Source organism: Ciconia boyciana, chromosome 28, assembly GCF_034638445.1.
Source record: "Ciconia boyciana chromosome 28, ASM3463844v1, whole genome shotgun sequence".
In the NCBI taxonomy this organism is placed as follows: Eukaryota; Metazoa; Chordata; class Aves; order Ciconiiformes; family Ciconiidae; genus Ciconia; species Ciconia boyciana.
The window spans coordinates 329,954-400,129 of NC_132961.1; the positions used below are offsets into that span (position 1 = coordinate 329,954).

At 53.1% G+C, this 70,176-nt stretch overlaps 1 protein-coding gene and 1 pseudogene across 1 annotated transcript; both read right to left on the reverse strand.

Annotated features, from left to right (window-relative positions):
- Window positions 1-6,836: 6,836 nt before the first annotated feature.
- Window positions 6,837-27,893, reverse strand: LOC140644622 (maestro heat-like repeat-containing protein family member 2B). Its single transcript, XM_072847641.1, has 35 exons — window positions 27,869-27,893; window positions 27,202-27,341; window positions 25,717-25,839; window positions 25,018-25,183; window positions 24,526-24,624; window positions 23,479-23,630; window positions 22,946-23,089; window positions 22,292-22,384; window positions 21,721-21,790; window positions 21,496-21,609; window positions 20,963-21,036; window positions 20,509-20,628; window positions 19,330-19,437; window positions 18,975-19,134; window positions 18,539-18,579; window positions 18,100-18,241; window positions 17,324-17,376; window positions 16,770-16,877; window positions 16,395-16,514; window positions 16,113-16,229; window positions 15,119-15,280; window positions 14,769-14,891; window positions 14,379-14,446; window positions 13,881-14,016; window positions 13,683-13,775; window positions 13,115-13,219; window positions 12,766-12,889; window positions 11,713-11,822; window positions 11,105-11,257; window positions 9,452-9,597; window positions 9,041-9,203; window positions 8,558-8,751; window positions 7,803-7,940; window positions 7,493-7,604; window positions 6,837-7,157 (listed from the first exon to the last, which is right to left on the reverse strand). Exons 1-35 carry the CDS (start codon window positions 27,891-27,893, stop codon window positions 6,837-6,839), a joined length of 4,317 nt encoding a protein of 1,438 aa, XP_072703742.1.
- Window positions 27,894-47,207: 19,314 nt separating this feature from the next.
- On the reverse strand, window positions 47,208-59,007 carry LOC140644623 (uncharacterized; annotated as a pseudogene).
- Window positions 59,008-70,176: the final 11,169 nt, after the last annotated feature.

Consider the following 70,176-nt stretch of genomic DNA (forward strand, 5'->3'; position numbering starts at 1 on the left):
AGGACATTTCCTGGGAGATGTTTCAAGGGGAAGGTCAAGGTGCAGGTTACCTGAAGCAAAGGCACTTTCTGGAGTCTGTGGTTTCAGTTTCCTGCTGTGATGGGAGGCAGAGAGATGATAATGGAGTTGTCAGGTTTGTACAACAGACTGAGACTCCTAGAGCATTGCTCTGAGTTCAGGCCGTCACCCCCTTCAGCCTGTAGATAGCACCGACGTCATCCTTGGGGTTTATCTGAGATGTTCTTTAGGACCTCCAAACACCAAGCCATCCTTAGACAATGCCGTGCTGCCAGGAGGTGTCTGCAGGGCAGAGCTGAGCACACAGCGCGTGGGATGGGGTCTGTAAGTGATGACAGGGCACGGATGTGGGGACAGAGAAACAGCTCCTGGCAGGGACATCTCCAGGCAGCAGAGACATGGGCAGGGAGTGAGAGGGAGCTGCTACCAGAAACGTTGTGGGACGGTGGATTCAGGCATCTCCTTGCCATCCCCTGCAGTGCAGACACCTTCCCTGGAGCACCCCCCTGGTCTCCTCTCCCACCCAGCAGAGCCTCTGCCCCAAGGCCGTGGGTTCTCAGGCTCTGTCACCCCCTCGGCATCCTGCCCCTTGATGAGTTTAACACCACCCCCCCCACCCCCCCCACCACCCCCCAGTATCCATCTCTCTCCCCCTCTTCTGCTTCCCTCAGCAGGAGCATCGGGGCATTTCTCCGTGTTTCCCCTCCTGTCTGTGCTGCCCTTGTTCTGGCCCTCAAACCTTCTGGTGAAGAGGGTTTCAGCTGCAGCTCGCATACCGAAAGGTTGGGTCCTGCCCTGTAGATGTGTCCATGGGAGCAAAGTGCCCCAGCCCATCCTAACCAGTCGGGCTCTGGGCAATACACTGCTTGGGGCTGGGGAATGAGCTGGCTCTGTCTGCTCACTACAGTTTTAGGACATCCGACAGTCTCTCTGGGGTTATCCTGCTGGAAGACGCTGAACAGCCCTTCTGCGTTGCAAGTCCATTGTATCTGATGTCAGTTCTTGATTTCACACCCTTTCCGTCGTACCCTCTGCTGCAGAGAAGGGCTGACTCCTCTGGAGCCGATGGGCAGAGACCACCGGTCCTAGAAACACACTCAGCCTGCACAACCCGGAGCTGAACCAGAGAGACGAGCAAGGAAGGAGGTAATATGTGTTTGGGTGGGAACAAGGGACAGAGCAGGGGGGTGTTGACTAATACTTGGAGATTTGCTCAAAGAAGTCTGCCCTAACTTCTCAGTGTGCTTTCTTCCTTGGACAGGTCCCCATGCCCAGAAGGACCAAATGTCCAACAGCAGCTCCATCACCGAGTTCCTCCTCCTCCTGGCGTTCACAGACACACGGGAGCTGCAGCTCTTGCACTTCTGGCTCTTCCTGGGCATCTACATGGCTGCCCTTCTGGGCAACATCCTCATCATCACCATCGTAGCCTGCAACCACCACCTCTACGCCCCCATGTACTTCTTCCTCCATCTCCACTACTGTCCCCAAATCCATGGCCAATTCCCTCTGGAACTGGAATTGGAATTCCAACACTTGGGCAGGGCCATTTCCTATGCAGGATGCACTGCCCAAGTGTTTCTGTTTGCCTTGATCACAGCAGAGTTTTCTCTTCTCCCCATCATGGCCTATGACCACTACATTGCCATCTGCACACCCCTGCACTATGGCACACCTTCCTGGGCAGCCGAGCTTGTGCTAAAATGGCAGCAGCTGCCTGGGGCAGTGGGTTTCTCAGTGCCATGCTGCACACTGCGAATACATTTTCACTACCACTCTGCCAAGGCAATGCCATGGACCAGTTCTTCTGTGAACTTCCCCAGATCCTCAAGCTCTGCTGCTCCAACTCCTACCTCAGGGAAGTTGAGGTTGGTTTGGTTGGTGTCTCTTTAGCATCTGGCTGTTTTATTTTCATTGTTCTATCCTGTGTGCAGATCTTCAGGGCCATGCTGAGGATCCCCTCTGAGCAGGGACGGCACAAAGCCTTTTCTATGTGCTTCCCTCACCTGGCTGTGGTCTCCCTGTTTGTCAGCACTGCCATGTTTGCCTACCCGAAGCCCCCCTCCATCTCCTTCCCATCCCTGGATCTGGTGATGGCTGTTCTGTACTCAGAGGTGTCTCCAGCAGTGAACCCCCTCATCTACAGCATGAAGAACCAGGAGCTCAAGGATGCCAGTAGGAAAGTGATTTCATGGATGTTTCTCAATAGTGATAAACTTCCCTTCTCTCTGCACAAATGACTCCCAGGCTCTCTCATTCCAGGCCTGTACTTTTGTCTTTTTTATTAGCATCATTATCATTGTTATCATTATCATTATCATTATCATTATCACTATCATATTGTTATCATTACCATTTTCTGGCAATCTGTGGTTATTTTGTTCCTACACAAATGTTTAGATTCAACTCACTTCTCCTGAGAAATGAATCTGCTCTGCATCCTGGAGCCTGTATAAAGGTACGTGCTTGCCTGCTCCTTGAACCCTTTCCCTAAGCACAGAGTCCTGGACACCTTTTCAGTAAAGACTGAGGCAAAGAAGGCATTGAGTCCTTCAGTGCCATCTGTGTCTGCTGTTATTAAATCACCCTCCCCATGCAGCAACAGCCCTGCATTTTCCTTGTTGAGCCTTGGTCTCTGTTGAGCGACGGCTCAATCTCACCAGGGTAAGCATGGAAATGGGGTGGTGACAAGTGCCCTGGGCCCCCTTCCTGGTCTGGCCATGCCACCGAGGGCACAGATCAGTCTCCTTTCCCCTGGACCCGCATGTCTTCAACCCCCTCCATGGGACCGGGGTTTGCAGCACAAACCTACTGGTGTGTGCCCTCACCCTCCATGGTCATGAGCTATACCCTATTTCTCTCCTGGGCACATTCCAACTAAGCCCAGCTGCGTCCAAACTCTCCCACCTCCCCTGCCCTCTCTCCACCTCCCCTGCCCAGCCCAGCCCAGTCTCAGCTGGGCCCACGGCAATGCCCGTTGCAAGGTGCTGCAGACCTCTGGGCACTCACACCACAGCCCCAGCCCCTCTGAGGGGCACAGCGGCTGCTGGGGGTCAGTCCCAGAGATGGGGGACATCCATAGCACAGGGAATCAGAGGTCAGTGGCACCCTCTGTCCCCTACTCTTCTCTCCAGGAGATCCCAAGAGGGCTGCAGCCTCTCCGTGCCATCCTCTCTCCCCAGGCCAGCACAACAGCCCTGCCTCTGGGGGTCCTCAGGCTGCTCCTGCTGCCCCAGCGACAGAGCAGCCTGCCCCAAGCTGGTGCAGCTGGAAAGGGGTTTTAATTTCCCATTCAGTCCTGCTCCGCTGAGGATGGATCTTGGACAAAGATGTCGCTGCAGGTTCATTTGTTTTGCTAAAATACATAGAGACCCTGGCTCCTCACTTACACAAAGTCTCTGGATCACACAAGGCAGCTGGATACATTGGTAGGAGGGGAAGAATAATGACATTTCCTTGTAGACAACATCATCACAAGAGGAAAAAAGATTAAAAAAAAAACCACCAAAAACCCAACAAAACAAAGGAAAGACAGGCTTGGCCTGTCACGACACACAATGGGAGCCACTTGCAGAGGAAGGTTGGCAGTCTATGGTTGCTGAAATAAATCCAACCAGTTTCCTCAGGGCATCCTTGAGCTCCTTGTTCCTCATGCCGTAGAAGAGGGGGTTCACTGTCCGGAGCACCCCTGCACACAAAAGTGCCACGACCAGATTCAAGATGGTGAAGAGATTGAGAGGGGCTTCAGGTTGCAAAACATGGCAGTGCTGGCAAATAGAGACACCACGGTGAGGTGAGTCGAGGGAGGCACGTGGAAAAGGCTTTGTGCCATCCCTGCTCAGAGGGGATCCTCAGCACAGCCCTGAAGATCTGCACATAGGACAGCCCCTAATGAAAATAAAAGAGCCCCCAAATAGAAAAGCACTAAACACAAGAAGCCCAGCTTCCCTGAGATAAGAGTTGGAGCAGGAGAGCTTGAGGATCTGGGCAAGTTCACAGAAGAACTGGTCCACAGCGTTGCCTTGGCAGAGTGGAAGCGAAAACGTATTGGCAGTGTGCAGCATGGCATTGAGAAACCCACTGCCCCAGGCAGCTGCTGCCATTTTGACACAAGCTCTGTCCTCTCATTCCCTGCCCATGTCTCTGCTGCCTGGAGCTTCCCTGCCTGAGTTGTTTTGATATCCCTGGGTCTCCTCCCTGTCATCGCTCACAGACCCCATCCCACCCGCTGTGTGCTCAGCTCTGACCTGCAGACACCTCCTGGCAGCAGGGCACTGCCCAGGGGCATCTCCGTGCGTGCAGGGGTGAAGGAGCAGCTCAGGCAAGCCCTAACGAGAGCTGGGGTCTCAGTGCCTTCTCCAGAAGAGAGAAAAAAATTCCCATCGCCAACTGCCCACGCAGACAAGCAAGAGCAGAAAACTCTAAGCACAGAAACCTCCTCTTTCAGGTAACCCCCACCTTGACCTTCCTCTTAAAACTCCCCTCCAAAATGTCCTGGGGGTGACGCGGAGCTGTGAGCGGCCCTGAGCCACACAGCACCCTCTCGGCAGCAGAAGGACCCTGCCCTGCTGGGGGTGGCTCCTTCCACCCACAGCTTCTCCCCACAGCACTGTGAGGAGCTCCCCGGGCAGGCTGAGTGCTGACCCTGGCAGGCGGCAGAGTCCCTGCCCCAGCACACAGCCCCCTGGGGTGCAGGGACCCTGCTCTGAAGGACAGCCCCGGGCACGCCTGGCTGCACGCGTGGCTTCACAGCCCCGCAGCCATCCCTGGACGAAGGATGGCTGTGATGCCCTGTCCCTCTGAGGGTGCAGCAGGGAATCACTGCTCACAAGTACATTCTCCTTGGAACTGGAGAAACTGTGAGGGTTGTTCTGACAGATGCTTTGGATGTGCCATCTTTTGGAGACCCCTCCAGGATTACTCACATGCACTGCCCTGCAGCCAGAGACCTACCGTATAAAGACTTGTGAAGATTGCTCCCACACTGAGAGCTCAGCCGTTGTCTACTTACTTCTCTCTGCCTTGCTCGTCTCCCCTCAGTGCCTGCAGGCAGTGCCCTCAGCCCTGCTGCACTTTGCAGGCGAGCTGCTCCTGGGCAGAGCTGTCTCTCTGCAGCGCTGCCCGCTTCCCACGAGCTCCCTCCATCCCAGGAGCCCAGCCCAGCTCAGCGGCAGAGGACCAGCCCAAGACATCACTTTCCCTGCCCCTTCTGGGCTCCCTGGAGATTTCCCAGGGGCTCCAGGGCTGACAGATCAGGGTCAGATCAGGCAGCACGGCCACCTCTGGGGAACGTACTTTTTAGCACCCATTATTCCTCTGTAAAGAGTGGAGAGAGACTGATTTTAGAAGCATGGTTTGTCCTATCAGTGCATGGACGTCTACAAGAGGTGTAAATGTTCCCCCCTGGAAAGCACTATAGCTGTCCCAGAACAAAAAGGACACGCAGGCAGTGACAGGGAGGTGTTGGTTGACCCTGTGCCAGGCAGGGATTCAGCTGAAGCAATGCAGGCATCTCATACCCAGCTGGAAGCCCTCGGGATGAAGCGGGATTCAGCTCCCGCCATGTACCCCAGGGACCCACAGTGCTAAGGGATGCCAAGACTGGCCACCACTTCTAGTTGTTCCAGCCGAGGACCACTCCTGCTGTGCTGCTGGAGCCCAGCACAGACCAGTAACACCCAGTACAGTCCTGCCTGGCTGCTGGAGCCCAGCCTGGTGCCTGGGGATCTGGAGTCTTTGCCCAGGCTGAGGGATCCAGCTGCCACTTTCCCGCTTGCAGGTGTAACTTGTAGTGAAGCTGAGCACGCATCCCAGGGATGCGCACACACGGACACAGACACACACGTGGAGGACCCTGATGCAGCCAGTCACACAGACTGCCACAGACGAGGTGCTGCCGTCAACAGCACCCACATGAAGGACTCACATAAAACACAGAGACAGTCACGTCCCCTCCTTCTCTTCAGCTGGCAGAGACAGGAGGTCGCTAGTGCAGGTGAACACACAACACTCTCTATGTTCACAAGCACACGCATGGTCGTGGAACCTGAGTACTGGCACAGCTTCTCTGTCCCCCTGGTACCCCTGCCTGGATCCCGGCCCTCTGACCCACCCTACAGGTCCCCTACTCACCGACTGCTCCATCTTGGTGTTCCCTGCAAATGCTTGTCCCGCAGGCACCCCACACTCGCCCGTCTCCCCAGGTGCCAGCATGGACCCTCTGCCCGGCTGATAGCCCAGCCCAGACCCGAGGCCCCCCCTAGTCACCAGCTGGTCCAGCTTGAAGTTTGCTGGTGAACACACATGCACACCCCATGCACACCAGGTTTGGGGAAGATACAGACGCTCACAGAGCCTCTCACTTGCCTCACTCATGCCCGTCCCCCCCAGCAGGTGGTCCTCAGGACACACACCCTTCCCGCCCCAGTGCCTGGTGGCCGAGACCCCACTCGCTCCAGCAGCTGCACTGAGACCCCCCACTCACTCCACCAGCTGCACTGGGACCCACGACAGTACCTGGCACCACAAGCCAGGGCTGCCTACACCCCTCGGTTGACTCCAGCAGCTGGCACCCAGTCCACCCACATAGGCACATAGGCCTTTCAGTTCCCATACACACAGGACAGAGAGTGAGATCACGCAGAGAGATCGTTAAGAAAAGGTTTAATAAGAAGATATAAGAAGACAGGACAGACATCATGCGTCTGCTTCTACCAATCACTTGTCTCTGGAGAGACTCTGGTGTCATCAGGTCGTCTGTTGGCTGAAAATTCTTCAGCAAGATTAGAGGGGATGAATCCTCTCGTGCTATCAGTCAGCTACCCCACATACCAACCCTCTTCATCCACATCTCCAAAGATGTAAACATATTGTCCAGCAACTAGAGGAAGCTCTACTTCAGGCCACTCATTGGGTCCATGGAAAGGATCATAGCTGTATCGAGCTATGAATGTTCGAAGCTCTGCTGGTTCTTTTCTCATGGCCTCCAGGAGGATGGACTCCTTGCCTGCTCCCAGGTTAGCCTGATGCGGCCTGGAAATGATACACTTGGGACTTTCTCTTTCCAGCCGTTCAAGTTCCCAAAATAGTTGCTGGCCTTGTTCCTTTAGCTTCTGATACCGATCATCCAGTTCAATCACCTGGGCTTGAAACAGTCGCAGGGCTTCTTTGTGTTCCCTGTGTACTTCTGTCTGAGCCCCCTGCAAACACTCGCCTTCCTCTTCTCTCCTCTGGAGCGCTAACTTTGTCCCCTCATCTTCCTTCTCCAGCTGTTGACTTCATTCCGCCATTTCTCTCACGGCTTTCAGTTCGCCCTCTGCCTCTTCCAGCTGGGTTTGCAGACAGACATTTGTTTGGATGGCAGAATCTCGCTCCTCTGCCACTCGTGCTAGTGAGTCTAGTGAGCTAGACATCCCAAGCAGCAGTATCTCAGTAAACCCCCTCTGAACCCTTCCTTCCCCACCCCCTGCCTCACCTCAGCAAAGAAAGCTGTAGCTCTCACCCGCAGCTTAACTGACCAGGAATCCAGCCATGGCAAGAGGTTCTTCACCAGACAGGGGGAGAGGAGCCCAGCGTGGCGCAGGATGCTGCGCAGGCGACACAAGGGAGGGACACACAGTTACCCAGGAAGGCCACAGGCCGGGTCTCCAAAATTCACTTGCTCCGATGCAGACACTATTCTGTAGCTCAGGACGGCTTCCCAGGCATGCTGGAAGGGGCCCAGCAGCCATTTCCCTGGGCACAGCTCCGCAGGAGGTGGCCAGATGCATCCCTGGGGCTCTTACCTGCTCAGGAGATACACCCCCTCAAGGTGAGCCAGGGGGTCTTCCAGGTGAGCCCACACTGCCCGATTCACGAGCAGCCGCATCCATTTCTGCGCCATGCATTTGCCTAGCACCAACTCTATAGCGGAAAGGAAAATCCTGGCAGAAGAAACAAAACACGGAATAAACAAACACAAATGAAACAAAACAAATCAAAATAAACACAACACAACACAAACCCAAAGAAATCTCAAATCACAGCAGGTTAGGGGAAGACTTATCTTTAGCAGAGCTAAATACCCCTGAAATGATGCTTCATAGCCTTCAAGACTGCAGCTAGTGACACTGGCATTTTCGTCATGCTCCAAAGCCACTGAAGCAGAAGAAAAACCACGCCCCTAGACTGACTCCGTGCCAGATACTTACCAAGGCAACACCTAATACCTCTTCCCACCAGCATTTTGCAAAGAATGACACCCGTGCCCGCGAGAGTCACTGCTCCCAGCAGGGGGTCCGTTGAGGGAGTGCAATGCTATTGGGCATGCAAGTGTATGCAGGAGGCAGATGACAGCCATCCGCAGTACGAGCTGCGTAAGACCTTCCTGCCTGGGAGCTGGAGTCTCTCCTTGAAGGAACAGAAGTAAAACCAACCACAATGTCGGGTTTCCACATCTAGAAAGCGGGGCAGGCAAAGCACTCCCTCAGCCCTGCGAAGGCACATGCCTTGGCGAGGGGAACTGAAACCAGCCTCTCCATCTGCCCCCCTGGCTCCTTACCTGCATGGCTTCTCCTCGAGCACCTGGCCCTCGAGGAAGAGTTGTCTCCAGCTGCTCATGGGAGAAAGCAGCCTCTCCTTGCCCAGCGTTTCACTGGCCCACCTCAGGAGGCTGGGAAGGAGGTGGGGAAGCAGTTGCCTGAGCTCCTCTGTGCTCCTTAGGGCAAGCACCACCTCGGAGATGGCACAGGTGATCTGCAGAGAAACATGACCAAGAACCGCCTGTTCAGGCAAGGCCTTTTCCCACCAGCCTGGTTCCCCCGCCTGCCTGGGGCGGGGGGGGTTACTGTCCACAATTGTCACTTCTGCAACAGCCTCGGGAGCACAAAACTGTCCCGGCTCCCCACACTCCCTGAGGCCGGATCAGCACAGCGTCCTGGGAGTCTCCACGGGCATCCGCAAAGGGCACCTGACTCCCTCGCGCCAAAGTATGAGTTAGAGAGCAGATGCAAAGCTGCAGAAACGTGTCTGCTGTTGAACGTACCGTCAGAGTCTCCAGAGCAGTCTGGCGGCTGTGCTGCTCACAAGCAGAGGAGTCAGTCCCCAGGCAGTTGTTTCCTGCTCTGTTTAGTTTCTCTACTAAGCACCTCAGGATCTGAGTCCCAAAGATGCTTCTCCCCAGGCTCCTCCATAGCTCCACCGTATCACTGCAAGGGAAGAGACGTTCACCCCTAAGTCTGTACCCTTGCAGTCCTGCAGTGCCCTCAAACCTCCTCACCTACAATGGGGCTTACAACGCCCCACTGATGGCAGAGACACAAGCACACAGTCTTGCAACACTCAAGACTGTTCAGGCAGAAAAAAAAGACCTGCCTCTCAACTGGACCGCCCCAGTACAAGCGAGCTGCAGGGTCACTGTTTGACTACGGTGGGGGAAAGTGGGTAGTGCCTGTACCTGTCCATGGGCAGACCTTTCCGGAGGAGACTGCTGATCGTGGGCTCCTGGTGAAAGTGGGCGAGAAGAAGCACCGCATGGAGCAGGAAGGGCCTGTGGGTGCTCTGCTGCATGTAGGTGTAAAGGGTGTTCAGGATTTTTGGCACCTGAATGGAAGAAGAGGAGAAAGAAGGGCTCAGTGCAACCTTTACCCCCTCCTGCAGGGCCCAGACACAGTCATTCAGCACCTGCTCCCTTGACACAGAGTCCAGATCTAGCTCGAAACCTCACCCCTTCCACCCTGCCTGACCCTGGCTCACGTCTGGAGCCGAGTCTGCTCTTGGCAACTGTGCGCTCGCACACACGCATGCACAATGCACGCATGCACGCATTCGCACGCACAGCCTCAGTCACTGCATGTGCCTGGGCACAGCCGTAGGAGCAGCTGTGTGCCCTGTGTGCACGCAGACGACCCGGACACTTTTCACACCCAACACTTGAATAACTCTCCCCATGTGTCTGTAGCGAAGGAAGAGCAAGACCACACACGCTCTTCGAGACCCTCAAGATGCCTTGCAGGGCCTGTGCGCGTGACTCCTTCCAGAGGAATGCAGTTCTCCAGGGACACTTTTCCTTGCCTCTGCCCTCCTCTCCCAAAGCGCCAAACCCTTCCCCACACAGAGGGCCCTCCCCTGAAGGAAGGGGTGTTTCTTTGAGCCTTTCACAGCTAGAAGCCGTGGCCATGATAAGGACGAAGAGGCAGCCAGGTCCCTCATCCCATGGAAGATCCCAGCTTCTCCCACGGCTGCCCACCTCTGGCCCGTCGTACAGACACAACCTGCCCTGCGTTTGGGGAAGCAGCAAGGGGTGACCCCGCGGCCCACAGATGTGGCGCTCCCGCTGCCCAAAGCGGCCACGGGCTCTGCAGGGACGGCACAGGGACGCCCTGCCCTGGCTGTAACAGCAGCCGCCTAACAGCTGGGTGAGCTTTAGCTCAGCTGGGCACGATCCTGTGGGCTGCCACCCGTGGTTGCTTGTCACTGTGACCGACCTTTGTCGGTGGCAGACTGAGCGAGCTGCTGGTGGCCCTAGAGCCCAAGTGGAGTGCAGCAGAGCGTGAGCGAAGGAGGAAAACAGAAGCCCTGCAAGGGCAGGCACAGCATGAAGCCAGAGGCTCCCAGGCTACAGACGGGCAGCAAATGGTGGCTAAAGGGAGGGCACCTCGCAGGCTGGGTAACACCACAGTCAGGGAAAGCAGTGTGAGCAATGAACAAGTATCCAACCTGTGGAAAACCTAGCGTGCCCAGCAAAGCTCAGAGGAGAGGCAATTGGGGACCAGTGAAGAAAGAGCAGGGTGAAGTGGGTCCCAGGGCAGGGAGGACTGACTGTGACCCCAGAGGAGGGGGAGGAACGGCAAGGTTGGTGCCTCCCAGTGCCTCACTCACGGAAAGGACCTGGACCAACGGGAGCCTTTGGACAAGAAGTGCCCATATCCTTGTCACCAGCTGGAGCAGATGCCAGCAGCAGGTGCTAATGCACGACTCGGACCATCAGTAGCCCCTCGGCTCGGCACACAGGTGGCGTTTCTTGGGCCCATGCCAACTGCACAGGGTGTAGTGCAACAGCCAACAGGACAAAAGACAAGGTCAAATGGAGAAAAAAGGTCTCCTTTACCTCCTGGACTATTTCCTTTCTGCATTCCACCAGGAAGATGAACACCCACTTCCGCACTGCTCTTGCACGTGTGGGTGTGACGTGCAGCAAGCTGTGCAGGACGGCTGTCAGAAAGTCCGTAGCCTGTGCTGGAGGGATGCATTTGCAAACAGCCTAGAGAGAAGTCAGGAACAGGAGACACCGCATCACAGCTCTGCTCCAGCAATTTGGAAAGGAAAGGAAACTTGACGGGACTGTTAGTTTGACAGCCACGGAGGGGGCAATCACTTGACCCTCCTGCTGTGCATACAGTGCTGTTTACATCTGATGCAGCTAACCGATTTGGAAGTGTCTCCCCCCATACCGTTTGCTCATATACCAAATTTTATTCTGACAAGAGCACTCACACACACACACACACGCACGCACACACACACACACACGCACATCATGGTATCTGCTCCAGCATGCCTAAAGGACAGTCTTGTCTCAAAGCCTCCTGCTACTGGCTAATAGCAGCCGTCCTGGACAGCTTATTCGGGAGACAGTGAGAGATTCTGGAGGGGAGCAGGGAGATGCGCAGGAGCCCAGGAGCTGGGCCCCCACCCCGCTGTTTTGGGGCCAGTTACCTTTGCTGTTTTGGTACAGGCCTCCACCAAAGTCTTGCTGTTTGGGCTGGTCAGCTCCTCACAAAGGCGCCTGATCTCATCTGTCTGAGGCACCACCTTCACGCTCTTGACTGGAACGAACACCAGGAGAAAAGAGGAGTCACGTCTACAGAAACCCAACCTCTGGCCCCGGATACCGATAAAGGAGAACCCAACTGGTGGCAGTGAAGGCCACAGGGAAACCCAGGGCCCTCCTGAACACGGTGCAGCAGGACTTCCTGAGCCCAATAAATGGCTGACAAATTACGGGCTGGAAAGAGCCCTCTTCCTCCTTGAACCGTTTGCTGGAGCTTCAGGGTTTCAGCAGCCTCTGCTCCCAGCAGCTGCATCCCCTATTCCCACATAGGCCACCACCGTCTCTGGGAGGCAGGAAACCTCCCCGTGACTTCCTCAGCACAGGCAGACCCTGCTGCCTGAAGAGGAAAGGGTTCGAACATAACCCTTTGCAGCACGCCTCGAGCCTGCAGCTCAGATGCCTCCTCCCCGCCCAGTTTGCTCTGGGCAGCAAATGGGTTTCCTCTCTTGTGCTCGGCAGGAGATTTCTTCCCTGGCAGGGATGAGTTTGGAGATTGCCTGGGTAGCTGTCTGTCTCTCCAGGCTCAAGGCAGGGAGTGAGGGGGAAGGCACCCTCTGAAGTGTCAGGGACCTCATCCGAGCAAGTTGTCTGACCACCACCCTCTGTCTCTCCTTGAACGTAGAGGGGCATAGACATGGAGGGGGACAGTCCCCAGCATTGGCGACAACACCCTGCTCTCAGACAGCAGTGGGGGATGGCCTTGACCACCCAACCTCACACATGCCCTTGGGAGGTGGGACTCAGCGACCCTCTCCCAGGGATCCTTCCTGAGATGGCCAGGGAGGCAGAGGGTTAACACGGTGGGGCAAAAAGAAGCTGAGCACGTTGCCTCTCACTCCCAGGGACGAGGCCTGGCCCCACGGGACCCCAGTGGCACCAGACCAGGAAGGGAGGGAGGGTCAGGCTGAGCAAGGCTGGGAAGTGCCCGCTCTCCTCACCCTGCATTTGGAGAAGGTAGCCAAGGCAGATCCATGCCCTCTGGCGAGACGTGGCCAAGCAGTCACTCGTCAGAGTCCCCAGCAGTCCCACCAGGGAGCCAAACTGCTTGCAAGGACGTCCTCTCTGCAGGGGAGAGCAGCAGGAAAAGGGTCGCAGGCAGCCCCAGCACCCGCTTGCCTCTACAGCCCATCCTGCTCCCTGAGCAGCGACAGGGCAGAGGGGCAGGCAGAAGGGCTGCCCCATAATCCCAGGAGCCCCAAAACCCAGCACCCAGTTGGGCAGGGTTCCTTTCTGGGGTCATGAATGGTGGGAAGGGGGCACCAGGGCACGAGGGGGGTCCCCACTCACCATGAGCTCAAATCGCTCCTTGCAAGCTCCCAGCACGTGGGCGCAAACCCACAGGGCTCTCTCCCGCTCCCATTCTTTGTCTGAGGTGAGCCAACCCTTCAGGACCTGAGGCAGGGTGCATCTCTCTCGCAACAGGCATCTTTCTCTCCCTGAGATCCCCCTCCCTCTCCCTCCTTCTCTGGCCCCTTCCCAGCATGGCCCCCACCCCCACCGAGCACTGTCACTGCAGCCTCCACCACCTTGCTCTCTCCAGCCGCCTCTGCCCTGAGCCAGGTGTTGCTTCCCTGCCTGCATCTCCCCTCTCCGGCCTTCCCCCAGGCTGCTCTCGCTCAGCTCAGGGCTGCCCCTTGGCTTTGCCTCCGGTGCTTCTCTGCCTGTCCTGAGGCTGCAGTGGCTGGGCGCTCCCATCCCCCAGCTCAGCCCCTGGCCCCGGCCAGACGCACAGCCTCAGAGCGGAGGGAGCCAAAGCCCCACTTTCCCACAGGAAAGGTGTCCACCTCCTGTCACCCTCTAAGGCCTCGATTCTCTGCCCCCATGACGCTGTCCCTGTTGCCCCATGGCTACTCACATGGACCACGTCGTCAAAGCAGGCAGAGGTCTCCTCTGCCTCCAGAAGGGTTTCTATGAGATGGCCCAGATCTTCCATGCTTCTGTGCAGAAGCTGAAAGCAGGAAAGGAGAGCTGAGGTTCTGCATCACGGGGGCTGCCAGGGTGCACTGAAGTGGGATCCTGACCCAGAGGTGGGCAGGCACTGGCTGGTGGGTACCTGCATGTTCACAGCTGCCCTCACTCTCTTCCTTCCCTTCTTCATCTGCTCCTTGGAAGGATAGCGCAGGGCACTCCGGCAGCACACTGCCAGCAGGCTGCGATTTTCCTCCCTGCTCAGAGGTGGCCTCAGCTTGCTGGCCAGAGGAAAAAGGAAGAGAAAACAGAAAGGGGATTTACTAGCCCTCTCCAGGGCGGCTTAAACCACAACTGGGTTCCTCCTAATCGACGGCCCCAAATCCAACACCCCCAACCCATGCCAGCGAGCACCGCCTTCAGCTCCAGCAATTCCTGCCTCCTCCCAGGCAGCAGGCAAACCCCCCCCCCAGGTTAAGGAACCCCTGGGGCTCCCTTCCTTTGAGACACACAAAGTGGGGAACGCCCTCCCACTCCACAGCCCCAGCAGCTCCCGGCCCCATGCTCAAGGCCACTGGGGCTGCCCCAGCCAGCTGGGATGGGGCACACCGGGAGTCCCCAGAGCCTGGGGAACAGACCTCACCTCAACTCCTCCAGGGCCTGAAACACTCCATACACCAGGGAGTCCCAGGGCTCCCCCTTTATCCAGTCCTGCAAGTCCCAGAGAGAGAAGCACAGAGTTGGCAGTGGGCAGGGACACGGGACAGCCCTCCCGCCTCTCCCGGGGACAGGCTCTGCTGACAGCCTGGGCAGACACTGCCCCGTCACCCCCACGGATCCCCAAAGGCACCACAGCAGGGACCCTGCTCCTCAGCCACAGCCACCCAGCACCAGCACCCAAGGGCCCCACCAGCTCGGGACGCAGCTCCAGGAGCTCACATGAAGCCCAGAGACCATCGTGCCTCTGGGAAAACCAGTCTGATGGCACAGCCCAAAACTCCCCCGCGCGACTGCCCCAGCTACGGGCACTCACCAGCAGGGTCCGCGTCACCTCCTGCTTTAAGGAGAGCTCAAAGCTGCCACAGTCACCCACAGCCTGGATGGCACAGCTGACCTCGGTGATGCTCTGCACCAGGGCGAGCTTGAGCTGCAAGTCCTGAGGCCAAAGAGAGCAAAACACCCCTTCAACTCTTGGAAGGGCTGAGAGGTGGCAGAGGAGCATGGGCAGGGGGAACCCACAGGGGGTTTGGATCTGCATCTCGAGGACAAACCCTTCCTTGGGGGATCTTTAGAAAGAAACCAACCATATCCATACGCCCCAGCCCCGAGGGGCTGGAGCTGGGGCAGCCAGGCATCCCTGCCCTGCGCGCCCTGTGCTCCTACCCTCTCTTTGGCTCTGGAGAGCCGCAGGATGTTGCCCATGATTTCACCATCCACACGGGTGAGCAGCTGCTCCTTGGGGGCACGCAGCGCAATGCCGCTGTAGGTGCGCATGAGAGCAGCGCGAATGACCTGGGCTCTCTCCATCTTCTGCTGCCGCTGTACCTGTGTCGACAGACACCCTGAGACGTCAGCCCTGGGACTCCCGTGGGCTCCTGCAGCAGGCCCTGCCCTGCACCCTCACCGGTTCCTTGTTTCCCCGCGTACCTCCCAGCAGCTCCCCAAGCCACTCCTCAAGCTGCGAGCTCCAGGGCCAGGAGCTGTTCCCATCCCACAGCTTGGGTTCTCGCATGGGGATGGGGCGGAGGGTGCAGCCAGCATTGCACATGCTGCTGGCTGGTTTACCACCGATTTGAGAGGTTGGGGAGCTGTCTGGAACCCTTCTGTGGAAAGGTATCTGACATAGCCTGTTACGGTCCTGCTCAGAGACGCGCAGCCTGTGCGGGTCAGCGGTGCAGATGAGCCCAGTCTGCCCACCTCCTCAGGCCAGGCTGCACCACTCTCTCTGCAGGGCCCTGCCCTGCCCAGAAAGGCTGTCCCACAGCCCGCAGGTGGGGAGCAGAGCCAGTGAGACCTCACCAGGCTCCTGCTCCCGGCCCTCAGCTTTGAGGAAGGGGCAGAGTGTCACACCGTGCCCACCCCATCTTCTCGCCAGCTCCTGCTGAAGTTAAGTCAGGGGCAACGTGGCTGCAAGCAAGCAACTGCTGCAGCTGCCCCAGCTGGGTGGGCTCTAATCCACCAGGTGTCAAACCCTGTCCTTTCCAAAGACACCTCAGGGGCCCCAATGCCAGGACGTCCCCTCTGAAACACAGGTCTCAGGTAGCTCTTACAAGAGGGCTGATCTAAAGGCAGCTGCCACGGTTTGGCTGCTGCAGGCGTCGAAGTGGAAATAAGGCCAAACAAGGAAAGCCAAACAGCAAAACCCTGGATCCTTTACCTTCCAGCCTGTGGAAGTCTGATAGAACCAGCCTCTGGTGAAAGTGGCAGAGAACACTGTGTCCAAGACCAGGTGGAAGTGGCTCTCGGCAGCATGGGACACAACAGAAATCATTCCCTGCAACCACAGAGAAATGAGGAGTCGGCTCCAGCCCAGGCACTCAGCTGTGGCCAGCAACAACAGCCTGGCAGGACGTTGCAGCAAGGGGGAAACGGCAGCAACAGGGAAATCAAGGAGATCTGGAGCAGGGCCGGCAGCAACCCTCCCTCTCCCTCACCTCACCTGGGACTCAGACAGCTCCATGAGGTTTGTCTCCTCGAGGAACCTCAGCACCTGCCCTTGGACGTGCCTGAGGTCCCGACAAGCTGCCAGCGCCGTCCCAAGAGCCTTGTACAGGAAAAGCTGAAAGAGAAGAGGCCGAGCCCAAGATGCGGTCACGGCCTGACCCGTCAGGACAGGGCTGGCCCCAGACGGACCTGACCGCCCCTGGGAGCAGGCAAGGCTGGCTGCAGTGCCAGGCTGTAGCCAGCCACTGGGGCAACCCTGGGGGAAGCACCTTTTGGAGGCGAGGGAAGGGGAAGCAGTGAAAACCGCCTGTGTGGGCAGAGCACTGGCACCGGCGCCAGCCCCAGCCCTGGCATGGGGCAGGACACACACCTTCTCCCAGGAGCCAGGGGCAGAGCTGCCCAGCTGCTGGCTCAGCTCCTGGCTCAGGCCCACGGTCCAGGCCTTGTCCTCGATGGGCTCCAGCGACGCTCGCAGGAACTGGGGTGAACAGGAGAGGAAGCGAGTGTTCCCCTGACCTTGGCCAGGGCCCTTTCCACACTCACGTGTCCTGGGATGCTGCTGGGGGAGAGCTGCCGGGAACAGCAGTCTCTTCCCCCACCCCACCCAACCCCCTTTTCACCAGCCTCCCTCTTCTCCTAACACCTCATGTGAGATCCCCCCCGGCACACCAGGCATAGAGGAGGAGGCAGCGCTAAGGTGCGTGCCACAGCGTTAGAGGGCATTAGCCATCAGCCGTGGCATGTGTGCAGACAGCAGCTCCTCTGAGCGGGCAGGCATCTACTGTGGGGGGAGGTGCAGGGTGCTCAGGAGGTGCCCCCACCTCCTGGTGCCTACACAGGCAGCCCCCAGCTTCCTCTCACAACTTTGTCTGCTCCCTCTTCTCCCCCTCTATTTGTGACACCCACCCCCCCAGGACGCTGTACCTTAAGCACACGGTGCTCCCACTCCGCAGACTCCAGGGAGCTCTTGGATTTTCCTAGAAAGCAAGAGGAAGCAAAAGCTCTTGCTGCTATTTAAGCACACACCAAAGATGAGTCTGGCGGTTTTCTCTGCGGTCAGACCTCCCAAAAGTCCCAGGCCATCAGGCTAGAAAGGGCCTACAAGCATCTACGTCTAAGCCCTTGCGACGTCAAAGACACAGGAGGGATCCCAGGGGCATCTGTCAGAGCCACTGATTCAAGCTGGGGAAGGATGTGTTGACCGCAGCTGATCCCCACCGCTTGACTGCAGCTCCCAGAACAACTCCGACCACTGACTCACAGCATGCACCAGCAACACACATTTTCTCCTTAACGACCCACCACCTTCTGCCCATTTGCAGACCTTCTCCCAGGCTATTGCCAAGGGCGGCTGCTGCAAACCTGGCCTGGCCTGGGGACTTGGTCCTCCAAAGCCAGGGGCTGCACCCCATCCAGGAGCACCAGTGCTGTCCCTCCCCCAAACACCGTCCTGGGCAGGACATGGGGATGCCACCAACACCTGCCACCCAAAGGCACATCAACAGCCCCGTCCATCCCCTGGGCCAAATCGATGCCAGGGGATGGCTGCCCCCAGCCTCAGTGCTGGCTCCCTGGAAGGGGAAAGGCAACAGAGCAAGTGCTGGGGAACTGGGGACAATTCTCCTCCGTCACACTGGGAAGCTGCATTTTCCTGCCCCCCTGCCACCCCTCCAGCCTCTCCTTCCCCACCCACGCTTTACCTTCCAGGTACTGCAGCAGGAGGGGGATCTCAGTCGCCCACACCACCCCCAAGGCTCTGTGGATCCTGCCGTGGAGGGCCTGCAGCAGCTGCAAGGCAGCAACTGCGCGTTCGCCGCTCGCGTAAGGAGCCGCTGCCACCACCTAAGTGAGGGCAGGAGAGAAGGGTCGCTCCAGCTGCCAGAGCCACAGTTTCTCCCTGGAGGGAGGGAGGGAGGGAGGGAGCTCGGCACCGCTTGGCCAGCAGCGGGCAGCTGATGGCTTCACCCAGGGTGCTGCCAGCCCCAAGAAAGGAGTGGGATCCCTGATGGGCTCGGGGAGGCTCAGGCACGCTGCCTCCTCCTCAGGGGCTCCTGGCACTGGCCTCAACAGCATCTCTGCCCTGGGCTCTCCCACCACCTCTGGCCAGAAAACCTCTTTTCCCAGGGCCCCACTACTCACCAGCAGTCGAGCCAACAGGGCCTGGGGAGCGGGCAGCTGGGCTGCGGGGAGGAAGAAAGGCTGGGTGAGCCGACGAGCCCCCACCGTGCCTGCCCCTCGCACCTCCGATGCCCTGCACAGGGCTCAGGGCTGAGAACAGCTGCACTGCCACAGCGCTGGCCCGGCGGGGCTCCACAGGGCTGCCCAGCATGAGATGAAGGCAGGTCCAGCATGGCCAGGAATGAGCCCTGCCTCACCAGGAGACTGCTGAGAGCAGGAGAGCCAGGACGCTGCACCAGGCAAGGGGCAATGCGGGGCAGAGCCCCTCGTGCCCAGCAGCGGCCTGGCTCTGCCCTTTGGTTTTCTTGGGCTCCTGCTCAGGGCTGGTGGGGCGGCAGGGAGACACGGACTGGCACAACCCCCAGCCAAACCCAGCAGCGCTCACTGGGGCTCCTACCTTGCTCCTGGGACTCCATGGCATCCAGCTCCTCCTCTTCTTCCTTGCACCCTGCTCTCTCCCGTCTCCAAACTAGGGCTTGGAGGCAGCGGGAGAGGGGGATCAGCATGCCACTGTACTGGGCTGGCACCACGTACTGCAGCAGCCTCGGCCACAGGAGCTGCAGAGAAGAACCAGGCATTTCGCCACATTGGCATTTCCACTCAGCTCAAAGATGAAACGGACAGTCGGCGTTTCCCTCAGCCTTGTGCGCTTCAGCACACGTGAGGGGAGAGGTTCAGGGCATGGGGGAGCACAAGGAAAAAGGTCCTGAAGGCAAGAAGTGGCCACAGCAGCAGGGCAGAGGGCAACTTACTTTGGTCATCCCTCTCAGAGAGACATCCAGCGAGCCCAGGATGTCCACGCACAGGGCTCGAAGAGCTCCATCCTCCTGGGTTTCCCAAGCAAAAAGGCCTCCTGCCACCTGTAAGACAGAGTTGGCAAAACCCCCGTTTCTCTCGGCTCCCCACCGACGAGGCTCAGGCGCGACCCACCAGTGCTCCTGTGCCAGCCTCCCAGCAGCACTGACCTCCTGAAGGAGGACAAGGACAGCTGGACCCAGCACGAGGACCAGGTCCCGGACCCTGGGAAGGACTGGGAAGCCTGGGAGCAGAAAGCACCACTGCTTGTCTGCATGGTCCCCAGGGCCCAAATGCTGCTGTCGCGCCACCAAAGCAGAGGTGAGGAACATGCCCTTCAGCAGGGCTGTGCTCGGTGCCAGACCTCGCGGCAGCACGCCCAGCCCAATGGATGCGGAGTAGCATGCCCAAGTCCTTTCCTTCACCCTGCGCCCAAAGCAGAGCCTCCCTGAGCCTCAGAGCAAAGCAATGCATACGCATCTCCCACCTAGAGGGACGCTCCGGCCAGAGGGAAGATCCTCAGCAAGTCAGCGGGAGGCTTGCCCATCCCCAGCTTTCATCTCCTGGGTGCCCAGCTGGAAATGCTCACCAAAGGGACTGCCAAACGGCCTGTACCCTTGCCAGAAGGGATGCGGGCCCCCAGACTGTTATCAGATGGGCAGGGCACGCTTTGGAGGGCCAGAGCACAAGACCACCACAGAAAGCTCCTCTAGCCATGCCCACCTGTCTGCACTGGCTGTGTTTTGCTGATTGCCCATGAGCGTTTAAGGTTGGACAATGTCCTGTCCCTACAAGCCCCTCCATTTGCAAGGCGGCTTTGTGGAAGGCGCCTGTGGGCACAGCTCAGCCCGTGGTGCGTGCAGGCAGCCCTGCAGTCCTGGGTGGCGTGTCTGGGTGCAAACCCACATCATCCACTGACATCTCCACCTACATCAGCACAGACAACCACAAGGAACAGCCATTTGGAGGCCGCTCCGATGGCAGTGCCAGCGCTTACGGCCCTGCAGCGTGGAGCTCTGGAGCATGGCCCTGCTGGAGCTGATGGCCCTGCAGCATAGAGGCCAAGGATGCCTGCAGGAGCTCCCAGCACAGTCCAGGCACTGGTCAAAGCCCTGGGTGTCCTGCTCTGCCCTTACCAGTCTGCCCGAGGTCCGGCTGAACTCGATGAACATGTGCCCCACCACATCCCATGCCCAGCAGCTCTGGGAGCCGGAGCTGAGCAGCTCCCTGATGAACTCCAGAACTGCCTTCCGCACCTGCCAGGGGAGAGTGTGGTTATGATCCTCCTCTTCAAGACCCAAAGGGAAGCCGCCTTTGCTTGGGGGCAGCCTTTGTGGCTCGTGGAGAGATGACGAGCAGAAGCTTTCGCTCCTGGCGTCAGGGCTGGGCTTTAGCACGAGGCTGGTCGGGCATTTGCCCCACAGAGCACAGCGACCTCCCCACTCCACTCTGCCAGCTCTCCCCAGGGAGGAGCCATCAACCACCACCTGGGCAACACGCTGGTGCTTCCCCAGGCACCCCAGCTCTGCCCTGAGGGAAAGGGTTTCTCTGCCTCCCCTGGCAGCGCCATCCCTTCCCAAACCAGCTCACCTGGGCACTGGAGTCGTTGCACACCGACTGCACAGCCTCCACCACCTGGGGCAGCTTCTCTCTCGTCACAGGTGCTGGAAGAGATATGGAGAGGTGTGTGTTGAGGCAGAGCCCCAGTGGCAGAGGGGATCCCTTGAAGCTTCCAAGTTTTTCGCACACCAAAGGGACAGAAAAGCGGGGCCTGACTCTAACTTCGCAGGAGGCAGCGGTGTAGCCAGGGCGACTCCATTTCTAGAGGCACATAGAGACTGAAAGCTATGCTAATATGGTAACACAGAGGATGAGAGCAACGGCATGGGTACAAGCAGCTCCTGTGCACACCAGCCCACCCGCGCCTGCCTAGCAGCCTGCCCATGTTACTGAGCTTGGAGCATCGTCCCTGGTGTGCCGCCATTTCTAACTGCTGGGGGAGAGCTCCATTCCTGTTGCGGGTCGTCAGCTCAGCTGGGGTCGTCAGCTCACTTTCAGCTCGTTCCTGCTCTCAGCCCAGCAGCCCCAACCCCTGCCTTTTGTCTCTGGTCTGTGGCACTGACCGTCAGAGTGGGCCAGCGCTCCCAGCAGGTCCAGGGCTGCCACGCGACCGGCCTCACTCCCACCGCTCAGCTGGGAGTGTAGAAACACGACTGTCTCCTCGGGGTACATTCGTGCTGCAGGGAAGAAATTGCATTCTGCATTAGCAGGCAGCTGCCCCTGACCGCCAAGGTCCGGCAGAGAGCTGCCACGGCACGGCGGGGCATCGCCCAGTCTCCTCTCCTTACCCTGCAGCATGATGCAGCGCAACAGCACTGCCTTATGGGCCGGGCCAGGCTCCTTGGTCACATCAGAGAGCTGTGGGAACAAGGTCCGTTTTAGAGAAAGTCGCATCAGTGTTGAGAGGGACTGAAAAGAAACGGTGCTCTCTGCTCTCCTCTCCCTGGCACTCTGGGCACGGGACCCACCGCCAAAACCCAGCCCCCCTCGGTGGCCCCGGCTACACACAGAGGTTTGTAGCAGCCCAGGCTGCCCAGGAGCTGAGGCTGAGCAGCATCAAAAGGCTGCCTTTAGGGTGCTGGCACTCCAGAGTCCTCCTGCGACTTGGCAGAGAGGGAAATTGCTGTGGGAACCGGGCTGCCCCCCAGGCCCATTCCAAACAGCCAGGATCAGGCCTCCAGCAGCCTTACGGTGACACCGGCATCACAAATCCTGGTGTGCTCCTGGCCTGCAGGAAGGTCCTGGCGGAGGGATGCCATGCCCTGCTCTGCCCTGCCCTGCCAGCTGGCAGGTCTTTCCCCTCCATGGCTATCATGTGTGCGGGCCCCAGGCTGGCAGCAGGGCACAGGCTCCCCTTACCTGGCGGTGCACAGTGGTACTGATGGCAAGAGCCGTGCCCTGTGGGGCTGGGGTCTGAACTCCCTCCAGCATCTCCAGCACATAGCTGAGGCTCTACAAGAGAATGGGGGAGGAAGAGGAGGTTAAAGCCACCTAAAGGCACTTGGAAAAGGAGAAACCCAGCACATCTGGGATAAGGGGAGGCCCTAACACCAGCTCCAAGGGAAAACCCCAAACCCTCCTGCACAGGGCTGCTTGTTTGCCCTACCCTCAGAGCAGCATCGCGAGGCTCTCTTTCCTCTGAACAAAGCCCAGCGTTGACAACTCAGTTTCCCAGCACTTCCCACTCAGCAGACCTCGCCCCTCACTGGATGGGACTGGACATGGCCCTGGGCACTAGGGCAAAGCTCTTCCCACACACAGAGCCGCAGGGACGTGCCAATGCCTCCCTTCCTGAGAAGATGAGCCCCAGGGACCCTTGCCTCCCTCCTGACCCCCTCTGCGTTGCCCTTTTCTTGCCCAAAGAGCCCAGGAAGCCTCAGGCCTCCGCTGCTCGCCCTCTTCCTTCTCTAAGGGCTTCCCAGCTCCTCCTGGCACCCCGCAGCTCCCCAGCGCCTCGTGGCACTCGCATAGACCCACCCCAGCAGCCACGCTGGGCCCTGTGCAACACCTCACCTTGGTGACCTGGGAAGTGTCTCGCACCTCCTGATACTGGTGCAGGAGCCAGAGGAGCTGCTCCCAGGCATGCTCTTGGTGCTGCTCCTCATGCAGAAGGACCCCCATCATGGCAGCCACCGCCCCGAGGACAGCCTGCTTGTCCTGAAGAGGGAAGGGAGAGGCTCTGCTTGGAGGCCTGAAGGTCTGCCTAGCACTCAGCATCCCCTGGACACCAGTCTGCCCTTCCCACTGGGAGGGGTCTCCCATTCCCTTCTGCCCTGCAGGAGAAGGGCTCACTCCAGAGGAGACAGAGCATTTCCCCATGCTGGTACCCCAGCCCTCCCTACAGAAAGGCCTCACGACTTGCCTGCTTCCCGTCAGGGAGCTCCCAGGCTCAGGCACAGTGCCAGCAGGCTCCCAGCTTGGGGCGCTTTCTCGCCCAGACCATTCCCTCCCCTCGCCCCTCTGCTCGCACCCAACGGGGCACAGACAGACCCACCAACATGGACATCCCCACTGTGGACCCAGGTGTGGAAAGCAGCACTTCGCACCTCTTCCTCCTTGCAGTCCAGCCAATTTACCACCGCATAGCGGAAGACTGGGTAAATGGCTTCACAGAACTGTGCCACCCCCTTGCGAGGGAAGGGGCATTGTTCCGGGTTGCCAAAGTACGCACGGACTCCTTTCGACCATTGCTCCAGAACTGCACCAGGAGAAAGAAAAAGGGAGCCTGTGAAAGTCTGCAGCAGGGACAGTATCTTGCACCCTCGCCCAAGCCTGCTTTAAGGACAGTCCCAGGCTTGGCAGGGCTCAGCCCAGGACCAGATCTGGATCTGAGGGCAATGTGTGTTCTTGAGGTGTCTGGATTCAAACACCTCACTGTTTCTCTCCTCCTCCCCATCACACTTTCTCCTCCTCAATGGCCTGTCCCCCTTCAGCACTTCTCACTGCAGCCCTTCCCCTTCTCTTTTCTCTTCTCTCTTCTCTTCTCTTCTCTTCTCTTCTCTTCTCTTCTCTTCTCTTCTCTTCTCTTCTCTTCTCTTCTCTTCTCTTCTCTTCTCTTTCTCTTCTCTTCTCTTCTCTTCTCTTCTCTTCTCTTCTCTTCTCTTCTCTTCTCTTCTCTTCTCTTCTCCTCTCCTCTCCTCTCCTCTCCTCTCCTCTCCTCTCCTCTCCTCTCCTCTCCTCTCCTCTCCTCTCCTCTCCTCTTCTCTTCTCTTCTCTTCTCTTCTCTTCTCTTCTCTTCTCTTCTCTTCCCTTCCCTTCCCTTCCCTTCCCTTCCCTTCCCTTCCCTTCCCTTCCCTTCCCTTCCCACACACATGTCCTTTCAGAGCAGAGGGTTTAATCTCAGAGGAAAGCAGGGCAACAGAAGCCATGGGAAGGGATCTGGGAGTTCCTCCATGTAGCACCACTGCGTCCTGCCCACAGAAACCTCCTGGGCTGCCCCCACTCCTTCTACACACTCACAGCAGTTTGGGATCACCACGGCCTGACCTCGCTGCAGGCTGACACCCACCATGTTCCCTCTGAGATCACATGGAGGCACTGAAGGCCACCGCAGCCCCTGCCCCTGGGACCCCGGCCAAGGAGCCGACACTCACCACTGCAGACGGCGCGCAGGATCCGGCCGCTCCCCACCCGGCTCAGCATGCCACGCAGGGCAAGCAGCGTCATTCCCACAAAGGGGATGCACCGCAGGGCTGCAGAGAAGGCAGGGACAGAGGGACCAAGAGGGTCAGTGAGAGACATGGGAGACTGGCGTCGATCTCTGGCAATGCTGGGCCATGCAGGACATGCCAGAGGGTGTGGGGAGGGCCGCTTTCCCCAAGGGGGACACAGGGAAGCCCTTTGGGGAAATGGGAAGGACAGCGGGGGGCAGGGACCCCACGGGTTTGTCTCCAGTGGGTTCCCACCCTTCAGGAACCGGGATCGGGCTGGTAAAGCAGAGCTGCCAGCCGGCCCTGGCATGGAGCAAGGAGGCACAGCAACTCCATGGCCTCCCAGTTCAACATAGAGCATTTAGGGAGGGGGAGGATCCCTTCTCCCCCTTAGCACAGACCCCTGCCCAAAACAGGAGGCCAAAGGTGCTGTACCGTAGCTGCGGGCCATTTTGCCCAAGGTGAGGAGCACAATCTCAGCAGGGACCTTCCCCATGGCCTTCAGGTGGCTCTGGAGCTCGGACATGACAAAGTGGAAGTGGGAGCGGGCCAGAGCCACCAGGACGTCACTAGCGGCCGTCTTCACATCACCTGTCACGCCCTGCAAAAGCATCACAGGTTAAACACTCCTGAGAAAAAGGGTAAAGCACTCGGACAGGCTGAATGACCCCATCTCCTCTGCAAGACCCCTCGGGGAAGTTGTTCTCGGGGCCGGGCAGCTGCCGCCTCTTGCACGCTGGAGCAGGCAAGCAGCTCCCTTGGCGAGACAAGGGAGGCTTTTCCCTGGCAAAACCCTGTGCTGCTGACCCCTCTCCCTCTTCATGGAGATGCCAGGAACAAACTGTTGCACACTCGAGACCCCTCTGAGACCTCCCCGTGGAGCTGGTGGGTTCTCATGGCTCTTCCTCAAGGCAGCAGAAATAACCTTGAGCTTGAACCCAGATCTTGCTTAGTTAGAAACAGCCCTGAGTACGCTTCTCTGCACAGCTCTCTGCGTCCCCTCTCCAAATTCCCTGTAATGACAAGTCCCCAGAGCCTCTCCCTTAGGACCTCCTCTGGGTCTGAATAACTGAGGAACATCTCTGTGCCACTCTCTATTTCCCCCAAAACCAGGGGCGGAGGCAGGCTGCTCACCTGGACTGCTCGCATGTCACTGGACGCCTCTGCTATCAGGCGGTTCACGACACCGCTCGTCAAACAGCCGTTGTCTCCCTGCAAGACACTCTCCAGCTCCCGGTATGTCTCCACTCGGTCACCCTGGGGACAGACCACAAAGGGGAGTGATGGGATTTGCTTTGCCCTCGTTCCCAGGCAGCCGCGAGAGAGACCTGCTGCCCCCCAAATCATCTCTGTGACACAGGCACGAGGTACGAGCTGCAGGCATCGGTCAGGAGAGCCACGGGGAACAGCAAGATCTTCCGCGGCGTCTCTGACACTAGCAGAGAGCCAGACAGGGAGATCGATTCCACCAGGGCAAAAGGCCATGCGGGAGCCGAGGAAGTCACTCCTGAGGACGGGGGACAGCGGAGGTCAGAGGGAAAGTGCCAGGCAAGGAAGGGTGTGACTGTTCACTCAACTCCTGCCTAGATTTTGGCTAACCCAGCTCACGCTAAGGCCTGATGTATGCTGGGAGCAGCGCCATTAGGTCAAAGTGAGAGCACCATGTAGGCAGGACAGGCAGCCAGCAAGAGCTAAATGGCCATGATGCAGCCATTATCACCTGCAGATTGCTGTCTGCAGCAGCCGTTATCTTTCGTCTGGCACTTTCCTCAGAATCCACTAACTTCGGGAAATGGTATAGACCAAACCTCCAAGCCGGAGGATACAAAACATCAGCTTACGCAAAAAGCTTTTGAAGCAGATCCAACAGCAGCTGAACTGCTGAGGCTTTCCTGCTTCCCAGTGTGATACAGGGCATGCCCGTGGGAACCGATACAGGGAACCGTGATGGAGGAGGAAGGATAAACACGCTCACTGTCAGCTAGGTAATTAATTCTTTTTTTTGCTCATAGGTGCATGATATTAAGAGTTACAGGTTGTAAGTTATGAAACCTTATGTCTTAACTGGTGAAGAAGTGCATTCATGTGATAGACTAGTCTGGGCAAAAGGGGACTGAGCCCCTGTTTGTCGTCTTCGTTTATTCTATTTCTTAATGAGCTCATGAAATAAAGTTTAAATCACAGAGTACGTTGTCCTGTAAATCTGAGAGGTCCAAATGGACCGTAACAAAGGGGAAGGCGTGGGAAGAACAAGACCACGCCCCGAGGAGGGGAAGCCACGAGCACCCTGCACCTTGGGGCACAGCGTTGCTCCATGCACAGGCAGGAGCCCGGGCGCTGGGACAGTTCCTGAACCAAAGCTAAGGAGGGGTCTTGGGCACTTGGGCAAAGGCACTGGAGGGACGTCAGAAGCTTTGCCTTGCCCACAAGAGTGCTGCGAGCTCTTGGGGAAAGGAGCGGGGAGCAGTGGCATTAGTCCACCTGGAGCGGCAGGATCAGCGCTTGCGGACAAAGCGCCTGCAGGAGGGCAGAGGTGCCGTCAGGTGAGATGCCCCTCTGCCATGACACCCAGAGAAGCCAGGGGCATAGAGGGGAACCCTCAACGCCCCCCCGCCTCACCTCATGGTCTTGCAGCCGCTTTAGCAGAGAAGTCCCGACAGCCGCAAAGGTAGCGACGGCTGCGGGGACAGTCCCCGTTGCCTTGCCTCCATCCTCAGAACGCGCAGGCCTGGACTGGGAACCCACGCATGGGCACAGAGCTGGAAGAAAAGAAAGAAAGGGTTTTTCTGGCTGCAGGGCTTCACACCAGGGAGAGCTGAGGGTCTCCCCAGCCTCCCCCAGCACTAACAGCCTGTGCTGGACTGTACTGGCAAGAGGGCAGTCAGTGGGATGAGGGGAGGGAGTCTTTCCCTCACTGCAGCACTGGGAAGACCACCTTGGGGGACTGGGCCCATTCTGGCCTCCCCAGTGACACAACGGCAGCAACGTGCTGGAGCGAGTCCAGTGCAGGGGCCCTGAGCTTGGGCAGGGGATGGACATGGGACCCTGGTAAGGAGAGGCCAGGAGGGCTGGGGCTGGGCAGCCCCAACAAGAGCCGGATGGGCCAGGTCATCTCTGAGCGGTCCCCAGCTGCCCCATGGAGGGCAGGGAGAGGAGGGAGCCAGAGCCCTCTCGGAGGTGCCTGGCAGCAGGATGAGCGGTGACGGGGACACAGCCCCCAGCACCCGGCTGGGATGGAGACTGCCTCCAGCAGGCATCAGCCCCCAACCTCCCGCCAGCCCCTCACCTCTGAGCACTCTCATCCTCCTCATGGCAGCAGGATCTCCCGCATCGATGCACTGCTCTCTCCAGCAAAAGCCATGAGAAACTGGGGCAGCACCAGCCCCAGGAGGAAGATAGAGCGCCCTGCCATTGTGATGCCCCTGCAGGGCGTGGCACCTCCCAGACAGCTGCTGTGACACGGGGACACGTGCTGGGGACACACCATGGGGCGAGGACTGGACACAGCACCACCCTGGGGAGCCCCCCCCAGCCCAGAAATGCAGGATTTCCCCATTCTCCATCACTTCAATTTGCTTGTGGTCCTCAAACAGTTTTAGCAAAGACTTTCTCCAGACAGCCCTTCCCAGCTCTGCCCCCGATCCTCGGCCCCCTCCAGGGACCCATTCCTGGAAACATTCAAGGTCAGGTGGCACGGGGCTCTGAGCAACCTGTTCTAGTTGAAGATGTCCCTGCTCATTGCAGGGGGCTTGGACTAGATGACCTTTAAAGGTTCCTTCCAACCCAAACTATTCTATGACTCTATGACCTGAGGCAACGTGGTCTCAAGGGGACTGACCTGGCCTTTGGCCTCTGCATTTTCTTGCCCTGGTTTTCTCCAAAGAGGAGGCTCCTGCCTGTGTCTGTGTGCGCCCTCCCCTATGTCTCCTCCAAGAACATTTGCTCCCATTCTCCAGCCAGGACCAAACTGGGCAGGAACTGGAGACCTCTAACCCATCAGACCCAACTGTGTCACAAAAAGACAAAGGAGACTCGTATTCAAATGGAATACCCTTTTGCTCTTTGCTGGACTGTGGATGAGCATGGGAAAGCTGACCTTCCTAGAAGGTTTCTCAGCTTAAATCCAGATGAAAAGATGACTAGAACTGCCATCTCTACCAGAGTAAGAAATGCACACATCCCCAAGCCCTTCATGCTACCAGGCAGGCATAGGATTGCATATGGGTTCAGAAAGACATTTCCATACAGTCCTCCGGTCTTTATGAAAGGGTGTATATGTGCTCATCTGTTGGTTTTTTGGGTGTGGGGCTGTGTGTCTGGGGGGGTCTTACCCCTTAAGCCAGGACGCAGGTGAACCGAGACAACTTGCTGTTATTTGAACATACTTTTCCATGCTGGGTTGTCTCACTCTGCCTAAAGAATAAGGGAGTGGGTAAGGCTGGTGCTGAACCCTGCAAGACAGGTTGGTCTGCAGATGACAGTTTTGGAGCTTGAGCGTAACAGGAGGACAAACCGGCCCGTGATTTGATACTGCGTGGGCCACAGCTTGTCGAGTGTTCTCTGCGTTTAGACTGGCCTTTTAGGCAAGCTGTGGTTTGCCTTCTGGGCAGCACAATGCAGGTGACGCTCCTGTGCAGCGTATTCAGCTTTTTGGAGATGGCCCCAGAGGGCATGGGAAACAACTGCTTCTTTGCAGGAGTATCAGTTTAGAGTATTTTCATCAGTCTGTTTTGGTGTGCGAATCTGGGGAGAAGAGCAGTCTCTAACTGACCTTTCCCCCTGCATGGAGAAATACCACCATGCGATCAGAGCATGCCATATGTCCCAACTCCCGTAGTGTGCTGCGGATGCTTGTGGTTTTGGGCATAGGCTGACCCTGATCAGGAGGGTGACCAGTTAACCAGTCACCAGATCTAAAAGGCATACAATCCTCAGACTACACAAGTGGGTTTCTTGTCTTGCTGCAGGCTGCATGGAGCACGTACAGGGCTTCTGACTGGGACCCCCAGGCATCCCCAGCTCATTAACAGCCGCATCTTCTATTCCCTCCTTCACCCTTTATCTGATGCTCCGCTTTCCTGTCCTTTGTCTGGTAGTTTTTCCCTTTGTCGTCTCACTAGTTTAACACTAGGCCACCTAGTTTTCTCCTTTTGTGGTCTGCCATCTCCAGAGTTTCTCACTTTGTCACATGGTTAGTTTAACCTCAAGCCAGGGCTGGTGAAGACAGTGGTCATGAGAGCTTCTGTAAGCAATGAGACAACAGACACCATCAAAAAACCTCTATCCTCTCCCCTGCCCACCTTAGAAATCTCTAAAGGCACACATAAGGAGCAGCTTAGGCAGTCTCCAACTCCATCAAACCTTGGTTGGGATGCCACTGAGATCCATATGTTTAGAGAAGACTTGTCTGAACGACACTTCAAGCTCTCTGTCTCTTAGGCTGTAGATGAGGGGAATGAAGAAAGATGTTAAGACAGTACAGAAAACAGAGCCTATTTTGTTTGGATTTCCTACTCTGATAGCATCTGCTAAGCAACACACAATGTTAAAGTCTGTTTACAATTGTAACGTCAAACAGCAGATGAGAGGAGCAGGCGTAAGCATCTTTTTCTTCCTGGTGCCGAAAGAGATGTCCAGAGTGGAGGAAAGGATGTAATTGTAACATGCCAGAAACTGTAGAAACGTGAAGAGAGGATCTCTGGAGAACTCGGCAGTGTGGCCAGTGTAGTAGCATCACAGGATAATGATGAAGGATTACCACCAGGTGACACCACAACCGGTAAATTTTGTTACCAACACAAGAAGTTAGTTAGTGACAGAAACACTCGGTTAGCTTCACATCTTTTTTCATATCCAGCTCTCAACTTAGAGCCCTGACAGGAAGAACAGAAAGATGAAAAGGAGGAGCAGGAGGGAAATGAGGAGGAGATGGAAAAGGAAGACAAAGCGAAGGAGGATGAACATGAACATGAACATGAAGAAGGAACAGGAGCAACAAGAGCAGGAGGAGAGGAAAAGGAGGAAGAGGAATAAGAACAGAAGAACAAGAAGATAAAGAGGATGAAGGCCAGAAGGAGGAAGAGGAGGAAGAGGAGGAGGAGGAACAGCAGCAGGAGGAGGAACGGAAGGAGGACAAGGAGGAACAGGAGGACAAGGGACATGAACAGGAAGAGGAAAAGGAGGAGGAGGTGAAGGCAGGGGAGGCAGATGGAGAGGAGGAGGAGGAAGAAAAGGAGGAACAGGAGGAGGACAAGAATGAGGAGGACTTGCCTACTGGGGGCAGTAGTTGTCGTGGTTTAGCCCCAGCTGGCAACTAAGCACCACACAGCCGCTCTCTCACTCCCCCCCGGTGGGATGGGGGAGAGAATCGGAAGAGCAAAAGTAAGAAAACCCGTGGGTTGAGACAAAAACAGTTTAATAATTGGAACAAAATAATAATAATAATAATAATGAATTATAATGAGAAGGAATACAATGAGAGAGAAAGAGGAACAAAACCCAAGGGAGGGAAAGAAAAGGGAAAGGGAAAAAAAAATAATAAAATAAAATAAAATTATACAACCGTTCACCACCCGCCGACCGACGCCCAGCCAGTCCCCGAGCGGCGATCGCAACCCCCCGGCCAACTCCCCCAGTTTATATACTGGGCATGACATCATATGGTATGGAATAGCCCTTTGGTCAGTTTGGATCAACTATCCTGGATGTGCCCCCTCCCATTTCTTGGGCACCTGGCAGAGCATGAGAAGCTGGGAAAAAAAAAAAAAGGTCGTTGACCAATGTAAATACCGCTTAGCGACAGCCAAAACATCAGCATGTTATCAATATCATTCTCATACTAAAATCCAAAGCACTGCACTATACCAGCTACTAGGAAGAAAATTAACTCTATCCCAGCCGAAACCAGGACAGTAGTCAAGGGCCCAGGTGGTGTTCTCGCAGTCCTGCCAGTGAGGGGCAAGGGTGTGAGGAGAAGGGCCCTCATAGGACAAGTCAGTAATCGGCTGCGGAACCCGTGTTGGTGACAGGGTTTTAGGTTCTGTGACCCTGTTGGCAGGTCAGCCTCTGCCTGGGGAGAGAGGATACACCTCACTAAGCGGGGCAAAGCTGTTGTTGCCAACAGGATGGCTGACCCCATAAGGAGGCCTTTAAACTGAGAAGGGTGGGGAGGGAGAGAGCAACCAGCGGTCCTGTGAAGGAGTGACAGACAGGATTGCTGAGCAAAGGGCAGGGGGTCATGTGACGGGAAGGGATCACCACATCAACAACAGAGGCTAAAGCGGGGTCACCTCCAGCACCTGCATGTAAGCACAGAACTGCCTACAAGACACCACTATGAAGAAATCCCCCAAACCCTCTCTGAGAACGTAGCACGTGGGCAGGCCTCTCTAAAATGCCTGGACACGAGTGCAATCAGCATGGGGAATAAACATGAGGAGTTAGAGATCTGTAGACAATCCAATGAAGGACCACGGAGATGATGAAGGGACTGGAGCACCTTGCATATGAGGAAAGGCTGAGAGAGCTGAGACTGTTTAGCCTGGAGAAGAGAAGGTTCAGAGGGGGATCTTATTAATGTATTTAAATACCTGAAAGGAGAGTGCAAAGAGGACGGAGCCAGGCTCTTTACAGTGGCACCCAGTGACAGAACCAGAGGCATTAGGCACAAACTGAAACACAGGAGGTTGCCTCTGAACATCAGGAGACACTTTTTCACTGTGAGGGCGACTAAGCACTGGCGCAAGTTACCCAGGGAAGCTGTGGGGTCTCCATCCTTAGAGATATTCAGAAGCTGTCTGGACAGGCTCTTTAGAAACCGGCTCTAGGTGGCCCTGCTTGAGCATAGAGGTGGGACGAGATGATCTCCAGAGGTCCTAGCCAACCTCAACCTTTCTGTGATTCGGAGGTAAATGAACAAGAAAATGAGGAGGAAGTGCAGGAACAATGGGAGGAAAAGGAATAGGAGGATAAAAAAACAGGATGAGGTGGAGAAAGAGAAAAAAGAAGCGGAGGAGAAAGAGGAGGATCAATATGAACACGAGGAACAAGAGGAAGAGGAGGTGGAGAGCAAGGGGAAAAAAAAAAAAACAAACAACCAATTTTTAAAAAGGAGAAGAAAAGGGACTATAAAGTATAGGAACCGGAGAAAGAGAAACAGGAAGAGGAGGAGGAGGAAAAGGACTAACAGGAGGACCACAAACAAGAGGAACAGGAGGAAGAGGAGGAGTAACCGGAAGAACTTGAGGAAAAGGGAGAAGAGGAAAAGGAGAAAGAGGAGGAACAGGAGGAACAGGAGGAGGGAGGAAAAAAAGATGGCAGAACAGGAGGAAGATGAGGAGAAGGAGGAGGAAGAACAGGAGAAACGAGGAGAAGGAGCAGAACACAGAAGAACAAGATGAAGAAGAGGAGAAGAAGGAGCAGGAGGAGGACGACTTGGACGATCACGAACAGCAACAGCAGGCGGATAAGATAAACAAGGGGAAGAGCAGGAAGTGGAGAAGGAATAGGAACAACAGCAGGAAGAACAGGAGGAGGACCTGGAGGAAAGAAGGAGGAACAAGACGAAGACATGTACAAAAATGGAAGAGGAACAGTAGGAGAACAAAAAGGGAGAAGGAACTGGAGGTGGAAGAGGAGGGAGGAAAAAAGAAAGGAAAAGGATGAGCAAGAGAATGGGGACGAGGAACAACAGGTTGAAGAGGAGGGAAGAGGCAAAAAAAGAAGGAAGAGGAGGAGGAGCAAGAAGAGGAAAAGGGCAAGAGAAGGCATATGACCAAGAAGAGGAGGAGGAGGTGGAGCAATATGTTGAGGCAAAGAAAATACGGAAGAAAAGCAGATAGAGGAAGAGGAGGAAGAGGAGGAAGAAGAGAAGGAAGAGGACAATGATGAGGACAAGGAGGAATGGGCAGAGAAACAGGAGGAAGAAGCATGAGGAGGAGGATCAAGAAAAGGAGGAAAAAGAGAAGGAGAAAGAAGGCGGGGGCGAGAGCAGGAACTGGTAGAATCAGAGGAAATACGGCAAAAGGAGGAAGAGGAGGAACAGGAAGAAGATGAACAGGAGGAAGGGGAGGAACAGGAGGAGGAAGAAGAGGAGGAACAGAAGGAGCATGATGGAACAGGAGAAAGAAAAAAGGAACAGGAAGAGGAAGAGTTAGATAAAAAGAAAGAGGAGGAGGAGAAAAAAAGAGAGGAGGATGAGGAAAAGGGAGAGGAGGAAGAGGAGGAGGAAAAGGAGGAAAAGAAGCAGGAGGAGGAGGAGGAAGAAGAACAGAAGGAACAGTGGCAGGAACAGAAAGAACAGGGGGAGGAACAGAAAGAACAGGGGAGGAGTTGGAAACAATAGCAGAGGAAAAGAAGGAGGAGAAGGAGAAAGAAAAGGAGGACAATGAGCAGGAGAAGGACGCAGAATAGGAGAAAGAACCAGAGGAGGACAATGATGAACAGGTAGAACAGGAAGAGGAGGAGAATAAACAAAAGTAGGAGGAGGAAGGACAGGAGGAAGAAGAACAGGAGGAAGTGAAAGAGGAGGAGGACGGGGAAGTACAGGAGGAAGAAGAAAAAGATGACAGAGGAGGAGGAGGAGAAGGATGAAAAGGAGGACAAGGAAGAGGAACAGGAGGATGAAGAGGAAGCTGAGGAAAAGGATGAGGAGGAGCAGCTAGAAGAGGAGGAAGAAGAAGAGGAGCAACACTAGGACAAAAAGGAACCAGATGAGGAGGAGGAGGAAGAACAGCAGGAAGAGGAACAGCAGGAGCATGAGAAGAAAGAAAAGGGGGAGGGTAGGGAGGAGGAGGAGGAAGGTAATAAGGAGGAGGAGGAACAGAAGGAGACAGAGGAGCAAAAAGAGGAAGAGGAGGAAGAGGAGGAGGAACAGGAGAACAGGAGAAACAGGGAGAGGAACAAGAGGCACAGGAAGACAAAGAGTTGGAGGAACTGGTTGAGGAGGAGAAGTAGGAAGAGGAACAGGTCGAGGAGGAGAAGGAGGAAGAGGAAGAGAAGGAATAGGAGGTGCAGAAAGATGAAGAACAAGAGGAGGAGGAGATGCAGGAGGAACAAATGTTGAAAGAAGAGGAGAAGGATAAAGAAGAGAAGGAGGAGGAAGAGGAGAATAAAGATGAGGAAGAAGAACATGATGAATAAGAAAACCAGAAGGAACAGGAGGAGGACTAAGAACAGGAGGAAGAACACAAAAAGGAGGAGGAAGAACAGGAAGAAGGACAGGAGGAGGAACAGAAGGAGGAGGAACTGGAAGGAGAACAGGAGGAAGAGGACCAAGAGGACCCAGAGGAAGAAGACTGGAAGAAAAGGAGGACAAGGAGGAGAAGGAAGAGGGTGAGAAGGAAAAGGAAGAACAGGAGGACCAGGAGGTGAAGAAGGAGGAGGAACAAGAGGAGAAGAAGGAGGAACAGGAGGAGGAGGAAATGGAGGAGGAGGAGGTTTGAGAAGAAGAGTAAAACGAAAATAAGGAGTAGGAGCAAGAAGAACAGGAGGAGGGACAAGAGGAACAGGAAGAACAGACAGAGGAGGAGCAAGAACAGGAGGAGGAGGAAGATAAAGAGGAGAAGGAGGAGACGAGAGGAGGAGGAAGAGGAATAAAAGGAGCAGTAACTTGAGGAAGCAGTGCAAAACCAAGAAAAACTGGGATGAACAGAAGGAGGAAAAGGAGGCAGAAGAACAAAAGGAACAGGAGGAACAGGAGACAAAAGGAAGAGGAGCTGGAGGCAGAAAAAGGAGGAGGAGGAATAAAGAGACAAGGAGGAGGAGGAGGAAAAGTTAAGAGCATGAGGAGGGAAAGGAGGTGGAGAATGAGGAAAAGCAGGAGGAAGAGGAGGAAGAAAAGGAAGAACAGGAGCAACGGGACGAGGAGGAGGAGGAGCAGAAGGAAGAGGAAAAGAAAGAAATAGAGCAGAAAGAGGAGGGGAGGAGGAAGAACAGGGAGAACAGGAGGAGGAGGAAGAACAGGAGGAGGAGAAGGAAAAGAAGGAGGAACAGGGGGAGAAGGACAAAATTGAGGAGCAAGAGGAGGAAGAAGAACAGCAGGAGGAGGTGGAAGAACAGGATGAAGTACCAGAGAAGGAAGAACAGGACGAAGAAAATGAGGAGGTGGAAAAGGAAAAACAGGAGGAGGAAGAGGAGGAAGAAGACAGCAATAGAGAATTAATAGAGTCATAGAATCGTAGAATCAGAATCATTTAGCTTGGCCAAGACCCTGAAGATCATCGAGTCCAACTGTTAACCTAAAACTACCCAGTCCACCACTAAACCAGGTCTCTAAGTGCCACGTCTACGTTTCTTTTAAATACCTCCAGGTCTGGTGACTCAACCACTTTCCCTGGGCAGCCTGTTCCAGGGCTTGATAACCCTTTTGGTGAAGACATTTTTCCTAATATCCAATCCAGACCTTCCCTGGCACAACTTGAGGCTGTTTCCTCTCATCCTATCACTTGTAACCTGGGAAAAGAGACCGACACCCACCTCGCTACAACCTCCTTTCACGTAGTTGTAGAGAGCGAGAAGGTCTCCCCTCAGCCTCCTTTCCTCCAGACTAAACAACGCCGGTTCCCTCAGACGCTCCTCACAGGACTTCTCACAGGACTTGTGCTCTAGACCCTTCACCAGCTTCTTTGCTCTTCTTTGGATGTGCTCCAGCACCTCAATGTCTTTCTTGTAGTGAGGGGCCCAAAACTGAACACAGTATTTGAGGTGCGGCCTCACCAGCGCCAAGTACAGGGGGACGATCACTTCCCTACTCCTGCTGGGGATTCACTAAATCCAAGCCTACCGGTGAAGCCATTACTCACAGGAGCCGTTCCACATCGTGGCCATCACTCCTCTCGGGAACAGGCAGGAAAGCTCTGGATGACAAGGGCTGTCAGGATGCGCTCCAGAAACAGAAGATCAGTGCAAGAAGATCCCCATCACCTAATCGCATAGAAGTAATTCTAGCTCAATGAAAGGATTCTTGAAAATTAAACACACAGAACAGCACCCGCCATCAAAATTCTTTCAGTGGTAGTTGTAACTGCTGCAGAGCTGCAGGCTGACGACCTTACCATCACTCTCACAGGACCCCAAAAGAAATAATAACTGGCAAACAGTAACTCTACCCATAGCCCGTATCTATCTAGCCTTCAAAGGTAGAATAGCTCAGCCTACCGCTCTGGAGGCATAGACCAGCCTATACTTATACCCTGTGTCTACTTACTCGATGATCTGTCCAGAAAGTCAAACCAGAATTACCTTTGAAACAGGATGGAACTAGGCGGGGGAGGGGGGAGAAAGAAAGAAATTGCTGGAAGAAAAGGGAAAGTATAGGCACACAATTAAAAAAGAAAGGAGCCAAGTTATCCCGAAGGCCAGCTCAGCCCAACTCACTTTCGCTGGTGAAAAGTTGTACAGCTTGGAGGAAAAAAACCTGACTTTGGTGCTGGGATGCACACAGATGTCTGAGTTCAGATCTGAAACAGCAGAAAAACCCGGACACGGCTCCTTTTCACTTTCCTCATACCTGTGTGCATGCCGTGACTTCCTCGTTTCCCTGAAGTCCTCCCAGACTAACAGGGAAGTGGCTTCTGTCCAGCCCATGTGCCATGAAGGGAAACAGTTTTGACCACTAAGGGAGTAGCAAACAACTACATCTGCAGAACCAAAGGGGAAGCCACACCTCGGCTTTGGAGATGCCCAAAGCTGCCCTGAGCCCCAGGAGCCCCTGCCGCCCCAGCATTTGCTTGGCCCTGAACCTCTGTGGGGCCTGCTAGCACTGGGGAGCCCCAGGGACAGAAGCAAAGGACAGTGCTCAGCCCCCGTGGGGAGAGTGGTGGGGAATACGTCCTTCCCTCTGGCCACAGGAGGATGCCCTAGGCCACGCCAGGACAGGGCATCTCTCCTCCTGACCGCCCGGGGAAAGGCGAGGCCTGAGGAAGGCCTCGCAAGCTGCTGGGCTCAGCATGGGCAGTGTGACCAGGGGCAGAGCCCTGTCTCCTGACACCTGCTGGCACGGCTGATGCGAGCGGCTCCTGTCACGCAGCTCCTCCTGCCCAGGGCTGTGGCTGCAGCACAGACAGATCTGCACTTTCAGAAAGACTTGCCAATCCAGAGCAAATCCAGGGAAGCTCCCCTCCTGTCCTGTCCTGTCCTGTCCCCTCCCCTGCCCTGCCCTGCCCTCCCCTCCACCCTTCCTCTCCCTCCCTCCCTGAGCAGGCCCAGACCCCAGGAGCAGACCGAGGCACGGCACAGCTGTGCACACACCTTGCGCTGCTGAGAGAACCGCTCCTGGTGCAATGGCCCCACTTGAAGGCTGTCTCTCCGCAGGCCCAGTGTCCCGGCTGGCTGAGGAGCGGCTGTGGTGTCCGGGGGGGAGCGGGTACAAGGCGGCTCTGTGAGGAGAAGCCCGGGCTGCCTGTGCCCGCCCGGCCAACGGCTGCGCCCTTGGCCACGGCTGAGCCAATCAGCGGAGCCAGAGGTGGCCTGTCAGTCACAGCCAGGCTGGGGCGGGGCCAGAGGGGGCAGAGACTGAGCAGCCTGAGGAGAAATGGGTGAGAGAGGGGCGGGGGGCAGCTGGGGCGAGGGGGGGCCAGGGCCAGGGCCAGGGCCAGGGCCAGGACCAGGGGTGCTGCAGGAGCAGGAGCAGGTATCTCGCAGTGTGGGTGGGCCTGGGAGGAGGGACCTGGAGACCTCATCTCCCACGGGCCCCACCATGGCCCAGTTCACCAGCCCTGGTCCGAGTGCTCAGCCCCAGGGACGACCCCACAACCAGGGTCAGAGCAGCTTCTGCTGCTGCCCCAAAGGTCACCAGCCCGAGGCCTGGCAGCTGGAGGTCAGTGTTTCATGTCCGCAGGCCAGAGGAAGGTAGAGCGGCCTCCTCTCCAAGAGGTGGCTCCAAGCTTTGGAGCAGGCATGCTCTGGTGGGGTCAGAGCAGGTGCCTGTGCTGTCCCCAGGCCTTCAAGTGGGTCTCGTGCTCATGAACAACCCCATCTCTGTCGACAGCCTTTCATAAATGGGGATTTGCAGACATGGAAGTTGTTTCTCCCTCCGGGTAAGAGCATGCACCGGGGCTTTGTTGTCAGAGAAGCAAATGGGGAGTGCTCCTGGTTGGCTGCAGCTCCCTTGGCGGATGCTTGTGGCCCTCTCTTGGCCCCAAGGTCTGATACGTGCCTTTCCCCCCACCCAAGCTGTGCTGCCAGCTTTTGGGAAATGGGGGTACAGAGGGTGGATGGTTTTACCACAGCCAGGAAGTTCCAGTCAACCTGTCAGGGATTTTTTTCTTCCTGGTTCTTGCAGTAACAAGTTTTTGGGGGTTTTTAAAATGTATTTTTTTCCAAGGAAACTTCACCAGGGAAAGTGCAGCATTTAGCTCTGATTGTTCCTTGTGTGGATTGTATCTGTCCTCAGCCAGGCACACAGAAGCTTTCAGACGAGGAACGGGACTGTTCCAGGGTGTAGCGAGCAATCGGGATCCCAAGCCTGTTTTGTTGAAGGCAGTCAAGTGAAAATGTGCTGTTAGAGCTGTCTGCGTTGCTTCCCCTTTTGATTGCAGTGCTCCCCTCTAGTTCTGTGTAATACTCACTTCTACTAGTCACCTTCATCAGGTTTAAATTTCTGTAAATTGATGCTACGCTTTGCAACTGTTTCCACTTGATTCTTCACAGATTTGAAAACTCCCTGTTGAGGTCTCTCTACTTTCTTCTCCCCCGTGTCCTGCACAACCGTATTTGACTGCAGGGGCTGCAGAGTCTGTGTTTCCTCCCTGTGGTGAGGAAAATATGGACATGAAAAAGAAATGGGTAGTGATTCTGAAAAGAGCCCTTTCTTTGTGCTCATTTTCACATTCAGTTGCCTGTTGTGGGTTCTGAAATGATGTGAGTTAGTTGGAGTGTTTGCAATCCCTTGTTGGCATCCCTGTGCTCAGGAGGTGCATCAGAAACTCTGGGCATTGCTTAGACAGACAAGTAACCGCAGCCCCTTCTGAAAAATAGCTCGTGGGTGAGTTAGTTCCTAGGCCATAACAGAAGGGTTTCTGTTTGCATCTGCAAGAACTCAGGAGCAAAGCCTGCTGACGGGAAGCCTCAGAAGAAAGGGAAGACTAGAGAGAGAAGAGGAGATCAGTAGAGTTCCTCTGCTTTACCCCAGGTGGTGTCACACCTCCTGGCACGGTGACTCTGGGTGGGGGTGCTCTCAGGGTTTTTTCTAACCTTTTCCAGTGCTCACCACCAGAGAGCTGACGGCCCTGGGGGAAGGACGGCACCCCTCTTCTTTGTGCACCCCAGGATCTTGTCACGCTGCCTAACCTCCTGCACAAACAGAAGTGGCCGATAGCGGACTCTTTCAAGGAGGCTGGTGTGGGCACGAGGAAGATCCCGGGAGCAGACTTCATTCAGGTCATCAAAGGGGTATGTAGGGAGCAGAATGGGAGTGGACTGCTGCCACTGCCGTATGTCCTTGCATGCAGACGCGGGGTGGTTCCAGTGGAGGAATTGGTGGCGGTTTAGCAAGGGGCCCTTTGTCTTGTCTTACCCTCAGGGGACGACTCCCACAGTCTGGAAAGCTGGAGGGGAAAGGGAGGGCACGGAGTTGAGAAGTGGGATGTCACGTAGAGCAGGCTGTGGGAGTGAGGGTATCCTTGTATCTCTGTATCCTCGTTGACGGGAGATGCCAGAGTGGATCCAGAATATGGTTCCCTGCGACCCTATAGCAGCCTATAGCAGAGTGGCCAGGAGGAGAGTTCTGGGGAGGAGCTTGGAAGCCGGGGGATGAGTGCAATGCTGCGGTCAGCCCAGTGGCAGGAGAGAGGTTATTCCGGCCTTCGGGTTGGGCTCAACATGTGAAGCCTGAGGTGTAACGTCCTGTACTAGATTTTGGTAGTTAGCATTGATCGTCCAGCCGATCAAAACCAGACCCTTTCTGCAGCTGTTGGCAGCAGCTGGAAAACAGAGGTTCAGAAGACCTTGCTTTTGAAAAGCTAACCTAGAGCAGAAGGCTTGTCATGGTACCTGCGTTGTCTTTAACTGCAGTTTTCACATCTTTGAGAGAAGAGGCATTTGGCTGCCCGTTTGTAGCCCTGACTGTTTTGCAGATTAAACACAGTTTGTAAGCATGGAAGAGAACTGGACATGGGCAAGCAAATGCTTCGGGCAACTGCAAAGTAGAGATGGGGGTAGTAGAAATATCACAGAGGTGAATGTTCTACTCTATCAGTAGAGTAGAAATATCACAGAGATGTGATATTTCTGTCAGGATCAAAAGCTAAAGGATGTTTCCATTCAACGAGCTGAGTCTGCTGGGAGCTCCAGTCTCCAAAATTCCAAACCCCATGTGTTAATCAGTGGTCAGCCCTGATGTTTCTTTCTGCTACTCTCCAAGAGAGTTTCTCTGGGCTTTTTCTTTGGTTGGTGTTTAATCTCTGGTAGGTGTACAAGCTCAGTTCCATCAACCCACTTGCAAACCTGCCACTCGCCCACCTTCTGCTGGGGGCCAAACCAAAGGGATGAAGCCTCGTGCTCGTACCAAGCCCGAAGCAAAGTTAAAGCCCTGAGAAGTTCCCCCAGTCAGGCCTGAGCCAGAGTGCAGTTATCTAAGCTGCGATGAGACGGAAGAGCCTGGAAAGCAATTCATCGGCAGGAGGCGATGGAAGAAGGTAGAGTGTATGTGGCACCCGGGATTAAGTGATGCGCGCACTTTCGTGTCTGGCTCAGTAGTGTGCTTGCACGTTGACTAAGCCCCAGTTGAGAGCAGCAATTGTTGTTACTAATCGTGGGTGCCAGAGTGCCGTTCCTGCTCTCTCCTCCCCGGTGCATTAATTAGTCTTTTGTGTATGTGCAGGGCCTTGATAATGCTACTGTGTGGGCACCATGTATGTGAATGGCAGGTTTTCTGCGTATTTGTGACTGATCTTTCTTGTTTCTTTTAAACAGGAAAATCTTGTTATGTACTCCCCAGGAAGTAAAGAAATGCAAAGAACCGATGAAGAAAGAGGTGCCAATCAAGGAGGGAGTGTAGGTTAGTTCTGGTTTTAAATGTTCTTGACTGTGTTGTGGCCAAAAGCCGTGTCTTAAGCAATTGAAATGAGCTGAACTACTGAGTATTTTTTGTCCCAGCTACAATTCTGTATCGCTACGACTTTACCAGCCATAGTCATGGACTCTGAGCCTGTCCTGTAGTGAGGTCAAAGCAGGTATTAAAAAAAGAAAAGTGTGCTTTTCCAAAATGCTGACGAGACTGAAAAGAGCAGATGGCTGTGGGCAGGTGGGAATGCACAGAAATGGGCAGCGTCCCTCAGAATGAGGAACAGTGATGTGGGTAGAGCCGTAGCACGACCGTTTGTCATGTCCTTGAGCAGCGCAGCAAGGATTTTGAGGCAGCAAGGCCAGGTGCCGGGGGTGTTTGAACAGCTCCTCCCGAGCACGGAGATGGGCATGGGAGAAGACAGTGCTGTTCCTGTTGGTGTGTAGCAGGTGGCAGTCAGTGGAAGCTGCTCTCAGGACATGTACTTAGGAGCTGTCATCGTGGTGCTTGGTGGGAAATAACATGAGGGAGGAGGCAAAGTCATGAAAGGCTGTATTAACTCTATGTGCAAAGTGACGGAAACAACTCCCGGGTGTTAAGGAGGCTGTTGGTTGTGATTAAGGCAGTGAGTGAGATGATCCTTGTAGGAGCTTTCTGAGTGGGTCAGAAGGGGGCGAGACTGGACGTAAGGCCAGAAAAAGCTGTGGCAGTAGTTGAGCCGATCAGAACTCAAGTCGGAGATGATTTGGGCAATATCTGGCGAAGTCAGCGTCTTGTACATGTTGCGCAGACTGCGTAAGGCCTGACTGCTGGTGAGGAAAGGAGTGTGAAAGGAGTGGGGATAGACGTGATCACAGAGGGATTTCTCAGTTTTCCATGGGCTGTCTGTATACCCCATGTAACTCATCTTGCATTCAGAAAGAAGTGCCACGCTGTTGGTGAAAAGCGGGGGGAGGGGATGGAGGAGAAAAGGTAATCTGTGGCAGAGCTAGAACTTGGCGTGAGATTACCATGCTTAGTTTTACCATTCTAGAGTATGAAAAGCATTTCGTTGAAACACTTCCCCAAAATAACAAGGCATGACTTTCTGAAATAGCTGTTTTCCTCGGAGCTGCATCTGGGGTAAGCCAGATGAGAGAGTCTTGCCTGCTGTTAGTCACTGAGGCTGATGACAGGTCATGCAGCAGTTTTGGCAAGGTACATACAGCAAGATAGATACATATGCTTCTCTGCGCCGATTGTAGTTTCTGGAACGTGTCTTGCATAAGTTGGTCTTCAGGTTTTGCAGGTTGTAGGTTTGGCAGGATCTATCGTGTCATTAACGTGATGGTAATAACAAAACCCAGTGGGATGGGGTTGAAAAAGAAGAAAAAAAACCAACAGAGAGAGGAAAATAAAACCCAGGAAAAATAAGCGATGCAAATGAAAACCATTGCTCAGCACCAACCGACCGATGCTCAGCCAGTCCCTGAGCAGTGGCTCCCCTGCCACCCTCCCCTCAGTTTTGTAGCTGAGCATGACATCACATGGTATGGAATGTCCCTTTGGTCACTTGGGGTCAGCTGTCCCAACTGTGTCCCCTCCCAACTTTCTGTGCACCTCCAACCTACTCGCTGGCGGGGCAGCGTGAGGAGCAGAAAAGGCCTTGACGCTGTGTAAGCGCTGCTCAGCAGTAACCAAACCATCAGTGTGTTATCAACACTATTATCAGCACAAATCCAAGACAAAACCAGCCGGGGAGGGGACACAACGGTGTCCCCGCAGGGTGAGACAGCAGGGCAGGAGCGCCCCGTGGCATGCTAGGAGCTGTAGTCCTGGGGCATGGGGCTGCCAGGGGGCCATGTTGGTTCCCAGGCCATGCCAGGAGTTGTAGTCCTGGGGCATGGGGCTGCTGGTCAGCCATGTCAGTCTTGGGAACGGCAGGGATCAAGGGAGATGAAACGCCATGGGACAGCTCTGCCAGTGTTGCGAATGAGTGATTTAGATCGCTTCAAAAATCACTGCCAGAGGTATTAGCAAAAGTGGTTTTGATGTGATTTATAACAGTGCGACTTAACAAAGTTCGATGGCAAGGTGCACTCCATTAATTACTGCATGGAAGAAACATACACAGGAAAATTGGCTTACACTCGAGTTAAAGTGATTCACAGAGAGACCGAGGATACAAAAGGGTACGGAGGACCTTCCCATTGAGTCACAGGGTTCAGAATAGACGCCCTTGCTTTCTAAACTCCTGATGGAGCTTAGGTGTGGCTGGGTCCAGTTTTAGTCAAGGGGAGATCACCGCCATGCAGCCACGCTGCCTAGCAGGGAGAGCTCAGAGAAGGCTCACTTTGGCTGTCATATTTATAGACAAAGTGGTTGGCTGGTAGTCAAATTACATGCGATAGGCAAGCTATGCATGAGGCTCCTTGCACCCACAACTTTCTTTGTTCCTTGATAAATGAGTCTTGGAAAAGCCACTCGCTATTCATGTGTCAGTTGCATGATCGGTGTCCCAAGCTCATATGCATCGATGCTCACTGTGCCACTCTGCTTCTTTGTGGGTTCTCAGAGAACAGATCGGGTCCAGAGGAGTTGTCGTCCCGGCCATGGCTCAGGCCTGTACGTCCTTTGGAGCCTGTACCAAACTACTGCTAGTTTGGTTAAGAGGTGGAGTGCATCCGTCACAGCCAGGGATGCTGAGATGCCCTGAGTGCTGCAGGGAGATTTCTGATTTGCAGCAGCAAATCTAATCACTAAAAGAGACCAGTCCTCCCCGGGTGGCATCTTTGCTGGCTCTCCATCACCCTGTCTGGCTTTCTGGGGCCCTGTCTGGTGGGACCCATAGGGCACGTTATGAAAATTCCCTTCCCTAACTATTTAATCAACCAGTCTTTATAGTATGAAAATGCATTAACTTTGTTTCTAGGTCTATGTATGGTGAGTTCAGATGATACACTGCAATACGAGGAGGTAGTGTAATTTTCCTGGAGACTTTGGTATTGTTCATGCTGAATTAAAAGAAGCAAAAGGACAGCCCGGCCCTGGAAAGAAGGACTTTGCTTCTGGGAAGCTTAGAGCTGCCCATGAAGGATAAAGGATACCCCGGCTCAACCAAGATAACACCAGCAACCTAGCCCCTCTGACACATCCTTGAAACTCTCCCAGCATTGTTTGGCGTCACAGATCAGTAATTCTAGCAAGACTGACTCCAGGGACCAATAGACAAGCAGCAAGAATGCTGCAAAACTAGAGTTGCTTTGCAGAGTTTGACTATGATTAGTAACCGTGGGTGCTCATGATTAGTCAAGACATCGTGTACCTGAACGACTGGAGGGTATAAGACCCCTGTGTAAAAGCACATTCGGGGTGCCCCAATTGGGCTGTGACGTGGCACGCGCATGAAAAAATCCTTGCCCCTGTGATTCTACACTTTGCGTCCTAGCCTCTCACCGCGGTCGGCACGAGCCGGTTGCGAATCCTTCGTGACAGTGGCTCGGGGCTCACCTGTGGGCAGGGGGTTTTGCTGGATGGGGTCCAGGCAGTGCCAGACGAGACCATAGAGGGGGCCGAGCAAGCTGGGCAGCCGGTGCAGTGCCAGCTCCGGGATCTCGGAGTGCAAGCCCTGGCCCACCGTGCCCGCTTGCCAGCCAGGTGCGAGCTGAGTTTTCCGCACTCAGCCAGTCACCCCTTCCCAGGGCTGGATCCAGCTCACCGGCAGTGATGCTGGTGCTGGGGCAGTGATGGTGATGCCGATCCTGGGGTGGTGATGGAGGTCTCCGTCCTCCTGATGTTGATGTGGTTTGTGGTTTCTCCCACAGGTGCCTGCCACCTGGAGTGATGCCCCATCTACCCATCCTCTTGGTGGCCATCCCCAGCCCAGCTGAGCCACCCGCAGGGTGGGCAGGGGCTGTGTTAACCCCCCCAGCTCCCCTCCCGCTGAGAAAATGACCATAGGCAGAGAGAGGCTCTGCAAAGCCAACACTCAGCTCTTTTCATGAATTAAGCAAGAAACGTGGATCTGGGAGAGGGCTGGGGCTGGAGCAGGTGGGTGCAGGTCTCTGCCTCTGGATCTTCTCTGCGCCTGGGTGCTACGGGGGAGGGTGCTGGAGCAATGGTTTATGGGTAGCTGTATTCATTGGCTATCTGCATTTGATCTCGTTCTGCACAAAACACTGCAGCTGGCCCAGTGCCATGTGCAGGGCCGCTCGCTCCCACTCCCCCTGGGCCAGTTTCTTCATGCGCTCCCACTCAGGCCACTGCTCGGGTGTGATGGGCACCGACTCCTCCTGCTCCTCCAGCGGGGTGGGCGCAGCCGTGAGGCACCCCCAGGACCCAAGGGATAGCAGGGAGTTGGCGGGAGGGCGCGGCAGCTGCAGCAGCATGCGCAGCTGCTGCGGCAGCCCCTCCCATGGGGTTTGGCCCCCCCGTCGGCAACAGGCGCAGCCAGCTCGGCTGCTTGGGTTTGTCAGCCATCCCAGTGCGTGCCTTTCTGCTCAATGCCGCCACCAGTGCCGTCTCCTTCTTGCCATCAGCAGGGGGCTTGGAGGCAGCTGGCCCCGTGCTGGGTCTCGGGGCCACCAGCAGGGGACTGGGGACCCTGGAGTGCACGCTGGGGCCAGCTTGGGGCTCCGGGTGGTGGGGCAGTTGGCACACCAGCCCCACCACCTTCACTCTTTGCCCCAGCGGGTGGAAACTGCGGATGGATATCAGCAAGTGCGCCCTGAGGTCGGTGCGGGGCGTCCTCATCCCCGGGGCGGGGATGCAGTTCCTGGGGACGCCGGTTCCAGGTGGAGGTGGGGATGCCAGTGGTGGGGCTGTCAGCAGCAGGATGGGGTAGAGGTGGTGGTACCAGGCGGTACCAGGCTGGGGTGGGGATGCTGGTTCCGGGCAGTGGTTCCTTTTAGGAACCACGAAGTGGTACCGGGACTGCAGCCACTGCTGGGCAGGGGGCGTGGCCTGCTCTCTGGGGGCGGGGCCAGTGGGCGCACAGCGTCAAGGTGTCGGAAGCGGAAGTGGCAGTCAGGGGCCCCAGGGCCTGTGCCATCATGGCGGAGGGGTCTCCCGTGTACCAGAGCGATGATTGCGTCTACCCCGCATTGCCCCTGCCCACACTGATCTGCGGCTCATGCAGCAGCCCCTCCCATGGGGTCTGGCCCCCCATGGGATACAGGCGCAGCCAGTAACTCCAGCAAGTCTGATTCCAGGGACATCTGGATCAACAGACAAGCAGCAAGAATGCTGCAAAACTAGAGTTGCTTTGCAAAGTTTGACTATGATTAGTAACCGGTGCGCGGGTGCTAGTGATTAGTCAATTCATCGTGTACCTGAACGACTGGAGGGCATAAGAACCTTGTGTAAAGCCACATTCGGGGTCCCCCAATTGGGCTGTGACATGGTCTCTCCCTGAGACCTCCCTGGACCCTCCCCTCAAATTGTCGTCCCCCCTGTATGCAAATAAAGGGTGCAGAGCAGGAGGGTGTGAGTGATGGCGGGAGTGAAAAGGGGCATAGCCTCCGGCAGAGGGCTTTAAAGCGTCAGCGGGGACAGCGTGACCGGAGAGGAGCCATGATTGTTTGTCAGTATTTATTGGGGGGGGAAACGTCGGATCCCCGGTTCTGGGGGAGGTTTTGAGGGGGTTTTATGTGTGTTGCTCACATAAATTGCCGCCTGGAGGACAGGATTCTTCCTTCTTCTCCCGTGTTTTCTTCTGGAAATGAGGACCTAAATATTCCAAGAAGCCCTTCAGTTTCCCGATATGTTTCTTCTTTTTCTTCTTTTTCTTACATTTGCGATTGTCATTGCGAAAGTGGAGCACAGAGAAATCCAAATGATAAAGTGTGAAGGAAACATGCAAGTTAAAAATAGAAAAACAAATGTGGCACTTTATGCATATAAGAAACGATATTTATTTTACCACAGGTGATGACTTGCAGCCTGTCAGCTACTTTGTGGTAATTTCTGCACATCTAACTTACTAGAGGTGCAGCAAACTGGGGCCCACAGACTGAAGGACAACAGGTCCTGGTTTTACACAAATCATTAACAGTGGCTAGTTGTGGAATATGTGGAATTAAAAAAAAATATTGTTGTAACCTAATGAAGAACAGTGTGCAGATGTGATTCTAACTACGTGGTCCAGATCTAGTGTTCTAACACAATTCAGCAATATCTTGCCTGTCTTCACTTGACCAACCTAATGACGTGATCCCCAGACAGATTATGCTATATAAATAACTGTGACACAACTGTGAAAAACAGGCAGACATGAGAAACACCCAGAAAAGAATTAGGAACAAATTGCTGATTATGTTGGAATCCTTGCTTACTTGTAATCCTTCTCTCGATGTTTGCCTTTGGACTTCTTTTTCTTCTTGACCTTCTTATATTTTTTCATTCTTTGGTCACCTATCTTTTGGCATTTCATTCTATTTCACTTCCACTTCCTTGTGTGGCTATATTTTCTTTTGCCATTTCTTAGTTTTTCGTTTTCCTGGGAAGAGTCCTCAAAATTTGAATGAGCTGACACAGGTGGAAGTGCATGCCTGTCACGAGAATATTTTGCAGATTGCTGCTGAGGTACCGAACAATGATGTTAAGTTTGCTCTGTGGCTGCTAAAGCGATGTACATCTTCCCCTCTAGAGAGTGCGTTGTGAGGCCATCTGCTTTTGCAGTGAAAATCCTTATGTGACCTGTTGCTGTAAGCTTGACTCGATTTGTCAAAGTCTTTATCACAGTGAGAGGACTTTCTCTGACTCTCCAAACCTTTATCCAGCTTCGTAATAGAAGAGTCATTAACAGGTGGTTCCTCTACATCGTTATTAGAAATGTCCTCTGTATCTTGGCATTTATCTGTAATCTCTAGAGGTGCAAGGTTTTGAGAAATACATCCCATGTCAGACTTCATAGAGGAAGCTTGCCCTAATGTCTCTTTGCTCTCCAGAGACCCTTTGGTTGACAAAGGATTTTCTGTTGAAATGAGTTCAGGTTCAGGTTCTTTTGATTTTCTTGGTTTCTCTTTGTCTCTACTGTCTTCAGACTCACACTGCCCAAGGAATTCATCTTCAGTGTCCCAGGATTTTCTCCTGACCTTGTGCTGACCATTGATATTGTGACGCGCATTATCAACTTTTGTTACAATACTTTCAGCAACTTCTTCTTTGTCAGAAATGGTTTCAGAACCTGATTGAGTAAAAAGATTCTCAACCTCACAGCTAAAGTTGGAAGGAACTCTCCTGGATTCTTCATAGGCAAACAGTGCTTCCATCACTACAGTTTCCATACGAGCATCATGCTCAGAAGATTTCTGAGGTCCAGGGGCACTGCGCAAAATAAAAACACATTTTTCACTTGAAAAGTCCATCTAAAAGATGGATGTTAGGAGTAAAATCCCCTTAAGTAAAAAAATTGGTGGCTACTGGAAAACTCTGAAAGACATTCCCTTTAGAAACCTATTATTACACCTTCCTCAGCTCCCAGAGAAGGTGGGTTTTTTTCTCTTGCTTCTGCAAGTATTGCATTAAAAACCCCACACCCAATGCATGTCTCCCTCCACTTGCTGCTCTGAATCACATCAATAGCCAAAACCACTAGATTTGCTCTGCCACCAACTAGAAAAAAGGAAACGCATGGATTTCCCTCTGTTTCCCAAATGGGACAGCAGATGGTGGGAACTTACATTCACATATCCTAGGATGAAAAAAAAGGGGAAAAGGACAAGAACAAGTATTGCAGACAATGGAAAAAAATGGAAAAATATTCTATGAAGAAACAAAAGTTTTCCAAGAGGCATCTGCCTCTGATATTTAATATCAGAATAATATATGCTCCGTGCTGATGTTTGCAACACTAGATGCACGGTGTTGAATTCTCTGTACTGATTTAAATCTTTCTATTAAATAGTACCAGTAGACAGGTAAAACAATGATAAACCTGTATGAAACATTGTTTTAAGCAGAGGGTACTCATTTTACCTTACTTCCTCTGACAAGCTGTTCAACTAGCTGCATGTGAGAGATTCTAAGCTTATTTCTTGCAGAAGCGGCGACAAAGCTATAGGCATCTACAATTAAAACGTAGAAGTTCACAGACAGAAAAAATACTATCTGTAGTAGAAAACTACCGGTGGCAAAATTTCTACATTGGATGTTAAACAAGATCACGTTGAGTTATATGCGCTGTCCCCAGTTTACACATCATGCCGCTCACCTCCCCCCCCGCAAATATACTTGATGAAACTTCTGAAGTATTATCTCAGCTGAACTTCTCTTAAGTTGACATGTTGTCATATGTCAGCTCAGCTCTGCAAATTTGAATGGGATAATAGCACAACGTGTTATGATGAAATTTGTGCTGTGCATTTTCTCGGTATTTCACGAGTTAGGAACATTAAAATGCTCCTGAATACCAGATACATCCTAGGTGAGAAATTCTGGATGCAACAAACATAACTCAGTGTTTCAAGCAATCCATTTGTTTTAGGAAAGAAAACCTCAGAAGGTTTAACAGGTTGGACTTGGCAAGTGGAGTCATCAAGTTTCCGTCCATTTTCTTTAGATTCATTATCTAAACTAATAGCACCGTTAAGTGAACCATTTTTTGTCAGCTCGTGCTGGGATCTTTCTTCTTCAGCGTTCTGACAGGGAGAATGGGAATTCTGCAAGGTACGGACCACCTTTCCAATCAAAATTCCATTAGAAGGTATTATGTTGCAATTCCTCTTAAACAAGCCCTTCGACTCCTCAGATTTTCCTGAAGATTCTGCACCATAAGGAACTGCGTTATCAGAGCTGAGTTTAGGATTTCCATTCACTGCTGGCTCAACAACAATTTCATCAGGAACTTCCTGTTTGGAAATGTTAGTAGCAACCGACATTGTAGATGCGTTTGAGGTAGGCTCTGCTGCAGAAGCATTAGTAACTGTGGATGAAGGAACAGGCTTGCTTTGGTCCTCATTCTCCACAGTACTGCTAAGACAGTCAGGTTGCGACACAGTCTGACGTGCAGGCAATTTATTATGCATACTGGTAGCAATCTTCTCATTTTTTGATGCATCAGTAATTGAAGGCCTGGGAATTGCCCAGTTTTGAACGCAAGCTGTTGGTGGAGCTGAAGGCGGCCTTTTAAGGGTGACACCAACGGTATTTGGATCCTCTTTTAGGAGTCCATTTCCATTTAAACGACTTGAATTCTGTATTTAAAAAGAAGAGACTGCAAACGTAAACAACATCCGTCACACTGCGGCCCATGACTACAGTCAATCCACTTTATCGACTCACAGAGTGGTAGTACGGTCACCTCTTGCCTCTACATCATCAATACGTGGCGTATTGCAGCTCAGTGGTAAGAGTCCAATTATTTGGTAAGCCGTTTAGTTTAAGTATCTTAATTAATGTTAGTTATATACCATTTTACATATAGTATCAGTTGATTGTGTACGTTTTACATGCTGGATTGATGTAATTTGTGTCATTTTTTGCCAAACTCTGATATACAGAACGATTATAAGCAATACACATAATAAGGTTAAAACGAACAGAACTGCAATTGGATGCAGCATCAAATGCAAAATTCCAGTTGCTGTTGGGGACCATCCAAAAAGCGTTTCCCACCAGGGATGTTCTCCTTCTTTCTTCACTCTTGCTAGGACGTGGGGTATCTCTTCTGCATCATGATGGATGGTAATCAGGCTTCTTTGTCCGTTGCTTCGAATTTGTTTTAGTCATGGACTCAGGTCATCAGGGTGCAACAGTTTTCTCACCAATGTGAGATTCATTCCAATACGGGTAGGCAACAAATCTTGATGAAATGTATAGATAGATTGTAGCAGTTGGTGGGTTGTGACAGGAGCTGAATAGTTAAAGTTGCATCCCATAATTTTGGTAAAATCACAAATACAGCTATTTGAGTGATTGTATGTATCTACAGTGGTATTGTCTATAAATACAGAATCACAAAGGGTTCTCATACAAACACATCCGTTTCCAGTGTATACAAGTACAATTTCAGGGGTTTCATTAGGATGTATTTCAAAATGACAAACACGTTGTTCTGTGTCAAGACAAATGTCTTGGGCCTTAATGGTATTAGTTTCACAAATAAATCTCTGTTGTTCCCGTACAACACATGCATCATCATCCATAGTTTGCCATTTGTTCCCATTTTGTTGGGCCCATACTCTGTGTACTAACGGATGGAGGACAGTTCCACTGAGATTTAATCTCAGTGCAATTATTTGGTATATGGTGTATACTGAAGCATTGTGTATTGTTAAACCAAAAGTGTGGCTTTACTGTCGGTGGGGACATAAGTGAAATTAACAGGGTGCCACCAAGATTGGAAATCTTTTTTGAATTGAGTCGCATTATCCCAAATTACTTTTCAAATTTCAGTGGGCAAGGTGCCCTCATGGCCTTCCCTTATAACTGCTGTTACAGTAGATTGCACCCACAACTGAGAACTATGTATGGTGCCGAACGTTCTATAGTCACCATATTGATTAGCACAAATAAAGGAAGTCAGGGTCTCCATCCCGTGCATCGGGCTTCTTGGCGTGTAAGCCAAATTTGGTTCATGCTGACGATGATTGCTTCTGTGAGAAGGATAAGCAATCCTTCGATGGCTGACCCAATCTCCAGGGGACGTGTGCTGGCATCGTTCCCGGTATCATTCCTGGAAAGGGAAAACAATACAGGTCTCGGCGGGGCTTTTCTGGACAGGTTACCCCAAACAGTGGCTCCACTTGTTTAACTGCTCAGACTAAAGACAAAAGTCCCTTTTCCCACTCGGAATATCTCTCTTCTGTCTCTTTAAATGCAGTCGAGCTAAACGTTAAGGCTCTTTTTGGTCCATTGGGCCCAGTCTGGAATAGATTGCAGTAAGTACCGTGTTCTGCAAAACCCCATTCTGCTATAATAGGTTCACGGGGGTGTGCTGGCCCCAGTGATGGATATGCCTTTAATTCCTGTATTAGAGTTTTGCCTGCCTCTTCATGTTCTGGGTTCCATTTCCACGGTTTTCCTTTTCGTAGAAGTGAGTATAGCGGGCGAGCAATGATAGAAAATGCAGATATGTGTTTGTTTCCTCCAGTAGCCTAAAGTACCCGTAAGCTGTTGTACTTCTTTCCTAGATTGGGGCATCTGTAACCGTTCTGTTTTGCTTAGGGTGTCCGATGGGATTGCTGCACTACCTGCAATCCACCACGTACCTAAAACTTTTACTTCTCCACTCGGTCCCTGACATTTTTTGGGTGGGATTTCAACTTCTGCTTTATGTAGTGTTTGCCACGCTGCTGCTGCTGGTGCTTCCCCCACCCTTTCAGGGGAGGCCCCTCCGATTAGGATATCATCTATATCTTGGTATAGTTTCACATCTTGAGGGAGTGAGACTGACTGTAAAAGTTCAGCAAGTGCAGCATGAGCAATCGTGGGGGAATGTTTATACCCCTGTGGGAGTCCGTTGAAGGTGTGTTGTATACCTTTCCAAGTAAAAGCAACTTTCTCTCTATCTTCCTTCTGCAAGGGGACCATAAAGAACATTATCTTTCAGACCTAGCACTGCCATCCATGGGTGTGCGGCCGCTTGTAGCGTGTCTGTTAAAGTTGCAGTATCGGGTACTGCAGCTGTTAGCAGAGCTGTGTTGGCATCTCGGCGCCGATGATCAATTGTCAGACGCCATCTCCCGTCCGGTTTTCGGATTGGCCAGGCTGGTGAATTGTATGGGGAGTGGTTTGTGGAAATAATGCGCTGTTTTTCCGAGTCTGCTGTTACTTCAGAAATTCCGTTTTGTGCTGCAGCAGAAATCAGATATTGTGGTACATTAGGAGTCTTTGAATCAGGGAGTGCAGGGGCTGCACGGAGTACACGCACTGCAGCCTCCTGATTTTTATCAGGGTTAGGGTTGATTTTTGAACCAAAGGACCACACACTGCCCTCCGGCAGGCACCAGGTTTGGCTGTTGAAAACACTGAAACCCAAAATAGTTTCATTGTGATCTTTAACTGCAAAGCGAGTAGGCAACATGCGCTTCTCACCTGGGAGCCATAAATTAACTTTTGCAGTTTGGCATATAGTTCTTGTTCCATTCACTTTGGTAATTTGAACTCTTTGCCGTCCAGGTCATCCAGCCAGCATCTTGGCATCCTGTGTGTTATTATTGAAATTTGCACTCCCGTATCTGTTAGGAATTTTACCAATTGTCATCAAGGACCAACTGGCACCAAAATATATGGGCCATTATTATTTATCCATGGATAGGATTCCACTTGCTGGACAGGCAGGTGTGGGATAATGGCTGAGGTGACTTAAAAAATTAGAACTTATATTCACACTTTTAGGTAAGGCACAGCATTGAAGAAGCTCCCCAGGTGGAATGCAGCTGACATGTAAGGAATCCATTCCATGGGAGTTCCCTAGGCCTGCAACCTTAGATGTTGGTAACGCCAGGGGAACTTGGTGTGCTGACTCTAAAAGGCGCTGCCCGGAGGGTGGAGCGGTGTGGAGATGCCGCGGCCAGGCTCTGCAATAATAAGGGAACTTAAAGGTGTCATGGAACTGATAAGCTGCATATTTACTATCCTGGGCCAACAGCCTGCCCCGTTTTTGACAAAATGCTGTCCTTTTGGTAAACTTTGCTCATTATAACATCATTATAATACCAAAACACACCTCCATCCCAAAAGCTACCCACCTCCGAGGTGCAAGCACCCCTCACTGAGCTTGCGCACTGAATTTTTCTAGCTTATACCTTTAAAAGCAAAGCGAGAAAACTTTACACCAATCCTAAACAAAGGTCTGTATGACTAGAGTCACTCAAGCTCCACCCAAAAGGTGAAAGATAGTATAAAATGGTTTAAGAGAAAGAGAATGTTAGGGAAGACACCATCGTGTACCACTCTGACGTTTGGGATCAGGCGACGAGCTGAGCCTGTCTTCCCCCCCCCATCGGGACGCCTTTGGGTAAGAGTCGAACACTTGGTTATATCAAGTGCCTCCCCGGAAAACTTAGAAATCTCTCTCTATATAGAGTCGCTTTATTATCTTTAACGCGTTTGTGTCCGGCCGTGTTACTCATATTCTCGATATACGCGTTTGTGTCCAGCCGTGTTATATACATGTTTGTGTCCGGCCGTGTTATTCATACTCATATTCTTGGTATTTGCATGTGCTTTGCAGACAGTGAATTTATCACCGGTAATCCAAAGAATCTGTGTGTCTGTTGCTCTAATAAACTGCACTCTTCACTGCTCTGGCCGTGATAGTTCCTTCAACACAACCAGACTGGGGGGTGTAAAAATTAGTGCTGTCGCCTTAGCGAAAGCCCTGAGCTAATAAGTGGCTATACACACAGTCCTTTAGAAAATAAACCGTTGACCAAGTCTGAGACTAAGACTGGACCTAGCCGCACCTAGACTCCTCTCGGAGGAGGAGTTTAGAAAGCAAGGGGGTCCTGTCTGAACCTCGTGACTCAACGGGAGGGTTTCCCCCCCCAGCCACTCCTCAGACTCCTATTTGTATGTGACAGTAACTCTTAACGCAACACTACCTCAGGAGAGGGTATTTCAAGGACCCCAAAGGGTACTGGTGGGCTTTTGGTATAGCTGCCTTGGAGACGGAGGAAATTAAAGAGCTGTCTACCTTGCCTGGTCCCTCAGAGGACCCTTCTGTTGTGGGGTTGCTGAGGGTTGAAGAACAACAGGTGCCAATTGCTACCACAACGGTGCACCGGAGGCAATATCGCACCAACCGAGACTTCCTGATTCCCATCCATAAACTGATTCATTGACTGGAGAGCCAAGGAGTGATCAGTAAGACTCATACACCTTTTAACAGTCCTATATGGCCAGTGCAAAAATCTAATGGAGAGTGGAGACTGACAGTAGACTATTGTGGCCTGAGTCGTCACACCACCGCTGAGTGCTGCCGTTCTGGACATGCTGGAACTTCAGTACGAACTGGAGTCAAAAGCAGCCAAATGGTATGCTACAATTGATATCGCTAATGTGTTTTTCTCAATCCCTTTGGCAGCGCAGAGGCAAACCCATATGGGCTGCAGCATGTGTCAGAACATTGCTGCCTGGGTAGAGAACCTGGTTGTAAAAGTATGTCACATAGATGCTCACGTACCCAAGAGTCGGGCCACTGAGGAACATCAAAACAACCAGCAGGTGGACCAGGCTGCTAAGATTGAAGTGGCTCAGGTGGATCTGGACTGGCAACATAAGGGTAAATTATTTATAGCTTGGTGGGCCCATGACACCTCAGGCCATCAAGGAAGAGATGCAACATATAGATGGGCTCGTGATCGAGGGGTGGACTTGACCATGGACACTATTGCACAGGTTATCCATGAATGTGAAACGTGCGCTGCAATTAAACAAGCCAAGTGGTTAAAGCCTCTGTGGTATGGAGGGCGATGGCTGAAATACAAATCTGGGGAGGCCTGGCAGATCGATTATATCACACTCCCACAAACCCGCCAAGGCAAGCACTATCTGCTTACAATGGTGGAAGCAACCACTGGATGGCTGGAAACACATCCTGTACCCCATGCCACCACCCAGAATACTATCTTGGGCCTTGAAAAACAAGTCTTATGGTGACATGGAACCCCAGAAAGAATTGAGTCAGACAACGGGACTCATTTTTGAAACCACCTCATAGACACCAGGGCCAAAGAGCATGGCATTGAGTGGGTATATCACATCCCCTCTCAGGCACCAGCCTCCAGGAAAATCGAACGATACAATGGACTGTTAAAGACTACACTGCGAGCAATGGGTGGTGGGACATTCAAACATTGGGATACACATTTAGCAAAGGCCACCTGGCTAGTCAACAGTAGGGGATCTGTCAATCGAGCTGGCCCCGCCTAATCAAAACTTTTACGCACTGATGAAGGGGATAAAGTCCCTGTAAAGCACATAAAAAACATGCTGGGGAAGACAGTCTGGGTTACTCCTGCCCCGGGCAAAGGCAAGCTCATTCGTGGGATTGCTTTTGCTCAAGGACCTGGGTGCACTTGGTGGGTAATGCGAAAGGATGGGGAAGTCCGCTGTGTACCTCAAGGGGATTTGATTTGGGGTGAGAATAGCCAATGAACTAAATGGTATGATGTTAATTGCTATATAATACTGTATGTCATCACGTTTATGGTTCCTATACACCATATCAACGGTATTTCAGTAAGAATCACCCAGATTAATGAAGAATGAACTTTGATGAAACCAAGCAAAGTGCAGCAGTGATGGAACCAGAACTGGCTTCAGCGTGCAACAATCCAACAGCACACAGCATCTCTCCTGCCCTGAAGGACTGTTATGACAGATGGAGCCCAAAGTCATGGACTAAATGAACTCAACGGACATTTAGAAGGATGGCCCATAGAGCAAGGGAATGATATCTGTGTGTATATATCAAAAGGCAGGAAAAGTGGCGGTGATTAACTGGAATGTATTAGAAAGGGTAGAACCTGGGCATGACGTAGATGGTATAGAATAAGGGGTGGATACTGTCCTGGTTTCGGCTGGGATAGAGTTAAATTTCTTCCTAGTAGCTGGTATAGTGCTGTGTTTTGGATTTTAGTATGAGAATATTATTGATAACACGCTGATGTTTTGGTTGTTGCTAAGTGGTGTTTACACTGGTCAAGGGCTTTTCAGCTTCCCATGCTCTGCCAGGTGCACAAGAAACTGGGAGGGGGCACAGCCAGGATAGTTGATCCAAACTGACCAAAGGGCTATTCCGTACCATATGATGTCCTGCTCAGCATAGAAACTGGGGGGGAGTTGGCCGGGGGGTAGCGATTGCTGCTCAGGGAATGGCTGGGCATCTGTTGGTGGGTGGTGAGCGGTTGTATCACTTCCCCCCCGCCCCCGCCCTGGTTTTGTTCCTCTCTCGCTCTCTTGTTGCTTTCCTTCTCATTACAATTGTTATTATTACTGTTGTTGTTGTTATTATTGTTATTATTATTGTTCCAATTATTAAACTGTTCTTATCTCAACCCACAGGTTTTCTTACTTTTGCTCTTCCGGTTCTCTCCTCCATCCCACTGTGGGGGAGGTTGAGCGAGCGGCTCTGTGGTACTTAATTGCCGACTGGGGCTAAACCACAACACCCTGGACAGTGTTGGACTCTCAGGAGGAGTGCTGGAACTAGATGATCTTTAAAGGTCCTTTCCAACCCAAACTCTTCTATGATTCTATGATTCTGCCAGTATAGACCCTGATCCCAGCAGGAGGATGGGGCTGGTCAGATTTCAAAGATCAGCTCTCACTGGATGATGGTGAGTGGCCCTCCCTGTGCTCCCCACAGACCCCGAGCTGGTGGTGTTGCTCTGCAGAGCGAGTGGGCCGTGGTGCCCACGGGGTGACTCCGCATGGCCATACTGGTCAGGGTGGGAAGCAGACCCAGCCCGCTGGGGATCACACTGATGCTAGTCCCCCTCCCCGGGCTCTGTGGATGTGGCAGGTGTTTGAAGGGATGATGGTGCATTTCCAATGGCTGTAGATGTGTCCAGGTGTACCTCTCCATCCAGCAGCTTCACTAACGGTGACATGAATCCCTCCCCAGCTTCCCTTCCCTGTGCCTGACAGGTTCCCACTGCCTCTCCTGGGATTACAGAGTCCTTGTTTGCCTGCACATACCTGGATTTGATGGTTTTCCTTTGGGGGATTCCATCTTGAGAGATCTCTCACTTTGTGGGGCTCTAGTCACTTCACACCCCAAGCACATGCTGTCCCTGGAGATCCCCTGGGTTCTCCAGTCAGCTTGAGATTCACCTCCTTAAGGACATCATCTGCATGTCACCTGTGGGACAGCCCTGGGTATGTAATGAAGTGACCATTGACCATCCTGGCCTTGGTCTCTGACAGGTCACAATGTCACAATGAGCTTTATGCTCCTGAAACCAAGGAGAAAGAGTCCCTTCTGGGGAGCAATTCCTTGGCACTATTCTTGGCACCAGATCTGGAAGAAGAGACCAGCCTTCAGACAGTGCACTGGGGTGTTCCCATTTTATTACAGAGATGCTATAAGAGTCTGCGCTGACCCACTCTTGGACGTACATTCATACAGGCTCCATGTGAGACAGAAAAGGTTTGTTCTTCTTTAGCAGTGGGAGGAATCCACATTTTTCTGTACGCACACGAGAAGCACAAACAGTAAAAATAATTCCATGAAAAGAAATCATCATGATAATGCAAACAAACAAAACACAAGCCTGGAACAGGATGCATTGGGAGTCATTTGTGGTGAGTGATGGGAACTTTATGACTACAGAAAAATGTCCATAAAATCAGTTTCCTCAGGGAATGCTTGAGCTCCTGGTTCCTCATGCTGTAGATGAGGGGTTCGCAGCTGGAGGCACTACCGAGTACAGAACTGCTACCACCAGATTCAGGGAGTGGGAGGAGAAGGAGGGGGGCTTCAGGTAGGCAGACATGGCAGTGCTGATAAAGAGGGAGACCACGGCCAGGTGAGGGAGGCACGTGGAAAAGGCTTTGTGCCGTCCCTGCTCAGAGGGGATCCTCAGCACAGCCCTGAAGATCTGCACACAGGACAGAACAATGAAAATAAAACACCCAATACCTGAACATAAACAAAAGACAAGAAGCCCAACTTCCCTGAGGTAATCGTCTGAGCAGGAGAGCTTGAGAATCTGGGGAAGTTCACAGAAGAACTGGTCTATGGTATTGCCTTGGCAGAGTGGTAGTGAAAATGTATTGGCAGTGTGCCCCACAGCACTGAGAAACCCACTGCCCCAGGCAGCTGCTGCCATTTTAGCACAAGCTCTGCTGCCCAGGAGGGTCCCGTAGTGCAGCGGTTTGCAGATGGCTACCTAGCGGTCATAGGCCGTGACAGTGAGAAGATAAAACTCCTGTGACAAACACGACAAACATAAAGATCTGGGCAGCACATCCATAGTAGGAAATAGTGCTGGTGTCCCAGAGGGAGTTGACCATGGATTTGGGAAGAGTGGTAGAGATGGAGCCCAGGTCGAGGAGGGAGAGGTTGAGGAGAAAGAAGTACATGGGGGTGTGGAGGTGCTGGTCGCAGGCTGTGGCTGTGATGATGAGGCCGTTGCCCAGCAAGGCAGCCAGGCAGATGCCCAGGAAGAGCCAGAAGTGCAAGAGCTGCAGCTCCCGTGTGTCTGCAAATGCCAGGAGGAGGAACTCAGTGACAGAGCTGCTGTTGGACATTTGGTCCTTCTGGGCATGTGGGCCTGTGCAAGGAGGAAAAGTCAGTGACATGTTAGAAGAGACTTCTCTGAGAAAAACCCTTGTGTTTTCTCATGGAAATCCTCCTCCCTGCTTTGAACGAGGAACAAGTCAGCTCATTCCCCAACCCTACCAGCTGAGTGACATGCTTGCCATTTTAAAATGGAGCTTGAGCACCTAGTTCCCATGAAGGCACTTCCAGGACACATTCCCCAGAGTCAGTATCAGAACAGAAGCTGATCTGTGGCCCCACATAAACCCCAGAAAGCAAGAGCAGCATGGATACGTGGAGAAACAAGGAAAAATACTGCAGTGCTCAAAAAAAAATGAAGCAAGGAGGGAAAGACAGACAGGCATGCAGTGAAACCTCCTCCTTACCCAGCTGTGCACTCCACCTCACAGTGTAGGTGCTTTGAGCCCCTTTGCTGTGTACCACATTGGAGGACACATGCAGCTCTCCTCTTCTGGAGGTCCGTCTGCGGAGGAGGTGACTCATGCCCTGGACCCCATGGCCTTGTGGGCAGAGGCCATGCTGGGTGGGAACGGAGACCAGGAGGTAGCTCTGGGGAAGGCATCTGCACTGCAGGGAATGGCAAAGACATGCCCAAATCTTCCCTCCCATGGCGTTTCTGGGAGCAGGTCCCTCTCCCTCCCTGCCCATGTCTCTGCTGCCTGGAGATGTCCCTGCCCAGAGCTGTTTCTCTGTCCTCTCATCTCCTCCCTGTCCATGTTCACAGACTGCACACCCACCAGGTGTGTGCTCAACTCTGCCCTGCAGACACCTCCTAGCAGCAGGGCAATGTCCAGGGGCATCTCTGTCCGTGCAGGGTCTAAGGGGCATCTCAGACAAGTCCTAACGAGATCTGGGATCTCAGTGCCTTCTCCAGAAAGGAGAAATAAATTCCAATCAACCACTGCCCACCCAGAACACCAGTAAGAGAAAACTGAAAGCACAGACACCTTCCCTTTCAGATAGCCCCTGCCTTGACTTTCCTCTTGAAAAGTCTCCTCCAGAGATGTCCTCAGGGTGATGTGGAGCTGTGAGCAGCCCTGACCTACGCAGCACCCTCTCCACAGCAGACAAGCCTTGCCCTGCTGGGGGTCACTCCTTCCACCCACAGCTTCTCATCACCGCACTGTGGGGAGCTCCCTGGGCAGGCTGAATGTTGGCCCTGGCAGGTGGCAGAGTCCCTGCCCCAGCACACATCCCCCTTGGGTGAAGGGACCCTGCTCTGGAGGACAACCCTGGCCACCCCTGGCTGCACACCTGGATTCACACCCTGCAGCTGTCCCTGAAAGAAGGGAGCTGTGACGCCCTGTCCCTCTGAGGGTGCAGCAGGGAATCACTGCTCAGGAGCACATTCTCCTCCTCCACGCTACAGAAACTGTGAGAGTCTTCTTGAAAGATCCCATAGGCTGTGGGATGTGCCGGCTTTAGGAGATCCCTCCAGGAACCGCAGCTTTGTTGCCCTGCACTCAGAGACTTACCATGTAGAGGACTGTGAAGATTTCTCTGCCAGTGAGCTCTCCTCTTCTCTCCCACTCTACGCTGCCTTTAACCTCTCCCTGCCTCGCTCTTCTCCCCTCGCTGCCTGCAGGCAGTGCCCTCAGCCCTGCTCGCTTTGCAGAGGAGCTGCTCCTGGGCAGAGCTGTCTCTCTGCAGTGCTGCCCACTTGCCATGAGGTCCCTCTGTCCCAGGAGCCCAGCCCAGCTCAGCAGCAGAGGACCAACCCAAGGCAGCACTTTCTCTGCCTCCTCTGGGCTCCCTCCAGGTGTCCCTGGGCCTCTACTGTGAAACAGACTGAAGTGAGAACCGATGTCTCCTATCAGAGACAGAGCTGGGCATGAGAATAAGCTTTTCTCATGCCATTATAAGACAGGACAGCCAGACAGTGACAGGAAGGGATCACATTTGTCTAAGCTGAGGGAAGCAATTCAGATGAGTCAATTGAGGCATCTCATTCTGGGTTTGCAGTCCTGGGGCTAGAAGGGGACTCAGCTCCCTCCCATGCTTGCCACAAACCCTCAGGAGGTGGGATTCCTCTCTCCTCAATTCAAATGTGCACAAAATAGGCATCTGTGTGCGAGCTGCTTGTTTCAGCTACCATGCTAATTAATGGAAATGGGGGGTAGGAGTGAGCTGTTCAGATGAAACACCTGGTGACATCTGAGATGCCAGAGGTTGTCCAAGGTATGTGCAGGACAGCTGAGCCTGTCCCTGTTTGTTATTTCCTGGGCAGCCTACACAGGTTTTCAGTTGACCAAACCATGTCATGTACCACGGGGAGAGCTAAGCTTGACTCTGTCTTCACCATCAGCTGTGTTTACTGCATCTCCGTTGACTATAATGCCATCCGTCTCACAAACATCTCCACATGGCCTAATAAAATTCAGGGCAGTTACTCTATTTATTGGCTAAATACAGGCCTGTAAGTGCTACGTGAGATGCCAAGGCTCTCCGAAAACTGTGTCTGGCAGGGATTGTCTGGTCCAGCCAGGTAGCTGATGAGAGAGAAAAGGTGGGGTTGGGGCGGGTAGGGAGACAGACTGCCCATCAGGTGTCTGACATAAAGGTTATTGATTTGCCTACACATACAGACTCCAGTAGGAGATGCTTAGGACCAATCTCAAGTGGAGGTCGCTGACATCACTTAAGCTGTAAGTAGACAAAGGAAGAAAACTGGAAAAAGAAGAAAGCCTTTCTTAGTTTTATTTACTGTTGGAAATGTTTTCACTTTGGCTACACTCCTGAAATCTCTCTGATCAAGCAAATAAGAACTGAGGAATTAAGGAAAATTATGCCCAGCGACTTGGCTTGTTAGGGTGTTTTGCCTGTTAAAGGGCCCTCTGGTGCCAAGTTCCTGAACCGCAGATCCTGAAAGTTTGAAGAAGCTGCTAGGGAAGCAGAAGTCAGAAGCAAGCATCCAGGTTTCTGAGGGTGTTAGCAGGCCTCACTGAGGGCCGTCACTGAAGAGCCCATGGAGGGAACGACCAGACAAGGTGCCCATCCCTGGGGGCTGGTGAAGCAGGAAGTCAGAGGCACTGGTTACAGGTGGAAGATCAAATGTGGAGGTGGCTCTGAAAGCTCTCGATGCGTTTTGCCAAGCAAGATGGCCAAGGCCTGACCCCCATCCCCTGCAAAGCGGGAACCTTTCTCTCATGGGATGCTCGTGGCTCTTCCTGGGGGCAGTGAGATGTGGGGGTGTGCGATGCTGAGGGCAGGACAGCGCTAGGACATCTCCCATGCTCTATGGTGGTGAGGAAGCAATGAGATGCTGGGGTTGTAAGGAACCAGCGTCCTCTCCTGGGCCTCACTGGAAGAAACAACAGCCATAGCCGAGAGGACAAGTACCTCAGATCTTTTGCAGGTGGGTCTGAGCCCCACCAAGTCCCCCGGCTCTCCCCACCAGGCTGTCCTACACTGTCCTGTGCCTGTGCCTGTTTCCCTGCAGACTTTAACCACCGCCCTTCTTCCCCCAACTTACTCTGGCCCCATGATGTCCCAAGCTTTACTGGTGTCCCTCTGTCCTCACTGGCTGACAGAACATACTTTTTCCAAATATTCTACTCATTTTCCAGGATTCTGTACTTGTTCAGGGGTGAAGTTCCAGGACACTGGAGGTGCCCACCATCCTAGGCATTTGTTCATGCTATCCCACACACCCTGCCACTCATAACTATCCAGCCTTGGGGCAGATCTCTGGATGATATTCTTGAATTGCTTACTAATCTTAGACAAAACCAAAACAATATTCCCAAGCAATATCAATAGATGTATCTTAACTACCCAAGGATGTTCAAGATACTGAAAAGTTATTGTAACAAAGGAGGAAACATTGTAGAAGAAAGTAGCAAAGGTGCCATTCTGTATTTCCTCCATAAAAAACCCTCTCAGAGGAAGAAGTATAATTGCTAATTGTCTCCATAAGGTGGTACCTGACGTACAGTAATGGTTTCAGTACGGCACTTAGATACCAAAATAAACCCAAGGTCACGGTTGTAATAACAAATCTCACAGGCCAAACATCACCAATCATAGCAGAGCACAGCAAACTGCAAAAACCAACACTGATCTTTAACATGTACAGCAAAAAAAAAGAGCATGGTGCAGATCAGTTAAACCAGTATTGAGAACAGATGAATCAATATCGTGGCCCACAACTACTAACAGATCTAAATTCCTTAATACGCTCTGGTTAATCTGTTATTATCTCAAACCCTTTGAGCCCCATGTTGGGTGCCAAAAAGGACTGTTGTGGTTTAGCTCCAGTCGGCAATTAAGTACCACAGAGCCGCTCGCTCAACCTCCCCCATGGTGGGATGGGGAAGAGAACCGGAAGAGCAAAAGTAGGAAAACTTGTGGGTTGAGATAAGCACAGTTTAATAATTGGAACAATAACAACAACAACAATAATAATAATAATAATTGTAATGAGAAGGAAAACAACAAGAGAGCGAGAGAGGAACAAAACCGGGGGGGTGGGGGGAAGTGATACAACTGCTCACCACCCGCCAACCAACGCCCAGCCAGTCCCTGAGCAGCGATCGCTACCCCCCAGCCAACTTCCCCCCAGTTTATGTACTGAGCATGACGTCATATGGTATGGCATAGCCCTTTGGTCAGTTTGGATCAACTATCCTGGCTGTGCCCCCTCCCAGTTTCTTGTGCACCTGGCAGAGCATGGGAAGCTGAAAAGCCCTTGACCAGTGTAAACACCACTTAGCAACAACCAAAACATCAGCGTGTTATCAATAATATTCTCATACTAAAATCCAAAACACAGCACTACACCAGCTACTAGGAAGAAAATTAATTCTATCCCAGACAAAACCAGTGTACAGGGACATCATCCTCTAGATCAGGTTGCTCCAAGTCCCATCCAACCTGACCTTGAACACCTCCAGTGATGGGGCATCCACAAGTTCTCTGGGTAACCCGTTCCAGTGTCTCAATACCCTCATTGTAAGAAATGTCTTCCTTCTGTTCAATCTAAATTTACCTTCTTTCAGTTTAAAAACTTTGCCCCTTGTCCTGTCACTACAGGCCTTGGTAAAAATCTCTCTCCCATCTTTTTTATAAGCCCCCTTTATATATTGAAAGGCCACAAGAAGGTCTTCCCAGAGCCTTCTCTTCTCCAGGGTAAACAGCCCCAACTCAGCCTTTCTCCACAGGAGAGGAGTTCCAGCCTTCTGATCATTTTCATGGCCTTCTCTGGACCTGCTCTAACAGGTCCATGTCGTTCTTGTGCTGGGGGCCCCACAGTTGGAAGCAGTGCTCCAGGTGGGCTCTCACAAGAGTGGAGCACAGGAGGGGAGAATCACCTCCCTCGACCTGCTGGCCACACTTCTTTTGATGCAGCCCAGGATACGCTTGGCTTTCTGGGATGCAAGGGCACATTGCTGGCTCATCCACCAATATGCCCAAGTCCTTCTTCGCAGGGCTGCTCTTTGTCCATTCATCCCTCAGTCTTTATTGATATTGGGGATTGCCCCGCCCCATGTGCAGGACCTCATGCTTGGCCTTGTTGAACTTCATGAGGTTCTCATGGGCTCCCTCCTCAAGCCAGTCCAGACTTACACATGCCCAGACCCCAGGAGACCCCAGAGCAGGGCTCTCTGCAAACTCCTGCATGGGATACAGCCAGGGCTGGTAAAGGGCTGTGTGCTGGTGGGGGTGTCAAGGCAGGAGGGCTATGGGAGGTTGGGGCATCAAGGTCTGTCATGGGGACCGTGCCAGGGAGACTTTTCCCCACCCCTCGGTCACAGTGATGACTCTGGGGACCCAAGAGACACCTGTGGAAGGATTTGTCAGGCGGACAGCTGTGGTGGGTTGACCTTGGCTGGATGCCACGTGCCCACCAAGCTGCTCTGTCACTCCCCCTCCTCAGCAAGACAGGGGGAGAGAAAATGTGATGAAAGGCTCATGGGTTGAGCTAAAGACAGGGAGATCAGTCAGCAGCTACCAGCACGGGCAAAACACACTCGTCCTGGGGAAATTAATTTCATTTATTGACTTTGACAATCAAATCAGAGTAGGATAAGAAATAAGAAGAAATCTAAAAGCACCTTACCTCCAGCCCTCCCTTCTTCCCAGGGCCAACTTCACTCCCGATTTCTCCACCCCCTCCCCCCGAGCCATGCAGGGGGACAGGGAACAGGGGTTGTGGTCAGTTCATCACACATTGTCTCTGCCTCTCCTTCCTCCTCATGCTCTTCCCCTGCTCCAGCATGGGGTCCCACCCACATGAAACAGCCCTCCATGAACGTGGGTCCTTTCCACGGGGTGCAGTCCTTTAGGAAAGGACTGCTCCAGCATGGGTCCCCCATGGAGTAACAGGTCCTGCCAGGAGGCTGCTCCAGCATGGGCGTCCCATGGGGTCACGGCCTCTTTTGGGTGCATCCACCTGCTCCAGCATGGGGTCCTCCACGGGCTGCAGGTGGATATCTGCTCCACCGTTAACCTCCATGGGCTGCAGGGGGACAGCCTGCCTCACCATGGTCTTCCACACGGGCTGCAGGGGAATCTTTCAGTCTTCCCACCCTCCATCAGACTTTTGCACTGGCCATATGGGACTATTAAAAGGTGAGTGAGTCTTGCTGATGACTCCTTGGCTCTCCAGTTGAGGAATCAGTTCATGGATGGGAGCCAGGGAGTCTCAGTTTGTGTGATACTGCCGCTGGTGCACCATCCTGGTAGCAATTGGCACCTGCTGTTCTTCAACTCACAGCAATCCCACAACGAAGGGATCTTCTGAGAGGCCAGGCAGCGTAGATAACTGCTTGATCTTCTCTGTGTTCACAGTGGCTACACCAAAAGCCCATTGGTACCCCTTTGGGTCCTTGAAGTACTCTCTCCTGAGGTAGACTATGCCAAGGATAGAAGGGCCTCTGGGCTGGTCACAATGGGGTGCTTTGTCCCACTTGTCCCCTGTTAAGCTCACCTCAGCCTCCAATACAGACAATTCGTGGCATCCCTCTGTGAGGGACTGAAAGAGTTAATGTCTCAAACACTGTGGAGAGATAAGGCGCGATTTGCATGGCGACGGCAAGTCGGCTAGCATGGGATGGGGAGCGCTCATCTAGTTAATGAAGTTGCTAGTCAGACTGTTCCTCTGAGTCATTGCCGTGACTCTACTGGCCTGCGGCTCTGCCGAGCAGAGTTCGGCCTTTGTTGATACACAAACCCTCGGGGAATCAAAAGATTCACCCATCTCGCAACCCACCGAGTGGGACGAGACATTAAGTTGGTGTCAGAAGTGGGATTCCCCGATGTGATCAGTGAAAGGAACAGGGAGGGGATATCGACTGAGTCGAGAAGGGAGGACGTGAATCAGCTGAGTCCGAGTCCTCCAGCAGGTGATCATGGCTTCCCGGGTTCAGCCTGATCTGGACTGCTCTCCTTTGATAGAGTTGTTAAAAACATATAACTCCTGCCCGACGCCTCGAGGGTGAAATTGGGCAGAGGAGAACTGCCAATCTCCGTCCACTGTTGCAGAGCGAATAAAGGTTTTGGCAAAGGAGAACAGGTCAAGGCCTGGGAAAGGAAAAACTGTAGTTTGTGGTGTTTTAGGAGCTGCGCTGATGGCAGCGCAGAAGGATAAGTGCACAGTAAAACAGGCTGAGCGAGAGGCGAGGGAATCATTACAAGATTCGGTTAAAAGCTTGGAAGCAGAGCTGGAAGCTGAGTGGAAGAAACAAGATTTGGTTAAAAGCTTGCAAGCAGAGCTGGAAGCTGAGCGGAAAAAACGGGATTTGGATGAAAGCTTGCAAGCAGAGCTAGAAGCTGAGCGGAAAAAATGGGTGCAAGTGGAAACAGCAGCAAATAGCTTGCAGAGTCAATTGCGCGATGCTTTTGTCAGGGAGCGTGAATTGCGGTCAGAGCGAGTGGAGGCGCGGAGGGAGGATCTCGAGAGCGAGTGTGGGCACTCCAGCCTATCTAAGGAACACGAGCTAGTTGAAGGCGGGGGGGTAGCTGGCCACTACCCCTGGGAAGAAATGGAACAGGCAAAGTGCCAACTTGACGAGAGAACTGCTCCCCAACTTCGCCCACTTATTAAAACGGATTTTCAATATGAAGGGGGTACCGATACTGCGCCAGAAATCATAACCAAAAAAAATTCCCTATAGTGCAACTGAATTGTCGAAATTACAAGAAAAATACAGTAGACTCCCTAGAGAAATGGAGACGGAATATATGTGGAGAGTCTCCCTCACGGAGGGGGACAGAATTAAACTTTCTGAGGAGGAGGTGCAGGGATATTGGGGTCCAGGCGTGTTTCTAACTGTCCCCAACACTCGAGCTCCCTGGACCCTCACTCAAAGGGTGGCATACTGGGCTGGAGGGCTAGACCCCTTGGAACGGGGAGACCCAGTGACCATCCCCACTCCGGGACTGGATCAAATTACCGAGAGCGTGCAGAAAGCTGCCTGCCTCCAGCTCATGCATGACAGGCACTTCATACCCCATCAGCCCTCCCCGATGTTGCTAAAAGTTGACCCCACTCGAATGAAACCCCTGACAAAGGGCCTCCCTGACCCCCTAAAGCTATATGCCATACAAATCCAGGACCGCCTAAGGGCAGCGCTCCCAATTCAGGAGCATTTAACAGAAATGCTAACACCAGGGAGAAACCAGACGCGGCCCGCTGCGGCGGAATTTCCCCTCACCTGGGGAGAGATTGCGCAGGAACTGATCACTTATAGCCGCAACGTGGGAATCTCTGGAGGGAAACAAAGGGGTAAAGCTGTGGTTAAGAGAGCTGAATTAGGCAATTGGCCTTCAAAAGGCCTACCCCCAAGGAGAAACCTAGGGTCGTGGATGACGAGGAGCCAACTCTGGAGAGAGGGTTTACGTAAAGAAATACCTAGAGAACTTATGGATGGGTTACCCCTGTCTAACCTGCAATTATTAGTAAAAGTGTGGAAAGATCCGGATAGGACTTTCAGGCGAGAAGAAAGGGCCCCGACCGGGCCAAACTCTCCCTCCGCCCTCCCCCCACGGAACACCAGGGTACTGAAGCCAGGTCGGGAAACCCGCTCCGCCGTCCCCATTAAGTGGGGGGACTTATGCAAGTGGACTTGCTCGTGGACTTATGCAAGACGGCTCACAATGAATGCAAATGTTTTGGCTTTAGAACAAGTTTGGAACAAAACACTTAAACAATGTTGTTCTGCATGTGGTATTGGTAAAAGGTGTAAAAAATATACGGAACCAGAGGAAGAGGAAGACGATGTTAGATTATTAGTGGCTCCGGGACAGAGAGATATACGGGGAGGTAATGGTCAGGGTGGAAATGGGGAAGTCGGAGAAGGTGATGCGGACCGTGATGCTGAAAGTGAAAGGGAGAATTTCAGCCCGATAGCAGGAAGAACTAGGAGAGGGAGGGCAGTGCCGGAAGGGCCCTTAAGGCAGGCAGTGCTGCAAAAGTTCCCTTCTTGGTAACGATCTTAAGAGATGGCTGGAACATAGAGGGAGGATCCGGAAAAGGTGGCAAAGGTGTTGGAAACTATTATGGAGAATCATGACCCAGATTGGAAGGATACACAGGTGGAGAATCCCTTCCTTTCAAAACCGGTTCCAAAGGGGACCGAGTTTTCCTTTTCTTTTGCAAGGGGAGAGCCAGACTGTTGTCTGCTAAACATACCAATCTCGTCGGAGGAGCGCTGGACCTCGATGAGTACCACCACTGTTGTACTTCAGTAATTGTTTAACAATCGTAGTCGTTGCCTTAATATGTACTTACAATTTCTCACGTCGACAGTGGTCCTCCTCTCCTGTGGGAAAGGAGAACATGGGGGGAGTGGAAACAATACTCCTTCAAACCTTGTGTGGGAACTAATTTGTGGGTTTACTAGAATCTGGAGTACAACTGACCAAGGGATATGCGTTGCCCTTCCCCAGTCAACCAACCAAGGGTTGAGATTTTATGTTGCATCGCCCAATAGTATGTATAACTTGGAAATGAATCAAACTATAGAACAACCCTATGTCTTGTTCCCCCTTTTCCGGACAACTTATACTGACTGGGAAGATAATTACCTCTTGACCAATAGCTATCTGAAACTATTCACTGTACTGCAATTAAGAACTTTGCTTGAGGGCAGACTGAAATGTATTTTGCTTATTACAACAAGTCTGATTTACGTTTCTGGGAACGGTCCTGTTGCAATGCTACTCTCCCACCAAGGACCTAAATCAGTGCTCCGGAACAATCTGGCTGGCTCATATTCTGTACCTTGCTCCCATTTCCCATTTGACTCCTTCTTTCACCCGTTAGAACAACCGGATTTTTATGAGGCCAATTATTCCCTAAATGTGAATCTCTCTTGGTGTATACAACTTCCCAATAGCACGGGGCACGAACCTAGAGACCTGAGAAATTTACAGTGGATGT

Coding starts and splice junctions, on each gene's coding strand:
- LOC140644622 (XM_072847641.1), bottom strand. CDS start 27,893: ATGAGGAGGATGAGAGTGCTCAGAG. Junction 24,625..25,017: donor CAAAATGGCCCGCAGCTACG/GTACAGCACCTT, acceptor CCTTCTCTGCAG/CCCTGCGGTGCATCCCCTTT. Junction 7,158..7,492: donor CTACAGCTTTCTTTGCTGAG/GTGAGGCAGGGG, acceptor TTTCAAGCCCAG/GTGATTGAACTGGATGATCG.